Consider the following 72,089-nt stretch of genomic DNA (forward strand, 5'->3'; position numbering starts at 1 on the left):
TAATAGTGTGTATTGTAATCTTTAACAGGGTTGGCCTTTCACAGGGAATCACTTCAGAAGAGTGAAAATGGAGTAGCATGTTACTGGTGGTTTTTCCCAAATTGGTTCTCCATGTAAATCATTGTGTTATGTGTGTTGATGAATCTATTATGTTTCATGCTTTACATTTCTGCAAATTGATTTGACAATAAGCTACAAGTTTTAAGTGATTGCATATTCATTTCGATGTATGCATGAGTATGAATGTTGTATGGGTTCACTAAGCTATGGAAATTTTTATTTGTACATCTAGACCTTTGATAACTGATTCACCCCCCCAAGTTATTCTAAAGTAATTCCAACACTCCCTTTCCTTGATTCACAAATTCGTAGGCATGGCAGTTCTAGTGTAGCAAGCTTAGGCACCACAATAGCCACAACAACAAGGTTTGAGACAACAAACTACAAAGGTTTTGATCCATGAAAAATAGATGAGAGTGGATCTAGGTACTAGTGGGAGTGATTCTAGGTAGAGATGAGCTCGAGGAGAGATGGCAATCTTAGGTTCCATTGAAGGTGATTCTCAAAGGCATAGGGTGGAGGACCAACCTCCACAGTAGGAAAAGTAGGAATGGGAATTGAGGAGATAAAGGATCAACCTACTCCTAAGCTATAGGGTGGATAATTCCTAGCATAGACTCAAGACACCCTTAGGAGATCAAGAGATCAAGTGAGGATAACACAACAACAACTGGCCGAGTTGCATATCTAGCTAGCTATTAGAGACACATACCTAGTAGAGTAGGATCAAGAGAAAAGTGAGCTTCAAGAGAAGCTAGAGAAGTAGTGGAATGAGGCTCATATACAAAAATCAAGAGAAACATATTATTATTTAGCTTATGTTGGAATAATGTCAGAGGCAGTAGAGTAGGTACCTCAATTTTTTAAGTATGCTAGAGCATTGAAGGGTGCACAACTGCCAACTAGAGTATATGTACCTCCTCCTCCTCTACCCAAGGATGAATGAGAAGGATTTAGTCAGCTTAATTTCTTCTATTTGAGTTTTGATCATGTATCATATGATATATTAGCATCATCTTGTATCATTTTTTTAAAGATCGACAGTGCTCAAGTAGTCTTTTTGTATCGATGTACATTCTGACTCCATTAGATATATATATATATATATAGCTATGAATTCTTCTTTAGTACCTTGATATGTGTCACTTTTTCTTTTATGATTGTTAATACATGAGATGTATAGCTATATGATTGTGATGGATGCAAATTGATTTGATGTATGAATATGTAGTGCAGAAGAAGTTATGCAAATGTGATTAATGAGATATGATGATATGTAGATGAAATATATGGTAATGAAAAATGTAAATTGACAAAAATCTCATGCAAGTTTTACATTTTATGTTCATGATAGGTGGTCCATAAAATTGAGAAAGACCAAGGATACAAATGCTTGTGTAGTCTAGTAAAAACATGATACATTGAAGAAATCAGCAACCTCTCAAGATGAAAGATACAAGTAAAGGAGTAATCAAATCTACAATCTAATGAAATTTGAGTATGAAATGCAATCCCATGCTAGATGCAATCCATAGAACTAGTTACTAGACCCATAATATAGTTATCATCATTGAGATTTTAGTTAGACCCATGAATATCATATAATTCTCACTGAAATTGCAATCTTGAGAATATGAATATGACACATGTCTTAGTTTTTTCAAGATTAAATGTAAGTATTAAGGCACAAGAAGCTATAATGACTAGAACATTTTTCCATTTTAATGTAGAAAACAAACAAAAGCATTAAATCATAAATGCTAAGATGACCAAAATGTTTCTTGCATGAAAACATAGTAGACATGTGAGAGATCCTTCTCATACTAAGTAATAAGTAAGTATTATGTCTCCAACGACCCTTGCATTCATAACCTAAGACACACGTGTGCTAAGTATATACTTGTAGTGACCCATACGTTCACTTATAAGGATGATTATTAGTATTATACTATAGCATGGAGAATTCAATCAAACATTTAAAGAGAAAAACCAACTGTTGGAAATGATTGAAAAGATCATGAGGAAAGTTGTTGGAATGATCATATGGAACTGGTAAAGAATGTTCACAATAATTGTTTTGTCATTGATGTCAAACTTTCTACTTGCAGGAATGACAATTGCTTAAGTGATCCTAATACTATCAATTAAGTTGATTGACAAGGAGGAGCCAATCAATAAGATGTAACTAGAACACCAAGAGAAAGGTTGAAGTTATGATGTTGTAATGAAGTACAAGGATTAGCTAAGCCATTGATGAAAAGGTGTATTTGATGACATAATATAAGACACAAAGAATGGGCACACTAAAACATATCAAAGATGTAAGGTTTTAGCTAAGTCTTTTGTAAAGACCAACTAAGTTCATTAGAGAGAGGGAGCAGAGCAAGCTAGTAGGTGTCGAACAGATTCCTAGTTGAAGCTGAACAAGTTCAACTTCAGATGCCAAGTAAACTTCAGATGCTGAGTAAACTTTAGATGCTGAGTAAACTTCAGATGCCGAGTAAACTTTAGATATTGAGTGATATCAAGTGCCGAGAAAATGCAAGTGCTGATCAAATACAAGTGCCAAGAAAATACAAGTGCCGAGCAGATATAAGTGTCGAGTAACACAGAGGTGCCAAGCACCAGTAAACCAATAGTGCCGAGTAACACAGAGGTGCCGAGCACCAGTAAGTCAATAATGTTGACTTGCTGCATTATTTTGAAAATCAAAGATTCGCCAGATCTAAGTCAACAAGGTTGTTATCTAGAATTTTGTGAATTAAATGGAAGATAAGAATGATGAGCTGGTGGCACAAAACACCATTTAGATCATTTTTAAAGATACAACTGATGAAGTTTCTAGATAAGAGCAAGATATGGGGTAGATACATTGTATCCTACCTAATCCATTTGAAACCCTAAAATTGGAGAGGGAGAAATGAGCGGAAAAGGAAAATTAGATTTCTATTTAAGGAGTCATAAGTTCATGAAAAAAAAGAGAGAGGTGGTCAAGCAAAAAAAAGCATAAAGTGCTGAAGGAGGTGCTAAGGAGAAAGAGAGCACAACTAATCTGTTTTGATAAGACGACCCCAGATATGATTGCATTGGAATTATGAGTAAGAAGACTCAAGGAGATGAAGATTGAGAGGAAGAAAAGCAGTCAGAGCTAAAGTGATTAAAGCCAAGCAAAAGGTTAGAACTGAAGTGTGATCTAAAATCTGCAAAGTATGTTGTAAGTTGTATCAGATCAAGAAGCCATTATCGTTACTCTCTAGAAATTGTAGTAGTTAGTTTAAATCCTATGGAATTAGGTTGGTTTAATAGCCATGAGGTAAATCCTTTAACAGGGTGACATTTCAAGTGAATGTTCAAAAGTCCTTTAACTAGGCCAATTCCTAACAGTTTGGTGAAATCCTTTAACAAGGTCACATTTAACAGTGTGTTGTAAGCCTTTAACATGGCATCACTTTAGAAGAGTGAAAATCAAGTAGCATGTTACTGGTGGTTTTTCCCAAATTGGGTTCCCACGTAAATCACTGTGTCATGTGTTGATCTTGCACGTTTTATCTATGCATGTTGATTTATTGTAACTTGCTAATATGATTGATTTAAGTTTGGATGGATGAAAAGTGTATGGATTGATTAAAAGTAGTGAAAAAGTATTATTAGGGCATTTGGACCTTGAATAACTAATTCACCCCCCCCTCTCAGTTATTCTAAAGAATTCTAACAATTAGTATAAGAGCAAGACTGCTGATTCATTTTAAAGGGACTATAAGTAGAAAAGATCAAAATGCCTAAGAGAGAAGTTCCCAAGCTCAAAAAAGACAACTTTGTTGCATGGAAAATCTTGATGAAGCTACATCTTGCATCCATAGGAGATTATGCCAAAAATTCAATTGTTACTGAACATGTTGATCCAACTAGTACTCTTACTGCAGAAGACATGAAAAACAAACAGGAACACAATCAGACAATGCTGGAGATTGCTTCTGCACTCAACTATGCTGAATGATGATATCAAAGGATGTGACACTGCATTCAAAATGTGGAAAGCCCTATCAAACATCTATGGAGGAGATCAGAATGTACAAAGAGAAAAAAGAGAAAGCCTCAGAGGAGAGTTTGATGATATGAAAATGGAGGAAAATGAGAATGTTGCTCAATATGGCGCAAGAATAAAAGAAGTGGTAAGTGCAATAAGATGTTTGAGTGGTCAATTGGATGAAGATACTATTAATAGTAAGTTCTTAAGAACCCTGCTCCCTATTTACGCTATTAGAGTATCAGCAATACAAGAACTAAGATGTGTACCAGGAAATAATCTAAGTTTTGAAGGTTTAATAGGAAGATTCACTGCATTTGAGTTATCTAATTTTGACAACTACAAACCTAAGAATGTTGAATCCACTTTCAAGGCCAAGCTATCACTAAAAGATGTTGAATAGGTAAAATCAAAGAAAGGAAGAAAAATGAAATATGTATCCAGTGATAGTAGCACCGATGAGGAAGATGTGGAACAATTGGAAGCATTGCTTGCTAGAAGATTTCATAGAGGTAAAAGAAAATTCAAAGGTAAGATGCCTATCATTTGTTTCAATTGCAATAAAGTAGGTCATATTGCTGCCAAGTGTACACAGAAAAAGGATTACAAGGAAGGCAGCAAAAAAAATTTCAGAAGAGACGATGACAAGAGAGATTACAAATAAAAAGGAAAAAAGAGTTATATTGTTGAAGAAAATTCTGATGATAATGATGATGAAGTTGTTTGTGTAGCCATGAAGGACCAATTTGATGAAGAAGAGCCTATAGCACTGGTAACATGTATGAACAAGAATGACAGGTGGATCATAGACAATGGATGCTCACATCACATGACAGGAGACAAAAGTAAGTTTGTTAACTTTACTCAGTATGATGGAAATAGTGTTAGATTTGGTAATGATGCTCCATGTCAAATCAAAGGAAAAGGTTCCATTAAAATCATAGAGAAAATTTCATGTGATAATGCATACTATGTTGAAGGATTAAACTACCATTTTGCTGAGTGTCTCACAGTTAGGCAATGTAGAGTGCAAAGTAGAATTTGGAAACAAAACTGCAAAAATTTATGATACTGATGGTAAATTGATAGGAAAAGGAGATCAAACAAGAAGTAATCTGTTTTATCTTGATATGGATGATGTTTCTTGTTTTATTTCAAAATTTGATGATGAATGGTTATGGCATAGAAGGCTATGTCATGTCAACTTTGAAAATTTGGTCAATATTAGTAAAATGAAGAAAGTCAAAGGTTTACCAAAATTGAAGAAGCCTAATAATATCTTGTGTAAACAGTGTCAGCTAGGAAAGATGAAAAAGTCAAGCTTCAAAAGCAAAAACTATACATCTAAAGAAGTACTTGAGTTAGTTCACAATGACTTATGTGGTCCAATGGAAGTACAAAGATATAGAGGAGATAAATACATAATGTTGTTTGTTGATGACTATTCCAGGATGATGACTGTTATGTTCTTAAATCAAAAATCTGATGCTTTTCAAATGTTTAAGTGGTATGTGGCTAGAGTTGAAAAGGAAACATGAAAGAGCTTGAAATGCCTAAGATCAGATAGAGGTGGTGAATTCACATCAAATGAATTCGAGATATTTTGTAATGATAAAGGAATCAAAAGACAAATGTCAGCTCCTAGAACTCCCCCACAAAATGGAATTGCTAAAAGAAGAAATAGATCTATGATTGACTATGCCAGAACATTAATGATGGAAAAGATTGTTGCTCTAAAATACCAAAGAGAAGCTGTAAGTGTAGCTGTTCATACACTAAACTGAGTACAAGTCAAGAAAGATACAAATACAAAACCTTTTGAATTATGGTATGGTCACTCACCCAATGTAAAACATTTCAAAGTGTTTGGTTGCAAATGCTTTATCCTTAAAGATGCTAGAAATGGAAAATTTGATGCAAAAAGTGGTGAAGGCATATTTCTTGGTTACTCCACTAGAAGTAAGGCATACAAGTTTTTGAATACTAAAACTAACAAAATTGTGGAAAGTGAAAATGTAAACTTTGACGAGCACACAGAAGTCCAAGCTGGAGAACCAAAGAAAATGGAAGAGTATAGAACCTTTGTGTATTCTTATGATGGAATGTCTATTGATGAGGATAATGTCAATCAAATTGAAATTCAACAACAAATTTCAGTTTTAGCTGAGTCACAACCAGTGAATGCTGAGTTGCATTCAGAAGTCGAGTTGTAGAATGAAGGAAATGCACAATTTGATTCTAAAGACAGTACACATGAAATAGATGAAGAACATCCTTACAATGAAGTGCATAATGATCCTGAATTAGAAAGATCAAACATGGAAACAAGGACAGAGCCAAGATTATCCAAATATGTAAAAAGGCATCACCCTGTTGAATAGATAATTGGTGACAAAGATGCAAGACTAATGACAAAGAATAGACTAAGAGATGAATCATGTCTGATCACAAAATCTAAACCTAAGATAGTATATGGTGCATTACAAGATGATGACTGGTATAAAGCTATGGAAGAAGAGATTGTTCTAATAAAGAAAAAAAAAACTTGGAGTTTGGTTCCTAGACTAGTTGACAAGAATGTGATTGGCACCAAGTGGGTATTCAGAAACAAGCTAGATGAGAATAGTGAGATTTCTAGAAACAAAGCTAGACTAGTATGCAAGGGTTATGCTCAAGAAGAAGGACTAGACTATGGGGAAACATTTGCCTCTGTTGCTAGAATGGAAGAAGTAAGAACTTTACTTGCATATGCTACATATAAAGATTTTAAAGTCTATCAGATGGATGTAAAGTCTACTTTTTTAAATGGTATACTAGAAGAAGAAGTCTACATTCAACAACCAAAAGGATTTGTTCATGAGAACAATAGGGATATGGTTTTTAAGCTACATAAAGCACTCTATGGTTTGAAACAAGCACCTAGAGCATGGTATGAGAGACTTTACAAGTATCTAGTGCAAATAGGATTTGAAAGAATTGATGATAATAGCAACATGTACATCAAAGTAGAAGAAGGTAAGGATATTATTGTATCTGAAATATTTGTGGATGACATAGTGTTTGGTGGAAAGGAAGTGCTTTGCAAAGGCTTTACTGACAAAATGAAACAAGAATTTGAGATGTCTATGTTTGGAGAAATCAAATTTTTTGTTGGATTGCAAGTACATCAACTCAAACATGGTATATTTGTGACACAATAAAAGTACATCAAAGAGATTCTTAAATTTTTTGGATTGGAGGAGTCTAAACTAGTCAGCACACCAATGGCAACAGGAAATAAGCTGTCCAAAAATGATGAATCAGTTGAAGTCAATCAAACAATGTACAAATCTATGATTGAAAAACTATAATATGTTGTACATAGTAGACCAGACATAGCATTAATAGTTGGAATAGTGGCTAGATTCTCTACTAATCCTAAAGAAAATCATCTCATAGCAGTAAAAAGAATAATGAGATATCTTAAAGGAATTGATAACTGTGGTCTATACTACAAAAAGAATGGAAAGTTTGAGCTCAATGCATATAAAAATGCAGATTGGGGAGGCAACATTGATGATAGAAAAAGCACAAGTGGAGGTGCATTATTTTAAGGCAAAAGGCTAGTTACTTGGACTAGCAAGAAACAAACATGCAGATCTCAGTCCACTGCAGAATCAAAATATGTGGCAGTAGTAGTCAATTGCACAAACATTGTGTTGCTCACACATCTATTGAAAGGAATGAAAGAAGAGGTAACAAAACCTATGATATTGTATTGTGGTAACACAAGTGCTATAAACATATCCAAAAATCCAGTAATGCATGCAAAAACCAAGCACATCACAATCAAGTATCATTATGTCAGAGAATTGGTAGAAGACAAACAAGTGAAGTTGGAATACATTCATACAAAGGAACAAACTATAGATATCTTCAACAAACCACTGCCCAAGGATGCTTATGAATATCTTAGAGGCAAGTTGGGGGTAATACCCCTAACTCAAGCAGTTTAAAATAACAAGGAAGTTTCCCTGCATCAACAATAATAAATCATTGGAATATCAGAAGAATGATGCAGAGGATGATAGCAGGAGCAGAAACTCCAAATCAATCACAAGCATGGTGACAGAGGGAGAAGACATCAAGAAGCCAAATCTTATATTTTGCATGATAAAGATACTACATATTTGGCATTTATGTCAAAGAGGGAGAAATATATAGAAACCTGATCAATACAAAGCAAGAGGGAGATATATATGAAAGAATCTGATCAATACAAAGAAAGAGGGAGATATATGAGATCAATAGTAAAGATGCAGCAGCCAAGAAAAGTAGTAGACAACGTATACAATCTTGGTGGTAACTAAGTTGATCAATTCATCAATTTGGTTTGCCATCAATGCCAAAGAGGGAGATTGTTGGAAGTGATTGAAAAGATCATGAGGAAAGTTGTTGGAATGATCATATGGAACTGGTAAAGAATGTTCTCAATCATTGTTTTGTCATTGATGTCAAACTTGCTACTTGCAGGAATGACAATTGCTTAAGTGATCCTAATACTATCAATTAAGTTGATTGATAAGGAGGAGGAAATCAATAAGATGTAACTAGAACACCAAAAGAAAGGTTGAAGTTATGATGTTGTAATGAAGTATAAGGATCAACTAAGCCATTGATGAAAAAGTGTATTTGATGACATACTATAAGACACAGAGAATGGGCACACTAAAACATATCAAAGATGTAAGGTTTTAGCTAAGTCTTTTGTAAATCCCAACTAAGTTCATTAGAGAGAGGGAGCTGAGCAAGCTAGTAGGTGCCGAATAGATTCTTAGTTGAAGTCGAGCAAGTTCAACTTCAGATGCTGAGTAAACTTTAGATGCCAAGTAAACTTTAGATGTCGAGTAAACTTCAGATGTCGAGTAAACTTTAGATACTGAGTGATATCAAGTGCCGAGCAAATACAAGTGCCGAGCAGATATAAGTGCCGAGTAACACAGAGGTGCCAAGAACTAGTAAACCAATAGTGTTGAGTAACACAGAGGTGCCAAGCACCAGTAAATCAATAATGCCGAGTAGCTGCATCATTTTGAAAATCGAAGATTTTCCAAATCTAAGTCGACAAGGTTGTTATCTAGAAGTTTGTGAATTAAATGGAAGATAAGAATGATGAGCTGGTGGCACAAAACACCATGTAGAACATTTTTAAAGATACAATTGATGAAGTTTCTAGATAAGAGCAAGATATGCGGTAGATACATTGTATCCTACCTAATCCATTTGAAACCCTAAAATTGGAGACGGAGAATTGAGTGGAAAAGAAAAATTAGATTTCTATTTAAGGAGTCATAAGTTCATGAAAAAAGAGAGAGAGGTGGTCAAGCAAAAAAAAGCATAAAGTGCTAAAGGAGGTGCTAAGGAGAAAGAGAGCACAACTACTATGTTTCGATAAGAAGACCCTAGATATGATTGCATTGGAATGATGAGTAAGAAGACTCAAGGAGACAAAGCTTGAGAGGAAGACAAGTAGTCATAGCTGAAGTGATTAAAGCCAAGAAAAAGGTTAGAACTGAAGTGTGATCTGAAATCTTCAAAGTATGTTATAAGTTGTATCAGATCAAAAAGCCATTATTGTTACTGTGTAGCAATTGTAACAGTTAGTTTAAATCCTATGGACTTAGGTTGGTTTAATATCCATGAGGTAAATCCTTTAACAGCGTGACATTCCAAGTGAATGTTCAGAAGTCCTTTAACCAGGCCCATTCCTAACAGTTTGGTGAAATCTTCTAACAAGGTCACATTTAATAGTGTGTTGTAAGCCTTTAATAGGTTAGGATTTTAATAGGGCATCACTTTAGAAGATTGAAAATCAAGTAGCATGTTACTGGTGGTTTTTCCCGAATTGGGTTTCCACGTAAATCACTGTGACATATGTTGATCTTGCATGTTTTATCTCTGCATGTTGATTTACTATAACTTGCTAATATGATTGATTTAATTTTGGATGGATGAAAAGTGTATGGATTCATTAAAAGTATTGAAAAAGTATTATTAGGGCATTTGGACCTTGAATAACTGATTAACCCCCCCCCCCCCCCCCCCCCCCTCTCAGTTATTCTAAAGAATTCTAACACCAACTTTACTAAAGTGGTCATGTAAAATGAGTTGAGGTACACATGGTCATCCAACATGAGATAGAGGCTCTTATAGTGGATACTATGTATGCTTTGGCTCATTGGAACTAATCCATAAATCTATATATATATATATATATATATATATATCATGCCTCTAGTCCTTGCTTATATATCATGCCTCTAGTCCTTGCTTCTCTAGTCAAAATAGACATCCTCAAGTTTCTCAAAGGGGAATGATAAAGAAAAAGAAAAACAAGAAAGAAAAGCTCAGCATAGGTAAAATAGTGTCAATATTTTCATTTGAGGTTCAGTTTCATTAGATTGATGTCAAATGTCAATGTTTAGAAGATATATGTAAGAAATATCTTTAGTGGTTGGATGAGAGTAGACATAATCAGTTAGGACAACTAGTAACTAACATGAGAGAGAAATCTTCATTAAGAAGAATCGCAGTAGGAGACTAAATGACAATAGATAGACACAGCTAGAATAATTAGTGACTGACATGAAAGAGATCTTCTTTGAGATGAATCTCAGTAGTAAAGTAAGTGAAAATAGACAGACATAACTAGAACAATTGGTGACTGACGTGAAAGAGATCTTATTTGAGAAGAATCTCAATAGTAAAGTAAGTGACAGTAGATAGACAAAGCTAGAACAACTGGTGACTAACACATTATAGATCTTTTTAGAAACTATAGGGTGTTTCCCCCAGACTATTGTTAGAAACAATAGTCCACCAAGATAACTAAGAGGGAGGGTGAGTTAGTTATCCAATAATTAAAACATTTATCAACCTTAAATAATCATATCAATTTAATGTAAGTAAACAACAACCATAACAAGATGTACATAAACAATTACATCAAATATGTTAACTAGGGAAAACCTTGATCAAAGGTAAAACCCAAGTGAGAATGATGCTCACAAGATGATGTACTAATATAAATATTCCTTGTTATAGGATGGACCCTATTAGGAGTCTATTACAACATTTAGTACATATGAGTCCCTATTAGGAGACTTTGAATCCTTGGTAGAAGATTCCAACCCTGTTAGGTGTTGTAGAAGATAGAAGGACCCACTGTCCAAACAACTTATGAGGAAAGGTCATTGAACTCACTATCAAATTGATCTATCAACTATTCCTTGTAGAATAATCATATGTACTATACTTTTAATTCCTTCCTCTATCCTATCATCTAGACCAATCACTGTCAGACCTTGTAGACTAGGTCACAAACCTCGAATCCAAGTATCCAACTTTGGATCACACAATAAAACCTTGGCAATGAAGTTTCCTTCACTTCCGCTCTACACTTCTCAACTTCACATTCCACTCTTTGTGTTGGTTACAATCACTTCATCTATCTCATTATCCACTTCTACATGATAAAGGAAAATGTCCTTCCTTTATACCGAATCCATAAAACAATTCTATGAGTCAGTTGTTACACCTTGTCAATTTATTATTATAGGACCACATTAAGAACAAGTTACACTTAGTGATAACATTAATATTTTTCCTTGAAACTTGAATATCTTTCTATACACATAATATTATGATGAGTGAGCTTGTCCACCTCATCACCATCATGTGTTTTTCATATCTTTAACTTTGGCTTCTTAGAATAATAACTTTGCTAAGAGATATAAAAAGTTTACTAGAACATGCCTTTGCAAACTCTATCTCAAAAAAGTCTTCATCAAAACTTTCATAACTTCTTCTAGACTTAATATCTTATGCTTCTGAGGTTAGCTACATGTACTAGACACTTAGTAGTATCTCTCTTTAACCTCACTACTAAAAGTAGATACTACAGAAAATTGCTCTGTTGACATCAATGACAAACACACTCATGAATGTAACATATCATCATGATAATGATCTAATCATGTTTCTACAATACTCCCCCATAGGAATAACATCAACATTCATTCTTCCAACAATCTCCCCCTTTGGCATTAATGGCAACATTGATGAAAAGCATCTAGTTTCAAAAATACTAACTGTAAAAGACTGTTAATCTTTCTTTTCAAATCCTCTTCATCAATCATTCTCCCCCTTTGATATACCTCAATGTACTTTACATCCAACTATTTTTCCATGCTATACTTCTCCAACCTCATGTTGTACTTCTCCAACCTATTTACTTCTTCAACCTATTTTTCATGCCAAACTTCTCCCCATTGACATCAAAGTCAAAGGTTTCAGAAACCATCAAACTCTGCAACAATTGTTACTAACTAGCTCAATTTTCCAAAGACATATTCAAAAAAAACATCCAACAAGAGTCCTAGATGACTTTGTTCATTACAGATACTCCCCCATATAGGAAGCATTAGCATTCAATCTAGCCAAACAATAGTGCTCTATTACACTAGACTGATGCACTCTTGCATCATCTACTCTGATGTAGGAAGGGGCATAACCCCTACCATACCTCGCAAATACTCAAAAGTCTCTTTGGTAAGAGGCTTAGTGAAGATATCTACAATCTACTCTTTAGTTCTCACATACTCCAATCTAATTTCTTTTTCTAAAACTTTCTCTCTCAGCATGTGATACTTGATAGAAATATTCTTAGTCTTAGAATGCAACAATAGATTCTTAGACATATTTACTATGCTTTTGTTGTCACAATGTATGACAATAGGTTCACTAAATTCTATCCTTATATCCTTTAGCATCTACTTCATCCAAACAACTTGATTACAATTGTTTGCTACTACAACATGTTCTATTTTTGTTGTAATTTGTGAGGTACAATCTTACTTCTTACTTAGCCAAGAAACCAATCTTCCTCCAAGAAATAAGGCTCCAACTACATTTTCTATATCTAGCCTTGTGTGAGTTAGATATTGCAATCCTCTGATCATAGATCTATACTTCGTCTACTCAATAGTAGGTGTCTCATCCCTTGTAGATAACTTGTGTCTAGTTACCATAGGTGTTCCAATGGGTTTACATGTTTCAAAACCAAATCTTTCAATTACTTAGTCTGAGAAATAAAGATTCCTTCTTTATCATGTAAAATCTATAATCCTAGAGAATATTCCATTTCTCCTATCACACTCATTTCAAATTCCTTCTTTATTTCTTCTGCAAACTTGTCACTTTCATCATCATTTCCTCCAAATATGATATCATCAAAAAATATTACCAAGATCATTAATCCATCATCAATTTCTTTCCAATAGAGATTTCTATGTACCATACCTTTTCTATATCCAAACTTTGCCAATTTCTTGTCCAACCTTGCATACCAGGTTATGGGTTCTTGCTTCAAGCCATACAATGCTTTCTTCAATCTGCATACATTTGTTAAAGGACAACCTTCAGGTTGTTCTATGTATACCTCTTCTTCAAGTTCTACATTCATAAATTTTGACTTGACATCAATTTGATATACTTTGAATTTCTTATATTCTAAATATGCTAAGAATAACCTTACTAATTCAATTCTTTCCACAAGAGCATATGTTTTATCATAGTCTATTCCTTTTTGTTGTGAATAACCTTTAGATACCAATGTTTCCTTGTTCCTTACAAATTCACATTATTCATTCAAATTGTTCCTAAATACCCATTTAGTTCCTATCACATTCTTATCTATTGGTCTGGGGACCAATTCCCATGTCTCATTCTTTACTATCTAATCCAATTCCACTTTCATGGCTTGCTTCCAATAGCCATCTTTACATGCTTCATCTGCATTTTTAGGTTTAACTTGAGATATCAAACATAATTCTTCATTGATTCTACTTCTTGTCATCACACCTTTATCTCTACTTCTGATAATCTACTTGGGTGGATGATTCTTTGTCATATTCTTACCCAAAGTAGGAGTTTTTATCTCAACTCTTGGCTCTGCTAAAGGTTCTGAGATTTGTTCCTTCCTTAGCTCTCTTTCATTCTGAAAATCATTGTTAGTCTCAAGGAATATTTCATCATTCCTTGGTTTAGTAAAAACATCATCATTTGAATTGTAATCTACTATTCTTTCTTGTATCCTAAATTTCTCATCAACTTTCACATTTTCACTTTCCATAATAGTCTTAGTTCTCATATTATAACATCTATAAGCCTTTATTTTCAATGAATAACCAAGAAACATACCTTCATCACTTCTAACATCAAACTTACCAATATCATCATCTCTTTTGATATAACACTTACTGCTAAAAATTATGAAATACTTAACTATAAGTGAGTGACCAAACCACAGTTCATAAGGGGTCTTGTTTGTGTCTTTCTTGATCTACACTCTGTTCATAGTGTAGACTATTGTATTCACATCTTCTCTCCAAAAAAATTTGAATACATCATTTTTAGCTAGAATAGTTCTTGTTGCTTTTATTACTAACCTATTTCTTCTTTGTGCTATTCCATTTTGTTCAGGGGTTCTCGGAGATGATAACTATCTTGTGATTCCATTAGCTTCACAAAAGATGTTAAATTCATTTGAAGTAAAATCTCCTCCTCTATCTAATCTTAAACATTTAATCTTTATGCCTAATTAATTCTCAACTCTATTCTTGAATATCTTAAACTTATCAAATGCCTCATATTTTTCCTTAAGAAATGCAACCCACATCATTCTAGAAAAGTCATCAACTAAAACAATGAAATACCTTTCACCATAGAATTCTTCAGTCTTCATAGGACCGCTAAGATCTATGTGTACAATCTCCAATTTTGTTGTAGTAGTAAACTTCTTACAGGGAAAAGAAGTTATGTTATGCTTTTACAAAATACACTCCTTACAAATTGTGTTAATAGGTTTTACAATCTTAGACAAATATCTAACTGTAAACATACTACTGGTCTTCACAATACTATCAAAGTTTATATGAAAAAATCTCTTATGCCATAATCGTCATATACCTTAGCAACCAAACATGTCATTTCAGTAGGATTCAAATGAAATACATTACCTCTAGATCTTATTGGTATTCCAATTACCTTTCCATTTTTGTCTTTGATCATGCATGTCTTTTCTATTAATTGCAGATGATAACCTTTATCCACTAGTTGTCCAACACTTAGAATATTGTGCTTCAAACCATCAACAAAATATACATCCTCAGTGTTAGTTTTACCATCAAGAGTTATAGATTCAATACCTTTAACTTGGCATGCTGCATTATTTCCAACTCTGATAATGCGTCCATCCTGACTTTTGAAGTCAACAAACTTGTTCATATCACCAATCATATGATGTGAACAACCACTGCCAATTATCCAATCAGATTTCTTTTCAACCTATGATATCAAAGCTGCTTTCTCTAGGATTTCTTCTTGAATTGCTACAAATCCTATTTCATCATCACTAGCACTTACTTGTTCATCAGATTCATCTTCTTTATTTACATATAGACACTCTCTATCTCTTCTAGGTTTGAAATTTCCTTTACACTTTTTCTCTCTTTAGGACAATTTAGATGCATAATGACTAGAGTCATTACAATTCCAACATTTAAATATTTTCTTACCATCTTTTTCTCTTCTTACCAAAAAAGTCTCCTCTAACACTTGTGCTCCTTGATAAACTAGGTCAAATATCCAAGGCACTAAAAGTTGTTTCTATTCTAGTCAATTCTTCAAACTGTCTAAGCTCATTCTCAACTACTTCAAGTCTTCCAAGCAATGTCTCCTTTGTGAAATATTTTTTACAAGATATCAACAACTATATCATTTGAACTTCTTACTTAAATTGTGATGTTAAGCTCATCAATATCTTCCATATAACCTCATCATCTTCTTTAGTTCCTCCTTGAGATTTATTAGTAGTAGTGATTTCTAATATTCTTCCTACATATGTTCTTATAGATTCATCTTCCATCATTTTAGCATCTTGAAATGCACAATTCCAATTTTGTAGCCTCAATTTCTTAAAATTTTCATCACCTTGAAAACTAGTTTCCAAAGCTTTCCAAATCAAATGTGAATTAACAAGTGACTTTACCTAATTGCATTCAATTTTAGGAAGTGTAGTCAATAGTGCTTCTCTAGCTCTCATGTCGCACATAAAAGGATCTCTTTCTTCCTTGGTACAAGTTTCCAAATATTTTTCAACAATGACTATATTTTATGATTTTGTTAATATCAAATATCTTGGACCAATATACAACAGATGTATCTTAATCTTTTCCTTCCATATTTTAAAATTTTTTCCATCAAACTTCAGACTATCTATCCTAAACATGCCTGTCATAGATCTCCCAAAGTTTTTCAACATTATGTTCAAGGACCTCACACCCTAATACCAATTTTTAGAAAGAATATTTGAGCAAGATAACTAGGGGGGGGAGAGGGGGTGAATTAGTTATCCAACAATTAAAACATTTATCAACCTTAAAAAATCTTATCCATTCAATCAAAGTTAACAACAACCATAACAAGATGGACATAGACAATGACACCAAAAATGTTAATTATAGAAACCCTTGATCATTGGGAAAACCCTAATGGGAATGATGCCCACAAGATGATGTACTAATATAAATATTTCTTGTTAGATGATGGAACCTGTTAGGAGTCTATTACAACATTTAGTACATATGAGTCCCTATTAGGAGACTTTGAATCCTTGTTAGAAGATTACAACCATGTTAGGAGTTGTGCCAACCTTATTAGGAGTTGTAGAAGACATAAGGACCCACTGTACAAACAAATTCTGGGGTAAGATCACCAAACTCACTGTCCAACTAAGCTCTCAACTATTACTTGCTGAATAATCATATGTGCTATAATTTAACTTCTTTCATCTATCCTATCAACTAGACCAATCACTATTAGACCTTTTAGACTAGGTCATGAACCTTGGATCTAGGTATCCAACTTTAGATCACACAATAAAACCTTGGTAATGAAGTTTCCTTCACTTTCGCTCTACACCACTCAACTTTGCATTCCACTCTTTGTGCTTCTTACAATCACTTCATCTATCTCATTATCCACTTATACATGATAAATGAAAATGCCCTTCCTTTATACTAAATCCATAAAAAAATTCCCTGATTCAACTATTCCACCTTCTCAATTTATTATTATAGGACTACATTAAGAACATGTTACACTTAGCAATAACATTAATCTTTCACCTTGCAACTTGAATATCTTTCCATACATGTTACATTATGAAGAGTAAGCTTTTGCACATCATCCCCAACATGTCTTCTTCACATCTTTAACTTTGACTTCTTAGAATAATAAATCTGCTAAGAGATATAACAAGTTTACCAAAACATGCCTCTATAAACTCTATCTAAGAATGATCTTCACCAAAACTTGCATAACTTCTTCTAGACTTAATATCTTATGCTTCCAAGGTTAGCTACATATACTAGACACTTAGTAGTATCTCTCTTTAACCTCACTATTGAAAGTACTCAACGATCTATTTGTACCAACTTGATCTTTCCACTGTTCTTCTGTCAGATACCATAGAAAATTGTTATGTTGACATCAATGAAAAACATAGTCATGAACATAACATATCATCATGATAATGATCTAATCATGTTTCTTCAATACTCCCCAATAGGAATATCTTTAGTATTCATGCTTCCAACAACTAGGACCTGTTTCAATCTAGGTAAATATCAGGTAGAGTCTTGAATATAATTAAGAGCATGAGCATTAGTTAAAGAAGAAAATTAAAGCAAGAAAGTGTATAAGAGCCAGGAGATGCATTGCAAGGTAGAGAATTTAAGACAAGAAGTTTCTATTTACTAGGCTTTTACCTTCTTGGTAGAGATTCTATGTTTTCTACCATGATGCCTATTTTCCAAGTTTTAGTCAATGGCACTTTTTCTTTCTTTTCTTTTCTTTTTTGTATTTTTCAATTTTTCAATTTTTTTGTATTACCAAGGTGCCTATTTCTAGGTTTTCACCAAGATAATATATATATTTTTAGGAGTTCTACATATGTACAAAAAATCTTCAAAAGTAAATAAGTTGTAGAACTATTTTAGATGAATGATATTGATCAAATCTTTGAGTGAGTCTCCTTTAGTTGTTGAGAGTTGATAAGCACAAGATCTAAACGCTAAAGTGACTATGTAGGGACCAAGCCAATTGGATTCAAAATTCACTTTCTATATTCATTGTTTTTTATTCTTAGGGTTTTCCCATAAGACAAGGTCACCCACCTAGAAGTCAAGTGGTTTGAATTTCTTATTGTAGCTTTTAGATATTCTCTTTTGATAAGCTTGTAGATTATCAAATGCCACTTATCGATGTTCATCTAATAGTTCTAGCCTTTGCAGCTAAGATGTTATGTAATCATCATCAATGGTAAAGTCTTTCAGAGAGATTCTCAAAGTAGGAATGTTGACCTCAATAGGAAGAACAACATCAACTCAATATACCAAAGCAAAGGACATTGTTCCCGTAGGAGTTTTGAAACTTGTTTCATAAGCCCAGAAAGATGGATTGATCTGAAGGTGCCAGTCTCTTCCAAATTTTTTGACTATGTGATGTAAGATCTTAAGAATAGCCTTATTAGATTCTTTTGCTTGTCCATTACCCTGGGGGTAATAGATGGAAGGCCAATGTTGCATGATTTTAAATTTTTAACAGAGCTCCTTGAGATCCTTATTTTTGAATTATCCCCCATTGTCACTAATGATGGAGGATGGTACACCATACCTACATGTAATGTAGTTGAGAATGAATAGAGCTACAATTTTTTGATTAGCCTTAGAAAGAGGGACTACTTCTACCCATTTAGTTAAGTATTTTTTAGCTATGATAATGAACTTGTGTGCATTTGAAGAACATAGATGAATTTGACCCACCAGATCAAAGGCCAATTGTTGAAATGGGTAAATCATGACGAAAGGAATTAGCTCTTTGGCTAGAGCATGAATCAAATTTCCATGGAGTTGATAATGTTTGCAAGACTTGGCATATTTTATTTCCTCTTTCTCCATATCTGGCCAATAGAAACCATCTCTAATTAGTTTGTGAGCTAGTATCAAGCCATTTGAGTGGGATCCACAAATGTCTTCCTATACATCTATTAATGTGCATTTCGACTCATTGAGCTCTAGACACTTGAGTAGTGTACTATCAAGATCTCTCCTAAATGATTTATTAGCAATCATAACATATTGTGAAGCATTTTAGATTAAGTGAAATTTTTCATTCTGGGTTAGATTGTCTAGAATTATTTGGTCATGTAGGTAAGAGTAGATATGATGGTATTGAGATGAATCATGTCCTATGATAGAACATACCATTCAGAATTTAGGTGAATCATAAGCATGGTAGGATAATGTCCACACGAGGAACTCGTGTTGAAATTCATTCTTTGGCATTTGTAGCATGGAAGCAAGAGTAGCCATTGCATCGACCACCATTTTACATGCCCAAGGAATTTATTTAAAAGTGACATGTGCAAAATATTTTTTAAAATCATCAACCATTCTTTTGTAAGGTGTCAACTTCTCATCCTTTATTTGATAAACATCATTAACTTGATTGATTATTAACTATGAGTCATCAAAGATATTTAGTTCATATACTCTTCACTCAACTACAACTTTCATGCCATTAATTAAGGCTTCATATTCCACAATATTATTTGTACAAGGAAAAAGAATCTTGTACACCTTAGGCAAATAATATTTTTTTTGGTGTTATAAATAAAAGAACAACACTAGATCCTTGTTGTGTAAAGGAACCATCAAAGAAAATCACCCATGTTTGATGTGTTAGCAATAAAATAGATTCATTAGGGAATTCAATATTCAATGGTAGAAGGCTTTGCATTGGTGCTTCTACTAGTTTATCAACAATTGTCTATCCTTTAAGAGATTTCCTTTCAACATATTCAATGTCAAACTCACTTAGGATCATGACCCATTTAGCTAACCTTCCTCTCAGAGTTGCCTTGCTAAGAAAATACTTCAATGGATCAATTTTTGCAATCAAGCATGTAGTATGAGAGAGCATATAGTGTCTCAACTTTTGGAAAGAAAAAACAATTGTCAAGCAAGATTTTTTATATTAAAAATAATTGCAAGAAGATAATATGATAAGAATTTTGATGTTTCAAGAATCATTTATTTATAATGAATGCAATCACTTAAAGGCTCAATTAATAGTCAATCTCTTTTCATTCAGGCTATAAGAGAAATAAAAAGGAAGGAAAAGATGAAGTGAGAATCAAAAGGGACATATTACATTATTGACTTGCCTATTAATATTGAAAAGGAAATTTCAATAAGTGAGGCACAATTCTTTATCCTATGCTTTTGATTATCCTCTTTAATGAACAATTGGACTCGCATGTGATATTTTCTAGTCTTGTACTGTAATAAGACCATTATTTGAACTCAATGCAATATCTTGTTTGTATGACCATGTAAACAATAAGGTTCTCCTAGGCCTCAAAAGAATATCCAATTTCACAAAAAAATAAAACGGCATTGTTTTTGTTTAAATTATGCATACACAATTCTCATTACCAATGGGCATTACATTAGTCATTGTCTAGTATAGGTTTCTAGCATAAGTATGATCCAATTTGTGTATGCTTTTATAGTAGTCTCAAATTATAATTTTTTTGAAGTACAAAAGTGCATCTTTTTGTTCATGTTTCATGTTTGGAATAGTGGACACCAAGTAGGCTTTCTCTTTATTGAATCCACTAGTATTCAAAAGAGGTTTGTAAAACATGTAATTAAACCATTATTCCTTCCAACATACTACTATAGAATTAGCACTCCCTTTTATTATGGGGGCCTTTTTTATTGATGCTCCATGTCCTTTGTTCTCAAGGCTTGTCCACACCCTTCAATAGTTTTCTTTGTGGATGGGTTGGCTCTCTCCTCTTTACAACCCAATGATGTGGCATTTGGTATTGTAGCTTTACCTCACATATCTATCCATGTACTTATTATTTCATACTAGGCTAAAAGGTTGTTGTGGATCTTTCCCCCCAAGATTGCCCTAGTTATTTTTTGGATCACCTACTAATACATGAACTTATGCCTATATTTCTCATTATATAGATATTTCCACCTAATCTAATGTATGTTTTTCTATCTTTCTTTTAGAAATTTATTTTAGATAATTGTGTATAATGAGGAAGTTGTGTATAATGAGGATATCTACTCTAGTCATGGTATTTTTCTTAGTTTCTCATCCTCTACCCTACACTTCTTGAGTTGCACAACTAGGTATAGGCCTTGTGAAAATACTTTATGTCTAGTGAAAGATAAAAATCTCTCTTTTTGATAAATAAAATAGGTTAATTTTTCTTTTTCCAACTAAATATAGTTCTTAGTCAGCCTTGGACTAAGGGAGAGCATTATTTTTCTAGGAAACCCTAGACTCGCTCTTCCAATTTTTTAATAAAATCACTCTCAATTCATAAACTTTAGATAATATTTTATGGTCTTCCCCTTTCTTTATTTTGATAATATTTCATGTTACGAGGCCATCGGAAACTCTACTAGCCTTATCTTAATAGTGGATGATTTCATTTCTTTCTTTAGCCACTCCACATTTTATTTCATTCTTATTGATGTAACATCTCCAAATATATTTGAATGAGGATGTCGTATTAATGTTCAAGGATAAAGCTTAGACATAAATATCAAGTAATGTGGCCTCCCCTTTTTATGATCATCATTATTATTCTTGTTGGTCACCTAGCTTCAAAGTATCATTGGTTGTATCATGAAGGTTATCCTACAAGATTGAAAGACACTAAGGACGAATAGATAATAATAATTTTTTCCTCTAAATTTTGTGCTATAACCTAGATAATATGTGCATTAAGATCAAAGTGTCATGTCATTATTTCATGAAGTGCATTCTACAAATACTTTGATTCCTAATTGTTCCTCAGCCATGTAGGTTTCTCCCTCTTAGCTATCATCTTGTCTAGTTACTATTGATATGCCTTGTATTCTTGTTTCCCCACTTTTAGCGGTTGTTAATCCTACTATTAGAGAGTCACCATTTATTTCTATTAATTTATTAGGGTGTAAGATGATAATATTTCTTAGAAAATAGTTTAGAAAGTGAGGAAAGGTCCTTTTCCACTTATTCTTTTGATGGTGGTTAGGCGAGTTTTTGATATGGGATTGCAATTATTATCTCCTATTGTTTCTTAATTCTAGTCAAAATATTCATCTCTCTTTGTCTTCTTATCTTTATCAATCTTACCTCTTGTGAGATTCACTATTATTTCTATAATAGACAACTTATATTGAATTATGGCTCTTCCCTTTCTTATCCAACCAAAATCATCGTAAGATCATTAGTTACAATCTATTGGATTATTTAGATTATGAAGCTCATCAAGGGAGAAAACATTATTATAAAAAAATATTGTAAGCTTCAATTATCTTGCAAATCACGAAAGTTTTGGATTCACCTATGAGTGGAGCCTTGAGTTTAAAAGAAAAAAATAACTATGATAGAACACAATTAATTTCTATGTAAAAGCTTATAAACTTAATCATTTGCATCATGCACCACTTTGTTTACATCATAATTTTATAAGCTTACAAATGATGGTGCATTATCTTAAAGAATTGAATCCCAATCCCAAGATAAATAATGTAAGAGACCATCATTCACATAATTTTAATTCATATTAATTTTCTAGTAAGTTTCTATTGGAGATAAACCACTAAAATATTATCATTAAATGATCCATCTTCAAGATCGTGTAACATCTTAAAAAACACTAGCTAGATCACTCAAGAAAATATTGATAAAACATGCAACATAATTGTCATGTGGTAAAGGAAATTCATACTACAAATGATAGGAAATATTCTTATATTATTCAAATCAAGCTCAACAAGAAGATCTAAAAATAAACTCTATATCCTCTGGATATAATAGTTTTCACTCATGGTAAAGAAAACCAAGATGGAAAGGATATAGTGACATTTGGTATATTCTACATAGTATAAAAATAGACTAAACTATTATTGAGTAAAATGGCCTTAGGAAAAGTCTATCCAATAAAAAACTAGATGAGGACATTATCAAATGACATTATTGTAAATATATGTTTTACAATATAATCAAAGAAGCCTAGGTAAATATAAATGGTTTTATATTACTAGCTTGGCTCTCTCAAGTTTCTCTCAAACCCATTAGTGGACTTATTGAAAGCTAGACCAAGAAAACTAAGCCATTGAATGGACTAGTAAACAATACATGCAAATCATACCACATTTTTTAACACTATATAATATCCAAAAGTAAGCCTTCTTTATCTATTGGGTTCTCTATCATGTTCAAAACTCTATGGATAAACAATTAAAATGATAAAATGATCTAGCAATCTATTGCTAAACAAGAGAATTATAATCATGTATTTATAATTAGATAAAGAGTGGCCATAAAAAAAAAGAACCTATAAAATATAACTAATATTTTCCACATCTTAATTAACAATTTTTTAAATGACATTGAAAGGAAAGATTAAATTACACTAGATATGCTAATAGATGATTGTTGACCATTTCCAATCAACATTAGTGAAATGAAATGAAACAAGATATGAATCCCTATAAGTTAGCTTAATATAGAGATAGGGTTAGGTAATCATGGTACACTATACATTGGATATGTTAGCTTAGATACAAAAAGGTATCCAAGTTTATACCAAATATGACTCAACTAAAACATAGGGTACACGTTTCCATAGACCAAAACTCATACTAGTAACATAGCTGTTAGTAAAATCACATTGGATAAATATTATAAGACATGGATATTAGATCATTGAATGAATTAAGGACATCAATGACAAACCAATAATTTATAACCCATTTTCATTGATGAAAAAATAAGAAAATAAATTCTAGAATACCAAAACCTTCTAGATTTCCAAAAAAATTCAAAAAACCCCCCCTTTAATGAATATACCTATTTTGTTTCTTTTTTTTGAAAAAATAAATATATTCCTTTCTATTTTTATCCAATCTAAAATCAATAAACAAGGGTTAATACATCAAAAACATGCACAATTTCAAAATACAACTCTTAATATGCATTATAAAAAAAATATTATTTAATTTTCTCAATATGAATTACTTTCTTATCCTTGTTATCCTTCCACTACTAGTAAGAATTTCATATTAACTTGAATGAATGCAAGAATAGATTATCCATATTCAAGAGGGATCAACATATTATGCTTTTAAGACAACATGATTAATCAATGAGATATTATCTGCACATCTCCTAGAGATTTCCTAATCAAAGAATAATGTTATCCCTTTATTATTTCATTTTATAGTATATTTTGCACAATTCCTTCCCAATTTCACTTGTACCATCTAACAATTGTAGGCAATACAATTAATTTTTTCCTTCCTTAAGAAGGTCTCGATCTTGGATGATAAGATATTGAATATGAGAGAAGGAATTCGTACATAAAGGTTTTAACTCTTGTAGGTGACTATTCTTTTGAGTCTCTTTTTCTTGATGTATCTATTCATCCAAAGTGGTATAGAAATTATTCATATCATTAATGAGAGTTTGGTTTTATTCATTTTTTCCCATAGACTAAAATTATATTGCATTTTAAAATACTACTTTGAAGAGAAATAATAATAGCATTGAATTTCTTATGGATGCTTTACTATTAATAAAACCTTTTATTATATTTGTATGTTTCTTTTACATATTAAAAATTTATTTAAAATAAACAAAATAATTTTTTTATCTCTATATTGTTGACATTAAGGTCAAATCTTTTGTCTATTAGTGACTTGACAATTAGTCAGTTGTTGACATTGTTACCGAGCTCCACATGCAAAAAGAAGAGTCTCTCATGCTTCATAATGTCTACCGAGCATCTGAGACAAAATGTAGTATAAGACAAGCATATAAGTTGCTACCGAGTATCTAAGACAAAATACACTATAAGATGAGCATATCAATTGCTATTGAGCTCTTCAATTTAAGTGATGAAGTTTTAGTGTTAACCAAGCTTTGTGGTGTTTATCAAGTATTCAGTTGCTACCAAACTACAATGTGTTAATGAAGTGAATGAAGGTAGTGTTGATCGAGCCATTCAGTATCAATTGATTCTATCGAGTTCTTCAGTGTTCACTGAGTCATCAAGTGTTGATCGAGTTTTTGTTACTCCAAGTGATCAGTATAGACTAACCATCTACATCAACTGAGTTCTAGAGTTTTCTAAGTGTTGACAAGTGTCAGAACATCACATGAGTAGTCTTCAAAACCTGGGTTTTAGCAGCAAGCTAACTTTGTGAAGATTGTTTGAATTTAGCATTGTAGCAGACTCCAGAAGGTAATTTATTGTATTTTTATATACATGTAATATATAAATTTTCTTATCCAATGTGAATATATATCAAATCATATCAAGAAAGAAGTAGATGAGTGTGAATTAAGAAGGCTAAAAGTAGTATAAGGAAAAGCAAAGACTTATCACAGTTAGGTGATCATTGTATTTTTAAGGAATCTCATTAAGAAAACCAAGTTGTAGATCAAAGATCAGCCACAGATTCATCCTAATAGGTGCATCAGCCAAATCCTTTAACAAGGAGGACTTAACAGTCTTCTCCAAATCTTCTAATAGAGTGCATACTTCACTGTATGTTGTAAATCCTTTCACAAGATGGACCTAATAGTCCTTATTTCTCCTAACAGGGTAGCTCATCAGAAGTGATCAATTGTAAGGTTTAGTAGGATAACTTTATACTATAGTAATAAAGCTTGTGGGTATCATCCCCACCCCAGTTTTACTTTCTATTTGGAAGGTTTTTGGTTACCAAATATTGTGTCAAGTGTTATGAATGTTTTATTGCTTTCAATCTTGCATGCATGCAATTAGATCAGATCATATGGTTGATGTTTAATTGGTGAACTAATGTATAAGTATTACTAGTTCCTGATTAACCTCCCCCCCTCTCAGTCACTTAGTCTATACTACATTTCTAACAATTGGTATTAAAGCTCTTGGTTCTCACATAATAAGTTTAACAACTTCAGAAAATATCAGAGACCATGAAAGTATATAAACTGACAAAATTCATTAAAAATAAGAATTTGGATCTATAATTGGCTATGGATCAATTCAATAAAATGAAGGGGCAATATTTCTCAATCCCTAAAAAGAAGAAAAGATCTTACAACACAGATGAATGAAAATCTCTACATTGAAGAAAGAATTGAAGACATTTGTCAAGAAAGAAGTTCAGATGAAACTGATGTAGAAATCAAAGATCTACTTGAAAAGAATCTTACTCTTCATGAAGAAGTTAGAAAGTTGAAAAGAGAACAAGAAATTCAATCAGTTAGAATGTGTGAAGTCATGGAAAAAAAGGATAAAGCCAAAGAGTAAATAGAAGAAAATGACAATGAAATTCATCAACTATCTCTTTACCAAATAGATCTGATTGATCAAATCAATGATGCAAATCAAGAGCTTATCAACTTAAGGACAGAGAATACAAAATTGTAGAATGACTTTAGCATAGATAAACAAACCAATAAGAGGATGATGAAATCTCAACAAAGAATGAATTAGTTGAATGAGAAAAATCAATTTAGATACAAACATAAAGAAGGATTAGGATACACAAAAGAAGGCGAATCATCTCAGCAAGAAGCTCAAAAGAATAAAAGGCCTACATATAATCATTGTGGAAAGATAGGACATACATCAAACAAGTGTTGGAGCAATGATAAATAAAAGTTCAGTTGAAAGTGTTACAATTACAAAAAACTAGGACATAGAGAAAGTAAATGCAAAGAGAAACCTAAGTTTGAAGGGAAGTGTTTCAATTGCAATAAAAAAGGGAACAAATCTTTAGAATGTAAGACCAAGAAATGGAACCCAACAAAACAAATTTTCAAAGCTATATATGGTTGGGATTACAACACATGCTGTAGATGTCACTACTATGGTGAGTTTGGGCACATTGGAGAAAATTATATAAAAAACATCACACAAGGAAGAGAGACACTAAAAATAGATATTTTTTTTGTATAGAACTTGGACATCTTTCCACAAACAGTATGAACAATGAAAGAATTGAAGATGAAAAGAAAGATAAAGCTAACAATATTCAAAGCCAAATGAGGTAGAAATGGGTAAGAAAATCTCTTGATGATGCAAATTAGAATAATGATAGTGTTGATACCCAATTCAATGAGTTGGGTAACTCAACCATCTTAAATTAGTTATTCATGGAGAGCACTATAATTATGATTCAAAAGGAGACATCAAATATTAGTTCCATCCAACATGCAGAAGATCTACATCAACATTTTAGATGCACAAGGATCATTGAGTTAGATGATAGATGAAGACCTTACCAAGCATTTTTATCTTGCAAGACTTAACTAAGCTTGGATGCAGATGGTGAGATTAGAGTTCAAGCCAAGTTGAAGACTTTTCCAATTCAAAGACTCTACCAAGTTGATGACTCTGTCGAGTTGAAGGTATCTTCTGAGCATTGAACACTTAACCTAGTGGAGGATAGACTATTACCAAGTGAACTATTGTGTGATGCATTAATGATGATTTTAAGATTGAATTTCATTAAAAGAGGAAAACAATCATGAATTCCTCCCATAGCACTCCTTATTCATGATATTAAGTCATATTACCACTATTCAATTCAAGAGTTGGAAAATTTAGAAATGAACCAGACATTCAATGAGTTATGTGTGGATGGGAGCTTGAAACCCAACCACAAGCATTTGGAGATGAAATGTTTAACATATATTTGGCACATGCCAAGAGATTTCTGAGGGAAATGGATTAGGTTAATTCTCAATTGAGTCCACAAAATGCATTTTTGGTTGGATCAACCTATTTTGATAACTAAGAAGATGATACACATAATTATAGGGTTGCTAATGTTGAACAAGGCAAAGACCACAAAACCCTAGGTGAGGTTGAACTGAAAAAGAGGAAAGAAGTTGAATGGTGTAATTGACATGCAGATAAATTTTGGTATCCATGTGTTGGATACAATTATCTAATTGTGTGTTGTCTTTGATGTTACACAAATGTCATATTAGTTGTCAGTCTGTGCTTATCGAGTACACTTGGTCAGTAAGGAAATTTTCCTTGTCTATTGAGCATTCTTGGAGATTACTCTATGAAGACAGTGTCTACCGAGCTCACTTAGGTGTCGAAGGAGATTATGGTAGAAAGTAGTGTTAGCTGAGCTCTCATGGTTAATGAAGGATAGTTTTTTAGAGTTAGTGTTCACTGAGTTCACTCGGTTGCCAAAGGATTTTGCAAGATCGTAGTGTTAACCAAGCATCTATTGGTCAACACAAGAAATCATTTCAAGATCAGTGTTTACTGAGTAGGGTCAGTCAATGAAGGATTTTGTTAATTTTGGGTTATTAAGTTTAATTAATTCAAGTATTATTTATATCCAACTGAGGTAATAATTATTGGTCATTGTAAGTTGTAAATGAGCCAACTTGATAATCTGGGTGGTATATATGAAAGGTCAAGTTGAGTTTCTAAAGTGTATGAGCGAGTATGCAAGTGTATTGATTGTTTGAGAAGGAAAGTGTGAATGAACTTGAAGGATGGCCAGATATCCTTAAGGAGTAGTAGAGTTATATTCCATTAAGAAGGATCTAGTATGAAGCTAAACAAAGATATGTAATTAGCAATTCAGTTGCATCTCATTTAGGTCATTTCATTGTTACTTTCTTACCATTGTAGCAGTGATACCAAAATCTCTTAATAGAGTTGGTTTAATAGCTAGTTGTAAATACTCTAACAAGGTGACAATTCCATTGAATTATTTTAAGACCTCTTGCAAGACCACTCCTAACAGGGTGATTAAATCCTCTAACAAGGTCACACCTAACACTGTGTTTTGTAACCTTTAACTAGGTTGGCTCCTAACAGGGCTCACTTTAGAAGAGTGAAAGTCTTTAACTAGTTGCATTGGTGTTTTTTCCCATATTGGGTTTCCACATTAAATCTGGTGTCTTATGTGTTCATTTTATTTCTTTATACTTGCAAGTTAATCACTATGAATAGACTTATCAAAGTATAACATACACTATATTTACCAAGCTACAGTATTTTTAGTATGTTTACTGAGTGATAGCAATAAGTAATTTTGTTGACATCTAAAGGATCTGTAGAATTTTTTTGTGGTAACTAATTCACCCCCCTTCTCAGTTACTCCATCTACATTTCCAACAATTGGTATCAGATATTTTCGTGCTTGCCAGAAAGGTTTCAAAGACCTGAGCTAAAGATCAAGATGTCTTACAAGAGAGAAATTCCGAAGCTTAATAGATAAATTTTTTTAGCATGGCAGGGACTCATGAGATTTCATCTAGCTTCCATTGGTGATTCAAGGTGTAAATATCTTGATGAAGAATATACAACTCCTAGTGGTACATTATCCATTGGAGACATTGCTGACAAAAAGAACCATAACACAATGATGATAGATATTGCATCTACTCTTAGCTATGAAGAATTTGATGATGTCAAGGATTGCAAAACTTCTTTTGAGATGTCGAACAAGCTAAATGAAATCTATGGTGGTGAAGACAATGTGAGGAGAGCCAAAGCTGAAAGACTTAGAGGATAGTTTGATCAGATAAGAATGAGAGAAGATGAAAATGTTACCAAATATGTGGAAAGAATCAAAGCCAATGTCATTGTAATCAAAGCTTCTAGAGGAGAAATCAAGGAAGAAACTATTGTAAGTAAAGTTCTCAGAACATTGTTCCCCATCTACGTAATTAGAGTATATGCTATTCTAGAAAGAAGATGTGAAACAAATCATAAGATAACTTTGGATACCTTAGTGGGAATATTGAAAACATTTGAGCTAGATAATTATGACAATTATGTTCTAGCTTCCAAGAATATTGAATTTGCATTTGAGGCCAAGCTTTCACTCAAGGAGAAAGGAAAGAAAATAAAAGACATTCAGTCAGAAAGTGAAGAAGAATCAGAGAAAAGTTCTGATAGTGACCTTGAAGTTATTGAAGCTCTACTTGCAAGAAAATATTCTAGAGGTAGAGAAAAATACAAAGGTAAAGTTCCCATAATCTATTTTTCATGTGAAGAGTTTGGTAATATTGCTGCCAAGTGCCCAAACAAAGATAAAGATGAAAAGAAGAGTCACAAGTGCAATGGAAAGAAGACTTTCAAAAATCACAAATCATTCAAGGACAAAGATAAGAAGACTTGTTTTATGGCTAAAGATTATAATAATAGTGAAGATGAAATAGTTTACATTGCTGTAAAAAATGAATTTGATGATAAAGAAGATAAGATGGCACTTATCTCTCATGTGAGAAAAAATGATACATGAATCATAGATAGTGGATGTTGACATCATATGACTGGCGACAAAACAAAGTTTGAACATTTTGAAGACTATGATGGTGGTAGTGTAAGGTTTAGAAATAATGAACCTTGTTGCATAAAAAGGAAAGGCCAAATTTCATTAACCAAAGAACTTGTATGTGACAATGCCTATTGGGTTGAAGGACTAAAACATAATCTGTAGAGTGTGCAACAACTAATCAATATTGGATTCAAGGTGGAATTCATGCATGGCAAGGCAAGACTATTGGATGATAAAGGAAAACTGATTTGATTAGGCAAACAAACAAAAGGTAACCTATTTTATCTTGATCTAGGTGATTGCTCATGTTTTATTGCTCAAGTTGAAGAAAGTTGGTTATGGCATAGAAGATTATGTCATGTAAATTTTGATAATATGGTGAAAATAAGAAAATTTAGGAAAGTAAGAGGCATTCATAGTTTCAAGAAACTAGATGTTGGTTTATGTAAGAATTGTCAAATTGGCAAAATGGGAAAGACTAGTTTTAAGAGCAAAAACTATCAATTTGAAGATATCTCAGAAATTGTGCATACTAATTTGTGTGGACCTATTGGAATAGAAAGTTATACTAGAGAAAAATTCTTTATTCTTTTTATTGATGAATATTTAAGAATGATGTCTGTTATGTATCTTAGAGATAAGTCAGAAGCATTTGAGAAATTCAAATGGTATTTGGCAAGAGTAGAGAAAGAAATAGGGAAAATACTAAAATGCTTAAGATTAGACACAGGTGGTGAATTCATCTCCAATGAATTCAATAACTTTTGCACTGTAAGAGGAATCAAAAGACAAGTATTAGCTCCTAGAACTCCTGAGTAAAATGGAATAGCTGAAAGCAGAAATAGATCCATCATGGATTGTGCAATAACTTTGATGATTGAAAAGAACATTATTATCAAATACTAGAAGGAAGCTATCAACACTGTAGTTCATTCCTTAAACCAAGTATAGTTGAAGAAGGACTCATTTAAAACTCTCTATGAATTGTGGTATGGATACAAACCCAATGTAAGTTACTCGAAAGTATTTGGAAGTAAATGTTATATCTTGAAAGAATCTAGGAAAGGAAAAATTGATGTGAAAGGCGATGAAGGTATATTCTTAAGATATTCCTACAGAAGTAAGGCATATAGATGTTTGAATCTATCTACTCATAAAATCATAAAAAATGCACATGTGAGAATTGATGAGTTTGTAGAGAAGATTGAAGAAGAAAGCAAAAAGGAACCCAAAGACTATAGGAGATTTGTTTACATAGAATTTGATACACTGTTAGACACATCTACCAATGAGTAAACTTCAACTCTTGAGTCTTCCTTTCTCATCAAGTTACAAGAAGTTCACAGTGAGTCACAATCTAAAGCTATTGAGCCAATGCCTACCAAGTTTGAAGGACCCGAGCCGTAGATAGAAAAACCAGAGCCAAATGTTGAAATTCAAAATGAAGATAGTGGAATTCAGTCAAAAGGAAAAGAGCCTATATTGGCCAAGTATGTCAGGAGGCATCATGCACCAGACCAGATTATTGGAGATAAATTAGAAGGTACTATAAAAAAATTAAGCTAAAATGTACATGTTTACTTGCTAATTTTGAACCTAGAAATGTTAAAGATGCATTGAAAAATAAAATTTGGATTGAGGCTATGAATGAAGAAATAGAGAAAATAGAGAAGAACAAAACATGCACTCTTGTAGCTAGGCCTAAAGATAAAAATGGGATTGGAAAAAAATGGGTATTTAGGAATAAACTGAATGAAGATGGTTAGGTATCAAGGAACAAAGGTAGATTGGTATGTAACGGCCACTCTCAAGAAGAAGGCATTGATTATGGTGAGACTTTTGCTCCTATTGCAAGATTGGAAAGTGTCAGGACCTTACTTACATATGCTGCACATAAAGGATTTAAGGTATATTGGATGGATGTTAAATATGCATTTCTCAATGGTATTCTCGATAAAGAAGTCTACATTGAACAACTAGAAGGTTTTGTTGATCCAGATAGAAGGGACATGGTCTAAAAATTACACAAAGCATTGTATGGTTTGAAAAAAGCTCCTAGATCATGGTATGAGAGATTTCACAACTACCTTATATAGATTGGTTTCCAAAGAACAAATGATAAAAGTAGTTTGTACATCAAGGAAGGACCAGAAAACAAGAATGTATTGGATAAAATACTTGTGGATGATACTTTATTTACAGGGAATGATGATCCATGCAAAGAATTTTTAGAGAAAATGAACAAAGAAATTGAAATGTCCATGTTTGGTGAGATTACATTATTTGTTGGATTGCAAATACAATAGAGCAAGAATGGTATCTACATTACTTAGTCTAATTATATCAAGGATATACTCAAGAAGTTTGGTATGGAAGATTGTAAACCAGTTGGAATCCCCATGTGTACTAGATTAAAGCTTACTAAAGATGATGATCCAAAAGAGGTAGATCAAACCTTATATAGATCAATGATTAGAAAACTACAGTATGTGGTTTAGACAAGGCCTGATATTCCTCTTATAGTTGGTATAGTAGCAAGATTCTCAGCTAAACCTAAAGAAAATCATATGATGGCAATCAAAAGAATCTTGAAGTATTTGAAAGGTACTAAAGATTATGGACTATGGTATAAATTTGGAGGAAATCTAGACCTAAAAGTGTTCACTAATGCTAATTGGGCTAGAAATTTGGATGACAGAAAGAGTACAAGTGGAGGAGCATTCTTTCTTGGCAAAAGATTGGTATCTTGGACAAGTAAAAAGAAAAATTTGACATCCCAATCTACAACAGAGGTAGAATATGTTGTAGTAGCAATGAATTATTCTAATATTGTTTGGTTTAAATAGTTGTTGCAAGGTATGAAGGTTGAGATCAGAGAACTAGTTGTCATGTTTTGTGATCATACAAGTGTAATTAACATATCTAAAAATCCAGTGATGCATTCCAAAACTAAGCATATTGTTATAAAATATCATTTTGTCAGAGAATTGGTGCAGGATAAAGAGATCAGATTAGAATATGTCCATACAAAAGAATAGATTGTAGACATATTTACCAAGCCATTACCTAAGGATGCATTCTTGTATCTAAGAGGTAAGTTAGGGGTCATTCCCCTATTTGAAGCTCACTAAAATGAAGGTTTAGTGACGCATCAATACGAACCAAGTTGAAGATCTATTAGTTGATGCAGCATAGTCAAGAGAACATTGCATATGAATCAATACTCAAGGTACATTGATACTCATTTGTTATGTGTTGTCTTTGGCATATGTTGTCAAAGAGGGAGAGTTTATTGTCATATCTTTCTAAAAAATTTATGAGGGAGAGTTTACTATAATTCCTTCACAGAGGAAGATTTTTGCATATGACAAGCTTGCGGTATAAAGATCTAAGAGGGAGAAACTTTCTATAAGAGAAAATCCTATTTTTAAATTTAATTGTGCTATGACATGTTGTGTTGCCATCAATGCCAAAGAGGGAGATTGTTGGATACAATTTTTTAATTGTGTGTTGTCTTTAATGTTGTACAAACATCATATTAGTTGTCAGTCTGTGCTTGCCCAGCTCACTTGGTTAGGAAGGCAATTTTCTTTGTCTACCAAGCATTCCTAGAGATTAGTCTATGAAGATAGTGTCTACTGAGCTCACCCAGGCATCAAAGGAGATTATGGCAGAAAGTAGTGTTAATCGAGCTCTCATGGTTAACGAAGGATAGTTGTTTAGAGTTAGTGTTCACTGAGTTCACTTAGTTGCCAAAGGATTTTGCAAGTTCATAGTGTTAACCAAGCATCTGTTGGCCAACACAATAAATCATTTCAAGATCAATTTTTACCGAGCAAGGTCAGCCAATGAAGGATTTTGTTAATTTTGGGTTATGAAGTTTAATTAATTCAAGTATTTTTCTAGCTAACTGAGGTAATAATTATTGGTCATTGTAAGTTATAAATGAGTACACTTGATAATCTAGGTGGTATATATGAAAGGTCAAGTTGAGTTTCTAAAGTTTATGAGCGAGTATGCAAGTGTATTTATTGTTTGAGAATGAAAGTGTGAGAAAACTTGAAGGATGGTTAGATATCCTTGAGGAGTAGCAACGTTATATTCGATCAAGAACAATCTAGTATGAAGCTAAACAAAGATCTGTAATCATCAATTCAGTTGTATCTCATTCAGGTCATTTCATTGTTACTTTCTTACGATTGTAGCAGTGATACTAAAATCTCTAAATAGAGTCGGTTTAATAGCTAGTTGTAAATCCTCTAACAAGGTGATAGTTCCATTGAATTGTTTTAAGACCTCTTGCTTGGGCACTCCTAACAGGGTGATTAAATCCTCCAACAAGGTCACACCTAACAGTGTGTTTTGTAACCTTTAACCAGGTTGGCTCCTAACAGGGCTCACTTTAGAAGAGTGAAAATCTGTATCTAGTTGCATTGGTGGTTTTCCCAATATTGGGTTTCCACGTTAAATCTAGTGTCTCATGTGTTCATATTATTTCTTTATGCTTGCATTTACCATGTTACAACATTTTTAGTATGTTTATCAAGTGATAGAAGTAAGTAATTTTGTTGACATCTAAGGGATCTGTAACAGTGTTTTTGTGGTAATTGATTCACCCCCCCTCTCAATTACTCCATCTACATTTCCAACACCATGTTATATCCCACAAGATCTACAAATCTAGTAGATTGAACAACATTATGTGTGAAGCTGTTGACCTAGCTTTCAATGTTGTGAACAACAACTTATGTTTCAACCTTGTTGAGCTACAACTTAGTCAGCTCAACAAAAATATGGAGAGAATTTAGTCACCAAAGAACAATCCATGTAAGTTTAGATCACTATTGACTTGTTTATTCTTTTATATACAAAATTTCTTTCCTTCCAAAGGAACTATGGTGTGGAAGGATACACTAGTTTTGTATCAAATCAATAAATTTATAACAGAGATGGGTGACTATTTTGAAAGTATAATGGATGTATATTTTAAAACTTTCAAAGATAAAATATAGAGTAGATATAGGAATTAATTCCCATAGGAGCTGAAAATGAAAGTTCGTGATATCCTACTGAAGATAGTAACTGATCATTGGGAGAATGCATTAAATTTTATTAGGGACATCAGAGAGAAAACTCTCGGACAACTTATGTTGAGTCTATCTGATATGGAAGTGTAGGAATCATTGAAGGAGAATGAAACAAAGTTGACCCCCAGATTCAATGCATTCCTGATCCTATCAAAAGTCATTAAAGCAATTGTGAAGTCTAATACAATTGCATGGAAGAATATATATGGACTACACAAACCTAGTGAGAAAATTGTGCAAATTGATGATGAAGAAGGTATGGAGAAAGATGATGATGAAATTGATGATATTGACAGTGTAGAAGGAGATGATGTAGAGGATCAAGAAGTAGTAGGAGTTAATCATCCTAAAATTTAGAGTATTGAAGACTTAGATCCTGAAAAGATAATAGGAGAGATAATGACCTCCCTTCATCTCTCTTTGAGAAAAGCCTTCGTGCCACCTAGATTAGTGAAAGTTGCTACAAGTTAGTTGTGGTAAAAACTCCTTCACCAAGAACCCAACTAAACATTGGAAAAATACTATCGAGTGCAAGGATGAGTGAAGTTTCGTTCACTTCATCTACTGAGCAACAAGCTCAAATCATCTCAACATTACTTCCATAGCCAATATTAGTAAGTTTTTTGATCATATTTTTTGTTGATACTATTTCTACTATTGTTACTTCTACTATTATTTCTACAGTGGCAAGTATAATGATAGTTGAGGTTAAGCCTCAACTGAGCATTAAAGTTTTGAAGAGAGATAAGGAAATTATTCTGTGTGTTATTCAAAAGGAATAGGGTAAAGAGGTAGATGCCTCTACAGAAGAAATTGATCTAGAGGAGGAAATTGTAATACTAGATTGAGATCTTACCAATCAAACTCTTGATCAAATGGATACCTTTGGTTGACTATGGAAGAAGAGGAAAAAACAAAAAAAAATTAGAGAGGAGAAGAAAAAGAAGAATCAAGTTCTTGTAGACATCAAGAATATATTTGTTGATGAATTGAACATTGAGGTTTATGAGAAACAACCAATTCTCGATCAAATTGTTAACATTTTCACACATATAATGAGGAAATGGATGGGCAAGACAAACTTCTACAAAGGGCATAAAAGAAGTTTGAAAATAAAGTTTTGGAGAAAGTAGCACAAAGGATCGCTATTGATCAAGTAGAATTATCTACTATTCTTGCTATATTTGAAATATTTGTAAATAAAGTTGTTGCTTTATTTGTAAAGTTAAGTGATACATATGACTTCATGAAGGAGTTAAAGGAGAAACTATCTAAGATAGATGTTGATATGAAGGCAATTTTTACATCAATTATCACTTGATCCTAGCTATAGTTCTACACATTTTGTGAAAATCAAATATTTGATAGATCTCTAGGTAGAATTGTTGAGGGAAGAAGCTTAGATAAGAGCTACATTAATAGAAATCTAGGGCATGATACTTCACAACATGGACGCAATGCAAAAACATATTGCACATACAAAAATAGTGGTCCATGACAATAATTTCTCTATTGGAGATCACATGATAGAATTATTAGCAAAGATGCAGATAGCTTTGCACACATCAAAAGTTTTGGAAGAGAATTGGGACAAGAAAATGACCATTGTTTTGAAGGTACACAATGATTTCCCTTTAGATTTTGGTGTTATCTTGTAGTTATTCACTTTTTTGGCATTTGTGTCAAAAAGGGGGAGAACAATATTGTCATACACAAGGGGAATATATGGGGAATGTATATATACAAGAAGGAAATTCATGTGTAGTATAAAAGATGTATATATAAAGTAGAAAATGTGTTTACAAAAATAATTTTGGAGAAAAAAACATATTCAGATGTTACCAAGTAGTGCCAACAACAGACAACATTTAAAACTGAGATACAAACCCACACATGTTGATAGGGGGAGTTTTGACTTATATTTTGAGTATTTTGTATTTTGGTATGATAAGTGTTTTTGTCACTAATGTCAAAGGGGGAGATTGTTGACATTAAGGTCAAATATTTTGTCTATTAGTGACTTAACACTTAGTCAGTTGTTTACATTGCTACCAAGCTCCACATGTAGAAAGAAGAGTCTCATAGGCTTCATAGTGTCTATCGAGCATCTGAGATAGAATATAGTATAAGATGAGCATATCAATTGCTACTAAGATCTTTAGTGTAAGTGATCCAGTTTTAGTGTTAACTATGCTATGTAGTTTCTACCAAGTATCTACGTTCCACCAAGCTATAATGTGTTAATGAAGTGAATGAAGGTAGTGTTGACCAAGCCATTCAATGTCAACCAAGTCTACTGAGTTCTTTAGTGTTCACTGAGTTATCAAGTGTTCACCAAGTTTTTGTCACTCTAAGTGATCAGTATGGACTGATCATCTAAATCAATCGAGTGCTAGAGTTTGTTGAGTGTTGACAAGTGTTGTTGAGTGTTAGAACATCACCTAAGTGGTCTTTAGAACCCATGTTTTAGTAGTGAGCTGACTTTGTGAAGATTTTTTGAATTTGGTATTAAAGTTGAATCCAGAAGGTAATTTATTAGATTGGTATATATGTAACATTTATTTTCTTATCTACTATAAATATATGTCAAAGCATATCAAGAAAGAATTGGATGAGTGCAAATTAAGAAGGCTACAAGTGTAAGGAAAGTTGCAATAAAGAATATAACCGTTTCCACATAACCCATAATATATCTGAAACAAATATGCAATTCAAATTCACATGCAAGAGAATTGACAACATACCCACAAGAATTGTGACACAAGATATACCTTGGGAAACCCTCATTGAAGAAAAAACCTAGCCTCCAAAAGCATCCATCGCCATGTATTATTTAGGAAAAAAACACCATTGCAATACAACCATGGAAGCCTTCAAAACCATAGCCATAACCAAGCAATCCATATGAACAAGCATGAATCCGCACATCCCATGCCATGCTTCCAACCTTCACAAATGCTCCCTTGGCTAACCTGTCAAGCCTTGTCCCACTCGACTCTTTCCCTTTTCTCTTTTGTCTTTCACACGTACAAAAACTACCCTTGTGGTTGCTTATATAGTAGAAATTCCCAAAAAACCACTAAGTTGTATTACATAAACCATGTGCTAAAACCATGTGTTTCTTAACCCATTGACCCCACATTTAATATTGGAAACTTAATTCTTTTCCCCAATATTGAATAATTACATGAAATATAATCAAAATGTTACAATACAACTTATCAAGTATATCCCATGGGAATCTTTAAATGTTGCACATCCATCTAGGTGCAACATTACATAAATAAATAAAATAATACAATATAACAATATTATGCAATGTGTGCAACACCCATTATCTCAACAATCTCCCACTTGTTGTATAAATTGCATAGGATCAATCTATAGCTACATAAAAGATCAAGGGAACAATCCCTCCCAACACATCCACCATCATGGATCAAAGTACACCATGCTTTCCATCTTGGTACACACAAAAAAATCAAAGTATCCAGCATCTCAAACATGAATGATCTCACCTTCTACTATGTCACTGCCATTGGACATACATAGAAGCCATCCAAAGAGAAAACCACCCAACCTATCACATTAAAAGATCATGAATTCATATACCAACTGAAATACTAAGCACAAAAAACCTGATCCAAAGTCAATCACATGTATCTATAGTTGTCAAAATACCCATAGTTGAAATAGTACCCACAGAAAGTGCAAAACACATCCAACTATCCATACCTCCAAAGCTATACCAAGTGAATCTCACATCATCAACATATCAATTTGTAACTTGCAATCACAAGCCTCAAGAGCAATACCTTCCACATATATACCATGAAGCTCCCACTACAAAAGATAATGTAAAATCTATAACCAATCCACTCACAACATCTCAAAGAAGTAAATCCATGTAGTCTCAAGGACATCCACAATACATAAATCAATAACCTATAAGAAAAACTCTCATAACCAATCTCCAATGCTCTCACAAGTTCTCCATAACCAATAGAGGAAAGATATAAAGGAATAACCATGTCATCTCTCACATGACATACATGAGCACAAACCAGTGATCACAATCTCCAACCAATCTCAAATTCAATGTAAGAAAAATTGAACATCCAGGAAGATAACCAAGACCAAAGAGAAACCATGCAAATCATAACTTGTGTCATGTCCTTCTACACACACCTCTAGATGTAAATTGTACAAGTATGATCTCCTCCATAAAATGTCAACAAGAAGCCACAACAACACCCAAACCATACCATATAACTAATCATGGATGTAAGCCTCTCACAAGAAGATCAAACTCATAAACCATTCCTAATCCAAGGAATATGCCCAATATAAAACCATCTCCCAAACTCAACTAGCATAAAAAAATATGCAAATGGAGAAAACCAATGCTAAACCATCTCTCAAATGAAATCTCCAAAAAAAAACTCATGTACCATAGCTCAAGATCCATATCTATGAAAGATAAGGATAAACATAAAGCACCTAAGAGAAACAATGGGCTATATCTCTCAAGTAGCAAAATCGCCGAGCAGACCAAGAGTGGGGAGTGAGAATGCTCATCAAGATATCCAAGTCTCCAACCAAGACTCATTTAAGAACAATCTCCTCTTAAGTACATATTAGGTGAATGTCCCTCAGACTTTCTAATAAAACCAAAAAGTTGTCCCAACAAATACTTCTCTAATCCAAGAGAGATCAACATCACCACCATCTCTAAGTATCCATGAGCACCTATAAACAATCAATCCATTCCAACTCTAAATGAAACATAGCAATATCATGAAGTATCTAGCTTATGATTAATGTACTCAATACCAAGAAACTAAACCAAGATCAATGTCAAAGTTCCAACCATGGCCTCGAGAACATAAACATGACAAAATAATCTAACCATCTCAACCAAAGAGATAACATGCACAATATGAATGCACCATAACATGTCAAAACTCTAAATGCGTATCAAGAGTATACCATGAAATAAAATGAAACCATCGTCATACCAATGATAACATGTCAAATGAAAGCATAAACCACACCTATACCAAGAACCTCATTAGTCCTCAAGATGCAACCATCTTCACACACCATGAAGAAAACCATCTCCACAAACCATGAAAAAAAAACATCTCCACATACCATGAAGAACCATCTCCAGACACCATGAAGATAACCAAGAACCCCATGAGTCCTCAAGACCTAGCCATATTCACACACCATTAAGATAACAAGTGCACCATGCAAATGTCAAAGACGCTTCTACAACAATAAGATCTAAGACAAATCTCCAACATCTATAAATACTCAATAAATATATCAATGCTAGAAAACTCTCACTGAACGACAGTACCAAGTCACCTATGACATTATAAAATCCATCTCCTACATGAAGATCCTCTAGTCTACACTCACATAACCAAAGTGTCAATACCAAGTGAAACCTAGATCTCCAAACCAAGAAGATTAAAACCAAACCAAGAACTAATCTTGTATTATCACCTCATCACTATCACAAGCTCCCACTAAACTGTGTATCCAAGCTATCCATGGCATTATGATAAAAAAACCATCCTCCAACCATGAGAATCAACCAAGGCATCAAACCATCAAAGAACACAAAGTGCACATCATGAGCTCCTCAAAAGAAACCAAATAACCATGATCCTCAACCAAGAAGATATACCATCATAACAAAATAAAAAATTCAAACCAATAACCATCAAGAATCTACTTGTATATCCAATCATGTCATGCCAAAATCTATGACACTATGATCACATGCATGAATCGAGCATCTGACTCTCAATATGTCCAACCTATTACCAAATAACTATGATCCTAAACCAAGAAGATATACCATCATAAAAAAATAAAAAATCCAAACCAATGACCATCAAGAATCTACTTGTATATCCAATCATGTCATGCCAAAATCCATGACACTATGATCACATGCATGAACTGAGCATCTAACTCTCAATATGTCTAACCTGTTAGCATAAAATATTCAACCACAATTCTCCACCATGACTATACCTGGTAACATCTCATCCCTTCCACATGAAGAAAAAAATTAGAAAATCGTGTGACTTATGGCATAGACAACCCAAATCCAAGCCACCCATCTAAATATGCATCAATAATGAAAGATCAATGGGCAAAGACAACCCATATCCAAGCCATAAATGTAACCTATAAGTATAGACCGCTTATAACACTACATAACTTGTAGACCCAACAAGTCATCATACATATCCAAACCAAACACTTATAACCATATCATCATGAGACCAATTTGAAATATGAACTGAAATACAATGACATCAAATCTCAAATCTCCAAACACACATTTTCATAAACTCACAATGCTACCATAGTAAATATATACCATAAAATAATCAGATTAATATATCATCAAATAAACCATGTCAGATGTGCACCAAATCTAAACCAATGTGTAGATCTTTCCAAGAGCTTTCCGTTGACTACTCAAAGTCCAAAATCTGACTTTGTATGCCCAAGTTATGCCCTAATCTATGCTCAAAATAAACAATATCTAAATTTTGGCTCTTTAAAATTAACAAATTATCAAAATCACATAACCAAACCTACACCAAGTTGTAGTGCTCTGAATTAGCTTTCTAATGCCTATAAGAAGTCTAAAATACGATATCTTGAGAGAAAGTTATGGTCATTTTACTAAGAAAATCTTTTTACCATTTTCATTGCAAAAAAAATTTTGTGATGAAAACTCTGACAGGATTAAATTTGATGGCCATCACGAGCTAAAACTTAAAAACTCTTTGATTTCTTTTGAACATGGCCAAGCTAGGGCATATTATATATAAAAATTTATGGAAATATCAACCCGGATCCAATGGTGCAGTCTATTTTTACCTAGGAGGTCATTTATGCTAGCTACCCCAATCCCCTATTTAAATGAAACATCCAAAAATTCTTTTTGTCCAATAATTTCACATGCCCAAAATCTACCAATATCCCATCATAACAAAAAACCCAAAAACATCATATTTGCAATAAAAAATCATATATCTTGTCCTTTCTTTTATCCTCTCATGCATTCCCATGGATTCAATCTAGGGTTACAATAATAAAACCATAGCTCTGATACCACTTGTAAGAAAATTTGCAATAAAGAATATAGCCATTTCCACATAACCCATAATAGGTCTAAAAAAAATATGTAATTAAAATCCACATGCAAGAGAATAGATAACATACTCACAAAAATTGTGACACAAGATATACCTTGGAAAACCCTCATTGAGGGAAAAAGCCAGCCTCCAAAAGGATTCATTGCCATGTATTATTAAGCAAAAAACACCATTGCAATACAACCATGGAAGCCTTCAAAGCCATAGCCACAACCAAGAAATCAATGTGAACAAACATGAATCCACACATCCCATTCCATGCTTCCAACCTTCACAAATGCTCCCTTGGCTAACTTGTCGAGCGTTGTCACACTCGACTCTTTCCCTTTTGTCTTCTATCTTTCACACATATAAAAACTACCCTTGTGGCTACTTATATAGTGGAAAATCCCACAAAACTACCAAGTGGTATTACATAAACCATGTGCTACCTAACCAATTGACCCCACATTTAATATTGAAAATTTAATTCTTCTCCCCAATATTAAATAATTACATGAAATATTATCACAATATTACAATAAAACTCATCAAGTATATCCCATAGAAATCTTTATGTGTTGCATGTCCATCTAGGTGCAACATTACATAAACAAATTAAATAATACAATATAACAATATTATGCAATGTGTGCAACATCTATTATCTCAACAACAAGTAGTATAAGGGAAAGTAGAGACTTATCTATCATAGTTAGGTGATCATTTTATTTCAAAGGAATCTTATTCAGAAAACCAAGTTCCAGATCAAAGATCAACCATTAATTCATCCTAACAGGTGCATCAGCCAAATCCTTTAACAAGGCAAACTTAAGAGTCTTTTCGAAATCTCCTAACAGAGTGCATACTTCATTATATGTTGTAAATCCTTTCACAAAGTGGACCTAATAATCCCTATTGCTCCTAACAAGGAAGATCATGAAAAGTGATGAATTGTAAGCTTTAATAGGCTAACTTTATACTATAGTAATAAAATTTGTGGGTTTCATCCCCAACTCAATTTTACTTTCTATTCGAAATTTTTTTGTGTTACAAAATATTGTGTCAAGTTTTATGAATGTTTTATTGCTTTCAATGTTTTATGCATGCAATTAGATCAAATCATATGGTGGATGTTTAATTGGTGAATTAAAGTATAAGTTTTATTGGTTCCTAATTCCCCACCCCCCTCAGTGACCTAGTCTATACTACATTTCTAACATGTATATCTACACACATATGATTGCTATATGATTTCTAGAAAAAACTTTGAAAATTTTAATTTCACATAGAATTCATAATATATTATGAATAAAAGTATGAAGTCATTATGATTTTAATCTTCTCAATATGATCAAAAAATCTTCATAGTAATTGAAATGAGAGGAGAAGAGTGAAAACTTATAATATATTGATGTAGTCAAAACCACATTCAATATGTTCTAATCATTCAGATAAATCCTTTAAATATGCATTACAAGGATGATAAGAAGTTTTATACTTGCATAACCACATAAATAGATTGTGAAATTTTATTAACTACTATAGTTAATGTAATAATTCCAACATTACCCCCTTATAGCATTAATCCAAACAAGAGTGGAATTTGTAAGAGGTTTAATGTAACCCTCTAGAAATTTGGATGAAGCACCTTCACCCATCTTCTTCGTTTGTTGAGGAAACATTGAACTAATCACATTAGTGAATCTCTTGACTAGAAATCCTAAAGCTATCTTAAAAATATGAGTATTCCTACCCCCCTTTAGAAGGAGACACATTTCCTCTAAAATTTCACATCTCATATGAGTGTTTCTAATGCCTCCTCCATTGTTGCACATGAGACATTTCTTTCAAAAGTTCACATCTACTTAGAGTGTGTCTAACACTTCCTCAAGTGTTGTAGAAATAATCACCACCTATATGTCTATACATGGACATCTCTCCACTGAAAATCCATATCTCCTCCAAGTTTTTCTAACACCTCCTCAAGTGCTTGACAAATCATACTCAAATCCTACCCTCTTGGCTCCATGGAAGGCAAATCATGCTGCTAAGGTCCCTCTTTTCTTTAGGGACATAAGTATGTCAAGTATCGTCTTACCTTTAGGGATGAATCTTCCAAGCCTCATCTTTACATGCACATTGGTAATTAATTTTCATGCAATAATAATCTATGAGCAAGAAGCTAGCTCGAGATGATGAAAATCCTCCTACCTTCATTGCCTTTGAGCTCTTGTATGTTTTCTATTTTCTATAGAAAAACTCTTGTATCCACCCCTACATCATCAAGTGGACTCTCACTATTAGATGAGTCATTTTTATGTATTGGAAATTGACAAATTTTGGTCTCACTTTTTGTGGCAACAAAAGTTGTATCTTTCTTTGAGTTTCTATTGATGAGATCTTTGACCCATTGAATACATATCATCTAAACATACCCATTTTTTTGACAATAAAATCATTTGAATTCTCTTCTACATGAAATATTAGATTTATTTCATGAAACCAATACACATTCCTCAACAATTTGATGATCTTTATTATCTCTACTTCATCAATTAGAGAAGAAATTATGAACCAAAATAGGGTGTTAAGTTCATTCCATATTTCTTTCAATTCTTTGACAAATCAATGTGATGCAAATATGCATGTGAAAAACCAAGTCCAATCCATGATGTTTCCTTAGTGTCTTTATCTATCCACTTAGTTTCTTCATCTATATCTAGGGGATTTTTAATAGTTTATCTAACAATGTGTTGGAAAATTGTTCAGTGCTCCCTTTGGGATTTGTGACAAGGGCTTAACTACCTCTTGTGTACGATAAGTTGAGTGGTTGTATTAGGCATTGATAGATCAGTCTTTTGGTGCAACAAAAACCCCACTCTAACAAGTGGTATCAAAGAACTATTATTTGTTTGGACTAAATGTTGATGATTCTTGTATGGGGGAGTATTTGTGATGGATAGAGTCATCTAGGACTCTTGATAAATGTTGTTTTGAATAGTGTCTTTGGACACTTGAGTAGCTTAGAGATAGTTGTTGCAGCTATTAACAAGATGCAATGATAGATGGTTGTTGAATCCTTTGATATTGATGTCAATCTGTAGGATATTACAAAAGGAAAAACATTTTGATATAGAGCACATTGAGGTATATCAATCGGGGCTAAGTGTGTGAACATAGAAGCTAGTATGATTGATGAAGAGGATTTGAGAAGAAAGGATATCGGTATTTAACATTTGGTATTCTTCGAACTAGATTTTTTTCATCTATGTTGCCATCAATGCCAAAGGGGGAGATTATTGAAAGCATGAATGTTGATGATATCCCTATGGGGCAGTATTGTAGAAACATGATTAGATCATTATCATGATGATATGTTACATAAATAGTGGTAAAGATCAAGTCGGTATGGACAAATCATTGAGTGTTTTCACTACAAAGGTTAATGGGAGATACTACTAAGTGTCTAGTATGCGTAACTAACCTTAGGTGCAAAATATATTAAGTTTGGAAGAAGTTATGCAAGTTTTGGTGAAGACTATTCTGAGATAGAGTTTGTAGAAGCATGTTCTAGTAAACTTGTTAAATCTCTTAGCAGATTTGTTATTTTGAGAAACAAGGTTAAAGGCATGTAGAAGACATTATGGAGATGATGTGGCTAAGATTTCTCATCATAATATTACACGTAAGTAAAGTTATTCAAGTTACAAGGAGATAGATTAATGTTATCGCTAAGTAAAATATGTTCTTAATGAGGTCCCATAATAATTAATTGAGAATGTGCAATAGCCAACTCAAGGGAATTGTTTTATGGACTTGGTATAAAGGAAGGACATTTTCCTTTGTTATATATGGGTGGAAGCACAAACTTGTTTCACCTTTGGTGATATTCGTAGGGGTTCCAACCAAAACAGTTTCAGCCAGAACAATTCTAACCATAAGATTTTTAGCCATTCAAATGTGGCACTTACCAGCATCGACGTGGCAGGTAGGTTTTTGGCTGAAACCCTTTTGGCTAGAAGGGTTTCAGCCATAACACTTTTGGTTTTATAAATAGGTAAAAATTTCTTTCGGCAGTCATTTTCACTGTTCATGTCACTGTAGTAGTTAGCAAACAGTTTAGAGTGTTTTGGACATAAAATGTAGGTGATTTTTTATTTTTAAAAATGTTTTTTGGTTATTACATGATAACATTAATTAAATTAATTATTTTAAAGTGTTTTATTAATTAAATTAATTATATTTTAATGTTTTTTTAGTAGTTGATAATAAAACATTAGTTACATTTTACAAAACATTAACATAGTAAACATTAATGTTCAACAAACCTATTTAAAAAACATTAGTTACATTTTAGAAAATATTAACATAGTAAAGATTAACAACAAACCTATTGGTTAAATTTTACAAAAAAAAAACATAGTAAACCTACATGTCCTAAATAACATTACATTTTACAAACCTATTAGTTACATTTTACAAAACATTAACATAGTAAACCTATATGTCCTAAATAACATTACATTTTACAAACCTATTAGTTACATTTTAGAAAATATTAACATAGTAAACCTAGTTGTACTAAATAACATACATGCATATTTTTTATTCACATACATGAGCTAGATGTACTAAATAACATGTGCATGTTTTTAGTTACATTCAACTTTGTACATATTCATATACATACAAGTTTTAAATTAAATTTAACTTTTAGTTTTATGTGTACTTATGTATGTATATCTTAACTCTATATTTATAGATATCTAGATCTTCGCATATATCATTATGGCATTGGGTATTGGTGGAGCACCTACATTCTCAAGGGAACCTAGTGTTCATGGAGGGGGTCCTAGTGTTGAGTTGAGTACAACACATAGATCGACATCATCTACTGAGGAGAGACAACATTTATTTATAGATACTATTGCTAGATTATCTCATGCTCTCATGTATCTTGATTCTATATTGTTAGCTTCTACCACTCTCCCTAATAGGGAGAAGGTTGTTTCTATTAGAGATGAGTTTTGCCAGATGATCAAGACAATCTATGGGTACAACCCATTTGATGATATTAGTATTGAGACATTTTACTCTTCCCTTTCTCATAGTGTCACTAGTACTGTGAAGTATTCATAGATTGGTGGTCATGTCTCCATCGCTATGGTGAAGACCATGTTTCCCTTTTATACAAATAGGGCTAGGGTTAGAGGTTATTTAGCAACAAAGTGTACATTAGCTTGTCACTCCATTTGTATATCCTCAGTGGTTAGCTGCGCATCATAGATGGCCACAGAAGGATGAGTTTCCCCTTTATTTCTGCAAACAATTGTTTACAAAATTTTATTCACATCATGATGTTGACTATAAAAATTTTCCAGGTCATGTTGGATAGGGTTGAGGCTGATTGTTAGAGAGATTTATACCTATTGACACCCTTGCACCCGTTAATAAATGGGCAATGGTGGGTCCAAACCTTTTGGTCGTGCCGAGAGGTCCATAGATGACTACTACAAGTTTGAGTGTTCTTGATTATACAGTTAGGACTCATATATATTCTAGCATTGCCATAGTTGTCACATAGTTATAGGAGATATCTTTAGATAGATGTAGCAGATACATGTTACGATCTCATGGTCCCATTTTGACAAGTGCATCCTCTAGCATAGGAGCTGATGATTTGTATGAGATGGCAGATATACCATCACCACAAGAGGTTTTGGCCATATTAGATGTGGATGCATTGCATTGTATGGCATCTTATTTAGCATCTAATCTTCTTGGATCATATCAAGCATTGTCGACGGTCATAGGGATTCCTCTTCATAACATTGGTGGACACATCAGCCATATTTTGTCATGCAGAGTAGGACCACAACCCTCACAAAGATAGGAGGATATCCCTGCACATTTTATAGCACCTACTGCTACAGAGGTCCATATAGCTCCTATCCCCATAGCACTTGTTCTCGCACCTACCTGGGATCCTATAGCACCTGCTCCTGCTCCTGCATAGCTTGGCCTTAGAGCACCTACATTCCATGATTCAAAGATCACTCTATCACTACATGACTCAAATATTAGTCAGATTGGAAGAGAATTACATGATGCTATGGTAAATATTGTAAATTTATATATGTTTACATTTATTTGTTACTATAATTTACACATGTACATATTCTTGAGTGATTCAATTTAACTTGTGTACATGTACATGTGTGTTCTATAGGGTCTTAGTGATAATCTATAGGATCTTCAGACCCTAACAGATCCTCCACGACATGAGTCATAGGTATGTTATGTAATTTTTATTATATATTTGATGGATATATATATTGTACACATATGATATTTAATACATGCATGTACACACATGAATATGTATAATTTTATAATTTTACAATTTTTTTTCATTTGATACAAGGTGCATATCTAGATCGTAGAGCCTTTTGGGGTCAAGTATTAGGAGGGGGATGTGATTGATGTTAGTTTACACATGTGTCTTTTTCATTGATGTTGCCAAGATATTTTATATATATACATGTCATTTCAGATACTTTTATATCCAAAGATGCATGTTATCTTAGATACATGCATTATTTTAGAGATACTTTTATATGGATATGTATGTTATTTCAGATACATGTCTTATTTTAGATACTTTTATATGGATGTACATGTTATTTTAGATATATTTGATGCATGTGTTATTTTAGAGATATTTGATGTGATATTTTGGAGACATTTTATATGCTATTTTGGATACATTTGACATTGGTATGTATACATTATTTCATAGATGTGTTATTTTACATAGATGTACATATTATTTTCATGTTGAATGTATGTATGTTTTCAATATTTAATCAATAAATTTAATACATATTTAAGAACATAACTTGAGTACTAGAACTTAATGTCTTATGTACACACATGTTAAATTGATCTTTTAATGTCTTAATCTTTTATGTTTAAAATATATGTGTTATTCATGTTTCTGTATATGTTATTCATCTTAATACCTTATTCATGTTTTCAATATTTAATCAATAAATGTACAAAATTCAATATTCAATATTCATACATAAATTCAATATATTCATGTATATTTTATTTCATAGATGTACATGTAACTATGTTCATGTGTTAAATGTAGACATGTATGTTTTCAATATTTATGTAAATATGTATATGTTATTATTTTTAATGCCTTAATCTAATTATAATTAACTATATTTAATGACATTTCTTAAGGGTAACATATACATGTACATGTAACATATAAAGAGTATAACATAGAATATAACATATACATGTAAGAACATATAAAGAGTATGACCTAGAAAGAATGCATGTTACAACATTTAATTAATAAAATATAACATGTAACATAGAATATAAAATATACATATAAGAACATATAAAGAGTATGACTTAAAGAATGCATGTTACAATATTTAATTAATAAAAGTTAATACATATAAGAAAATAAAGATTATATGTACATAAATACATAACATCATTAACAATCATATGTAAGAAAACATAAACAATGTATATAAATATGTATATACAAATACTAAAGGGGTTTTCTTAAGGAGAGGTCCTAAAAGGTGGTACTAACAGGATGGTCTTAAGGGGAGGTCCTAAGAGGTTGCCTTAAGGGGAGGTCCTAAGAGGTTGTCTTAAATGAGATATCCATGTCTAATTTAAATAAAAATAACAATTTAACGTGTCTAATTTTGCATATCCAAGATAAATGATCCAATGTATACAAATTTATAAAACAAATATCTTGTCAACATTAAATGTGAAAGTATAAGAGCTATATACACATAGCTAAACTAGAGCTCCACAAACAATGTATTATTAGGATCCTCTCTAGTGTTTATTATATCTAGAAATTTTTCATGTTCTTCAATAGGTAGTTTCCACTTTTGATTTTCATGACGTCCTCTTCTTTGTATTGCTTCAAATTGTAGCTTGGTTTCTATAACATGGTCATTGTAATGTAAAACCTTTCCTCCAGGCTTTTATTCAATAAATTCAATACCACTATCAGTTACCCTTGTTTGTTGATAATATGTTCCTTCAATAACAACTAATCCAATTGGATATGACTATTGATCAGCATCTATAGTTCCTTCTAGCAACTTGTGTTTTGCTTTTGTGCATCTTAAAAGATAATAGTCCACATTTTCTACATTATTTGGTAAGGCTTGAACTGCAAAAAATCTCCTACATGTATATAAAAATATAGATAAATATAAATTAATTTTAAAATGTATACATGTATATATATATATATATATATATGCACACAAACCGACCATAACTAAATTAGAAATGTGCTCATAATCAGCTGAATACACATGATCATGAATGTCAATGTCAATCTCAACATCTTCAAAAGGAGGCTTTCTAACTATCTCCTTCAAATCCCAATATGAAACATATCCATTCACAATATTTTCACATGCACTCACTGGATTTTCCTTAATGCAATCATCACAAAAACATGTTTTCTCTCTTACTTTAATTACTGGAGGTTTATGGTTTCCTATAGTCATCACTTGATATAAACTTCTAATACTAGGGATCGTTTAACAATTGTAAGGATTAGATTAATCCATATCTGTTACAAATATAAAAAAGAGTTTCCATATTTCAAAATATTTATATTTAATCAAAAAAATCAACAATTTGAAAAATAAATTAAAAATAAAAATAAATTAGTTCACCTTTCACTTCCCAAAAGTAACGCTTTTTGTATTCAGTCTCTCAAGTAGAAAAATGAACTTTGCACCATTCAACAATTTGATTTTCATTCTCTATCATATTCCCTATATGTACATACAATATGCATATATATAAAATTAAAAAGTATATATGCTACTAGTATTAAACATGCACATTAAATGCATATATTTACCTACAAGTTCATGTTGTCACAACGCACACTTTATACATGCTCCTGCTCCATCATGCTCCCCTTTTTTGTGTCCACTTTCAAAGAAATTCCATACAAACCTAACATTGGTTCTAGCATGTTGCATTGCTAACCAATTAAATGCTTTTGTAGATTTGAATTGTCCTATGAACATGAAACATGATAAGTATCTACAATTATCTGTGTACATGTATCAAATCAAAAAAGGCATGTACAAATAAATATAAGTTATAATAAAGTTAAATAAATGTGTAAGTTCATGTATACTAACCTGCACATCCATCAAACTAAATCTAGTGCTCTGAAGCATTTATTCCATGATTTCTAAGATCTTCATAGAACATCGTGAAACAATGAGCCACATAACTCGTATCATGAAATCTATCATCACTAATATAGAGATGAATATTTTTTATGATGATGTGTTCATTTTCATCCAACCTCTTTGATGATGATGCGTTTATTTTCATCCAACCTTTATATCTAATCCACCTTAAATTGTGCATGTCTATAGGTCACTTGCACAAATATTGCGACTTGTTTAGAATGATAATATTTTCCTTGAAGCTCTATTTGAGGTGAAAATGTATAATTCTCAGAAAATCTACAACTAAAAGTATACAACCAAGTGGAAAACAATTTTTGGAATCACAAAACTGTTTAGCATGCCATTGTGCACCATGACAATGCTGGATATGTGGATATATTAATGGATGAAACTTCGTCATAAACTCATCATAATGCAATTCACTCTCCTTCAATATAATTTTTCTTGATTCATCTCCTGTCTTATTTTGGTATGTCTCATATTCATATCTCATCCATGAAACTGGTGTGGATTCATTAATATTCTCAATTTGCATTTCAAAAAATTTGCGTAAATCTCCACAATCTTCCCACTAATTTTTGATGCATTGCACTTTGAACTCATCTGAATCTTCTAATTTATCACATAATATGGACTTCACAAATTGTGTTGTACTACTAGGGATGACCAAATTAGGATCAAGTACTACCATAACTTTCTTATATGATTGCAAGTGTAGACCAAATTCAACATGATTTCAACAACAACAAGTTTCACACATCGTATTTATGCATACAAAGGAAGGACACAAACTCTCAAACATTCTCTAACATATTTTAACATTTGAAAATTCTTGCTTGAATGTTTGAAGTAATTCACTTTGAGTTATATCTATGAAATATTTTGGATGTTCAATTTTGGCCCCTATCTCTTAATCTTTAATTTGTGTAGTATCATGCCTATTGGAAGAAACATAAGAATCTGTGGTCCAAAATTCAATAGCTTGTCTTTTCACATCTTCAAAATTTTTGTCTTTTCAAGGAACTCTACAAATATTCACCTAGTTATTCTCAGTGTTATCATCTAGCATATTTCTCCTCTTGATGTATCTTTGAACAATTCTTCTAGATATATGTAGTACATCAAAAATTGCATGTACCTATTTTCTATGTGTCAATTTTCTACTAGATACAGTAGTCACCAATGATCTACGTGCATTACTCAAATCACCTCCTCAAGTTGTGTTGTCAATTTTGTTATAAACATTTTGCAAGTTTTCAACTATTGTTTTATTAATATTATGCGCATGGTTTTTCCTATTATCAATACCCAACAACTCTAAAATAGGTCTCATATCTTTTCTCCTAAATAACTTGACAAATAATTGTGCCTGTCCAAATATACTTTTATCTTTGAAATATTCATCCCACATGTTCTGACAATGCTTTCTAATAGTGTTATCATTTATCATATCTTTAGATGGAATTTGGTTAAAAAGTAGTTCCTTATCCAAATTCATCAAATTTTTTATGCCTTCTAATATGTTTCTATTAGTAGAACTACCCATTTCTTCCTCTTCATTACTTTCATTCTGTTCATGAATCTCATCCTATTTAGGAATTTTAGTAGATTGGTTTTGGTTACGTTTTGTATGACCTTTCATTTTGTCATCTCTTTTCCTATCATTTTTTTTGATCTTTTGCTTTTACTACCCATTGAATACTTTAATCTATAGAAACAAAAAAATAAATTTAGATTTTGAACACTGAATACCAGCTAATGCTTCAATTTAGAATATATAAAAATAAAAATAGGTAGATAGGAAAAAGCACCTTATAAATATTCAATCCTTTGCAATTCTGAGGATTTTCGTGAAATAGTTGCTGAAAATGGCTTCAAAAATCATTGTCTTCCAAAAATGCTCTTCTACTTTTTTGCTATTTTCTATATTTATTAAAATAAAGAAAAGAAAAATCTTATTTGTTACATTAAATAGCTTGGAAACTAACTTATTTTATATATAAAATTGCCAAACTAACTGCTTGCAGTTTGTTGGGCCAAAATTGTTCCGGCCAGAACTATTACAACCAAAACAGTTTCAACCATAACTACCTAGGTGGCAACCACACAAGCAAAAATAAGAACTTCTACAAAATTCTCACTTTGAAGGCCAATTTGACCTACTAAATTGAAGGTTTTTTTGAAACTAAAAATATGCTTTTGTAGGTCTTAGAGTCAATATTATGATCATATAATTTTTTTTAAAATTTTGATTATTGATAATATGGTATAATTTGAAAATATTACAAGTAGGTATTTTAAGATTCAGGAAGATGTCTATTCAAAAATAGGAAAAAAATAGTAAATCATGTTCAAAATTATTATTTTTTAATGTTGCACTAGAGGAGAGAGTCTTCTTCAAGAATATGTAATTTAAAAAAAAAAATATAGATTTGATAGAAAAAGTTTGACGGGAAAAAAAAATTGTCAATTTCTGATAACTTTGACTTTGACTAGTTATAAATTGAAAAATATTAGCCGAATTTCAAATTTTTTTTGGTGCACTAGGTATATGTTTTGACTCTAACATATTCCAAAATTCCACCAAAATATGAACATTTGCATATTTTTTTTGACGAGAAAAAAAAACTCTATTTTTAGCATTTTTAAAAAATTCAAAAATAGTCTTAAAAAATTCAAAAATAAATAAAAATTTCACACAATTTTTTTAAAAAAAATTATAGACATAAACTTCACCTAAATTTACACATTTCATTAGTTTACATCATCTTCAAATTCTAAGCACAAATGCCACTTTTATGTTGTTAAAGTTAAAGACTTTAAATTTTGATATCACTTTTCCTTTATAAAAGGTGACATAGGTTTGTGCTTTTACCCATATGAATTATTAAATGAAGGAAGAAAAGTGAAAAAGAAGAGAAAATATATGAGCATTGAGTAATTGCAAAGATAAGTAGAGTAGAGCGAAGTTGAAGAAAACTTCATTGCTAATGTTTTATTTTGGGATCTAAGGTTTGATATTTGGATCCAAAGTTTGTGACCTGATCTACAAGGTTTGATAGTGATTTGTCTAGTTGATAGTGTTGGGACTCAAAATTTCTTTCCCAATTTTAGTACCAGTCCAAGCTTTTGAGCCCCTTAAAGTGCATTAAATGTATGTGTACCCAATTATCCTTTTGAGGCATAAGAGGTGTTTAATGTTTCTAACACCTTGCATTCAACATATCTATGCATCCCATGAAGAAAAATTGCCATTTTGAGTCATTTCATGAAGTCTCTGTTGGAAATGATTGAAAACATCATGAATGAAAAGTAATGGAACTGGTAAAGAATTTTTTCAATCATTGTTTTGTCATTGATGTCAAACTTGCTACTTTCAGGAATGACAATTGCTTTAGTGATCCAAATACTATCAATTGGTTGATTGACAAGGAGGAGGCAATCAATAAGATGTAACTAGAGCACCTAGAGAAAGGTTGAAGTTATGATGTTATAATGAAGTATAAGGATCAACTAAGCCATTGATAAAATAGTGTATTGATGTCATACTTTAAGACACAGAGAATGGACACACTAAAACACATCAAAGATGTAAGGTTTAGCTAAGTCATTTGTAAAGCCTAACTAAGCTCATTAGAGAGAGCCGAGCGAGCAAGCTAGTTAGTGCTGAACAGATTCTTAGTTGAAGCCAAGCAAAGTTTAACTTTAGTAAGTGCTAAATGATCTTCAATTGTCGAGTGATCTTCAGGTGCCAAGCATGATACAAGTGCCAAGTAACACAGAAGAAGTTGAGCATCAGTAAACTAATGATGCCAAATTGTTGCATTATTTTGAAAATTGAAGATTCACCAGCTATGAGCTGGCATGGTAGTTATCTAGAATTTTGTGAATTAGATAGAAGATAAGAATGATGAGATGGTGGAACATAACACTATGTAAAACATTTTTGGCAAACACAACTGGATTCTAGATGAAGTTTCTAGATAAGAGCAAGATATGGGACAGATACATTGTATCCTACCTAATCTATTGAAACCCTAAAGTTGGAGAGGGAGAATCGAGAAAAAAAGGTATTCCAGATTTCCATTTAAGGAGTCATAAGGTCACGATGCAAATAGAAGGTCAAGCATGAAAGCATGAAGTGCTGAAGAAGGTGCTAAGGAGAAAGAGAGCATAGATACTCTGTTTCAATAGATGACCACAGATATGATTGCATTGGTATGATGAGCAAGAAGACTCAAGGTGATGAAGCTTGAGATGACAAGTAGCTACAGTGATTAAAGCCAAGCAAAGGATTGAGCTAAAGTGTGATCTATAATTTGCAAGATATGTTGTAAGTTGTATCAGATCAAAAGCCATTATTATTACTCTCTAGCAATTGTAACAGTTAGTATAAATCCTATGGACTTAGATTGGTTTGATATCCATATTGTAAATCCTTTAATAGGGTGACATTCCAAGCGAATGTTCCAAAGTCCTTTGACGAGGCCCATTCCTAACAATATGGTGAAATCCTCTAACAAGGTCACATTTAACAGTATGTTGTAAGCCTTTAACAGGGCATCACTTCAGAAGAGTGAGAATTGAGTAGCATGTTACTGGTGGTTTTTCCCAAATTGGGTTTTCACATAAATCACTGTGTCATGTGTTGATCTTGCATGTTTTATTCCTGCATGTTGATTTGTTGTAACTTGCTAAGATGGTTGATTTAAGCTTGGATGGATGAATAGTTTAATGGGCTCACTATAATTGGTGAAAAAGTATTATTAGGGCATTTAGACCTTGGATAACTGACTCCCCCCCCCCCCCCCCCCCCCTCCCTCTCAGTTATTCTAAAGAATTTTAACAATTGGTATCAGAGCCTTGCTGCTGACTTAGTTTAAAGGGACTAGAAGTAGAAAAGATCAAAATGCTTAACAGAGAAGTTCCCAAGCTTAACAAAGACAAATTTGTTGCATGGAAAATTTTGATGAAGCTACATCTTGGATCCATAGGAGATTATGCCCAAAGTTCAATTGTTACTGAACATGTTGATCCAACTGGTACTCTTAGTGCAAAAGATTTGAAAAAAAATAGGAACACAATCAGACAATGTTGGAGATTTCTTCTACACTCAACTACACTGAATTCGATGATATCAAAGGATGTGACACAACATTCAAGATGTGGAAAGCCCTATTAGGCATTTATGGAGGAGATCTAAATGTCCAAAGAGCTAAAAGAGAAAGCCTCAGAGGAAAGTTTGATGATATGAAAATGGAGGAAAGTGAGAATGTTGCTCAGTATGCCTCTAGAATAAAGGAAGTGGTAAGTGCAATAAGATGTTTGAGTGGTCAATTAGATGATGATACTATTAATAGTAAGTTCTTAAGAACCTTGCTTCCTATCTATGCTATTAGAGTATTAGCTATACAAGATCTAAGATCTGTACCAGGAAACAATCTAAGTTTTGAAGGTATAGTAGGGTGCAAAGTAGAATTTGGAAACAAAACTGAAAAAATCTATGATAGTGATGGTAAATTGATATGAAAAGGAGATCAAACAAGAAGTAATCTATTTTATCTTGATATGGAAAATGCTTCTTGTTTTGTTGCAAAATTTGATGATGTGTGGTTATGGCATATAAGGCTATGTCATGTCAACTTTGATAATCTAGTCAATATCAGTAAAATAAAGAAAGTTAGAGGTTTACCTAAATTGAAGAAGCCTGACAACATCATAAGAAAACAATGTTAGCTAGGAAAGATGACTAAGTCAATTTTCAAGAGTAACAACTATACATCTAAAGAAGTACTTGAGTTAGTCCATAATGATTTATGTGGTCCAATAGAAGTACAAAGCTATAAAGGAGATAAATACATAATATTGTTTGTTGATGACTATTCCAGGATGATGACTATTATGTTCTTAAAGAAAAAATTTGATGTTTTTCAAATGTTTAAGTGGTATGTGGCTAGAGTTGAAAAAGAAACAGGAAAGAGTTTGAAATGCCTGAGATCAAACAAAGGTGGTGAATTCACATCAAATGAATTCGAGACATTTTGCAATGACAAAAGAATAAAGAGAGAAACATCAGCTCCTAGAACTCCCCCATAGAATGGAATTGCTGAGACAAGAAATAGATCTATGATTGACTGTGCCAGAACATTAATGATGAAAAAGATTGTTGCTGTAAAATATTGGAGAGAAGTTGTAAGTGTAGTTGTTCATACACTGAATTGAGTACAAGTCAAGAAAGGTACAAGTGCAACACCTTTTGAATTATGATATGGTCACTCATCCAATGTAAAGCATTTCAATGTATTTGGTTGCAAATGCTTTATCCTTAAAGATGCTAGAAATAGAAAAATTGATGCAAAAAGTGATGAAGGCATATTCTTTGGTTACTCCACTAGAAGTAAAGCATATAAGTGTTTAAATACTAACACTGACAAAATTGTGAAAAGTACAAATGTAAACTTTGATGAGCATACAGATGTCCAAGTTGAAAAACCAAAGAGAATGGATGAATACAGAACCTTTGTGTATTATTATGAAGGAATGCCTATTGACGAGGATGCTATCAATCAAATTGGGATTCAACAAAAAGTTTTAGTTTTAGCCGAGTCACAACCAGTGAATGTCGAGCTGCATTTAGAGGCCGAGTTGCAGAATGAAGGAAATACACATTCTAGTTCTAAAGTTAGTACACATGAAAGAGATATAGAACTACCTGACAATGAAGTGCATAGTGATCCTGAATTTGAAAGATCAAACATGGAAATAAGGATAGAAGAAAGATTATCCAAATATGTGAAGACACATCACCCTACTGAACATATAACTGGTAATAAAGATGCAAGAAAAATGACAAGGAATAGACTAAGAAATGAATCATGTCTGTTAAGAAAATTTGAACCTAAAATAGTGTATGTTGCATTACAAGATGGTGACTTGTATAAAGCTATGGAAGAAGAGATTGACCAAACAAAGAAGAAGAAAAGCTGGAGTTTGGTTCCCAAACTAGTTGACAAGAATGTGATTGGCACCAAGTGGGTATTTAAAAACAAGCTAGATGAGAATGGTGAGATTACTAGAAACAAAGCCAGACTAGTATGTAAGGGTTATGCTCAAGAAGAAGGATTAGACTATGGGGAAAAATTTGCCACTTTTGCTAGAATGGAAGGAGTAAGAACTTTACTTGCATATGCTGCATATAAAGGTTTTAAAGTCTATCAGATGGATGTAAAGTCTACTTTTTTGAATGGTATATTGGAAGAGGAAGTCTATATTGAACAACCAAAGGGATTTGTTGATGAGAACAATAGGGATATGGTTTGTAAAATACATAAAGCACTCTATGGTCTAAAACAAGCACCTAGAGCATGGTATGAGAGACTTCATAAGTATCTAGTGCAAATAGGATTTGAAAGAACTGATGATAAAAAAAATATGTACATCAAATTAGAAGAAGGTAAGGATATTCTTGTATATGAAATTTTTGTGGATGACATATTTTTTGGAGGAAAGGAAGTGCTTTGCAAAAGTTTTTCTGACAAAATGAAACATGGGTTTGAGATGTCTATGTTTGGAGAGATCAATTTTTTTGTTGGTTTGCAAGTACATCAACTAAAACATGGTATATTTATGACACAATCCAAGTAAATCAAAGAGATACTTAAAATGTTTGGATTGGAAGACTCCAAACCAGTCAGCACACCAATGGTAGTAGGACATAAGCTATCCAAAAATGATGTATCACCTGAAGTCAATCAAACAATCTATAGATCCATGATTGGAAAACTACAATATGTTGTACATAGTAGACCAGACATAGCATCAGCAGTTGGAATAGTGGCTAGATTCTTTGCTAATCCTAAAGAAAATTATCTCATGGTAGTAAAAAGAATAATGAGGTACCTCAAAGGAACTGATGATTTTGGCCTATATTACAAAAAGAATGAGAAGTTTGAGCTCAATGCATACATAGATGCAGATTGGGGAGGCAACATTGATGGCAGGAAAAGCACAAGTGGAGGACCATTATTCTTACGTAAAAGGCTAGTTACTTGGAGTAGCAAGAAACAAACATGCACATCTCAATCCACTGCAGAATCAGAATATGTGGTAGCAGCAGTCAATTGCACAAACATTGTGTGGATCACACATCTATTGAAAGGAATGAAAGAAGAGGTAACCAAACCTATGATATTGTATTGTGATAATACAAGTGCTATAAACATATCCAAGAATTCAGTAATGCATGCAAAAACCAAGCATATTGCAATCAAGTATCACTATGTTAGAGAATTGGTAGAAGACAAACAAGTGAAGATGGAATATATCAATACAAAAGAGAAAACCATTGATATCTTCACCAAACCATTGCCCAAGGATGCTTATGAATATCTTAGAGGCAAGTTGGGGGTAATACCCCTAAATAAAGCAGTTTAAAGAAACAAAGAAGCTACCCTGCATCAACAGGAACTAATAATTGAAATATCAAAAGAATGATGCAGAGGATGACAATAGGAGCAAAAAATCCAAATCAGTCACAAGCATGGTGATAGAGGGAGAAAACATGAGATGCAAAGCTTATATTTTTCATGATAAAGATGCTACATCTTTGGAATTTATGTCAAAGAGGGAGATATATGCAAAAAATTGATCAATACAAAAGCTAGAGGGAGATATATATGAAAGAGGTAGATTTATGAGAAACTGAAAGGTAAAGATATGGAGAAATATGAGATTAGTAGTAAGGATGTAGCAAACAAGAGGGAGAAAGCATAAAGTAGTAGAAAATGTATAATTTTGGTGGTAACTAAGTTGATCAATTGATCAGTTTGGTTTTCCATCAATGCCAAAGATGGAGATTGTTGGAAATGATTGAAAAGATCATGAATGAAAGTAATGGAAATGGTAAATAATGTTTTCAATCATTGTTTTGTCATTGATGTCAAACTTCCTACTTGCAGGAATGACAATTGCTTTAATGATCCAAATACTATCAATTGGTTGATTGACAAGGAGGAGGCAATCAATAAGATGTAACTAGAGCACCAAGAGAAAGGTTGAAGTTATGATGTTATAATGAACTATAAGGATCAGCTAAGCCATTGATAAAATAGTGTATTGATGTCATACTTTAAGACACAGAGAATGGACACACTAAAATATATCAAAGATGTAAGATTTAGCTAAGTCATTTGTAAAGCCTAACTAAGTTCATTAGAGAGAGCTGAGCAAGCTAGTTAGTTCTAAACATATTCTTAGTTGAAGCCAAGCAAAGTTTAACTTTAGTAAGTGCTAAATGATCTTCAAGTGCCAAGTGATCTTCAGCTGTCGAGCAGCCTTCAAGTGCCGAGTAAAGATTAGGTGTTGAGCATGATACAAGTGCCAAGTAACACAGAAGAAGTCGAGCATCAGTAAACCAATGATGTCGAGTTGCTACATTATTTTGAAAATTGAAGATTTGCCAGATCTGAGCCAACATGGTAGTTATCTAAAATTTTGTGAATTAGATAGAAGATAAGAATGATGAGCTGGTGGCAGAGAACAATATGTAAAACATTTTTGGCAAATACAAGTAGATTCTAGACAAAGTTTCTAGATAAGAGCAAGATATAGGATAGATACATTTTATCCTACCTAATCTATTGAAACCATAAATTTTGAGAGGGAGAATGAAGTAGAAAAGGTATTCCAGATTTCTATTTAAGGAGTCATAAGGCCACGATGCAAACAGAAGGTCAAGCATGAAAGCATGACGTATTGAAGAAGGTGCTAACAAGAAAGAGAGCATAGATACTCTATTGTGATAGATGACCATAGATATGATTGCATTCGTATGATGAGGAAGAAGACTCAAGGTGACGAAGCTTGAGATTACAAGCTGTCAGAGCTATAGTGATTAAAGCCAAGAAAAGGACTGAACTGAAGTGTGATATGTAATCTGCAAGATATGTTGTAAGTTGTATAAGATCAAAAGCCATTATTGTTACTCTCTAGAAATTATAATAGTTAGTATAAATCCTATGGACTTAGGTTGGTTTAATAGCCATATTGTAAATCCTTTAACAAGGTGACATTCCAAGTGAATGTTCCAAAGTCCTTCGACCAGGCCCATTCCTAACAGTATGGTGAAATCCTCTAACAAGGTCACATTTAATAGTGTGTTGTAAGACTTTAATAGGGCATCACTTCAGAAGAGTGAGAATTGAGTAGCATGTTACTAGTGGTTTTTCCCAAATTGGGTTTCCACGTAAATCACTGTGTCATGTGTTGATCTTGCATGTTGATTTTTTGTAACTTCCTAAGATGGTTGACTTAAGCTTGGATGGATGAATAGTTTAATGGGATCACTATAATTTGTGAAAAAGTATTATTAGGGCATTTAGACCTTCGATAATTGATTCACGCCCCCCCTTTCTCAGTTATTCTAAAGAATTCTAACAGTCTCGTTTTGAGCAATGTCCAAATCTGCATTTTTGCCTAAGTGGAGAACAATGATAGGAATCCTAGTTTGTATTTGAATATCTTGCACCTAGTAATGTTTCATGACTCACCAATGTGGGATTTTTTAGTATGCATATCAAACAACCTATGTTTCTGATTTCAAGTCATTTTGACATGTTTTGACTAGGTTTTGAATCCCCTAAAGTCAGGTTGTTATTGTTATCATGCTGATGTAAATTGTTTAGAATTTTGGAAGGTCCTTTTTGACCTTTTATAACTTTGACCCAGTTGAATAAAATGAGAAAATTCCTTTTGAATTGAATTATATAGGTCAAAACAATTTTATGTTTCAGATTTGAGCTTATGACGAATCCATTAAAGATTCGATTTGCAATTAGTAAAGTGTTACTAGTGTCATAAAGTGAAGATTGGTAGGTACCCCTATTTAAGATGTCATAACTCTGAATCCATGATAGGTGAGATAAAATGCAAGTCTCAATGCATTCGTCTGCACACTTTTTCTTGTCCATTCTATTTGTAAAAATTGTTATTTTGCCATTGTTCCCAGTTCTACAAATCCCAGTAGCCCATTTTGATTGCTCGCCAAGTGCACCTAGATATTCATAATGAGCCCAAATCACATCTCCCTAATCTCCTCATAACAGTCAACAAATACCCCAATTTTTATTTCTCCAAGTGTTAGTTTGACCTATTTTCAAAGCCAAAACTGAACATGATTTATTGTCTTCTAACATGTTTGCTTGCAATTAGTTTTGAGAAGGCAAATTTGATGGTAAATATATTTTGACCTAGGTGCCATCATGAGATGAGATTTGAGAAGGTAAGATAATGTGGAGTGAAGAATCAACATGTTAGATTACACAACTTAGCCAGGTGATTCAGTCAATTTTTAAGGCCAGGCAGAGGACCCCTTGGCACAAAGTTCTCAGTTTACAGAAAAGTGATAAACAAGTAAAAGTTGATGTTTTAATGGCCAAATTTAATCCTAATTAGTACAAGGAGTCCATTAGAGTAGTTTAAAGTATTAGTTGTTTCAAATGCAAAAAAAATTGGGCTAGACCTACTTTGGGGCACGACCAAATTCACCAGGTTGTTGAGATAACATTTGGGAGTGGTTTTATTTGAAGAGATTATAATGATTATGCTCATTAGAATTATTTCAACTTAATGATTGAAGGTCAAGAATAAGGGCATTATTAAATCAAAGAATAATGGATTATTTTAAAGCAATGTGGAGTTAAATATGTTATTAATAAGCACCTAGTCATCATCTAATATTGAACACACATGTATTTTGATACATATGTGTTACAAGTTACTCATTAATGACATGGAAATTGTAATCTCTTGGTATGATGATTTGGGCATGTTCTCTAAGCATGATCTGAGGAAGGTCTTATTTTTTCAGTTTATTGAACCATAGGAGTGGTGTGATTTTGAATCTATTTGTTTCTATGCATACATCAAAAGCATATGAAATATTCACAAGGATTCCTATCCTTCCTCATCAAACATTCGATGCCTTCAATTCTTCTTTGTTAATCATAATAATGTAGCAGTCATAATCCCAACTAGACAAACCCGTGACTTAGTTCCCTAGATGTGGTTGCATGCTGCAATGGACTGGCTCATCTTGGTCATCATAGTTGGATGGATTAAAAAATTTGGTACTACACATGGATACTAGTATAAAATCAACAATGAGACCTTCCCTACATGGATTGATCCAAATGCATGATTGATCTCTAACGCTTGGCAAAAGTTTGATACTGTACTACAATGAGCAATCTCCAGATGTGTATTGTCGTAGTTTGTCAGTCCATATAGAACTATGAAAGGTTGAAGGTATAAGCCTCTTCCCTCAATGGGGCAATTCATTTTATGTATGAGGAAATGTGTAGAAAATGATGGACCAAGGTATTAATTGCAAAGATATTTGGTAGCCAACAGACCAAAATTTTCTTCTTCCACATACACCTACAATTAAACCAAAAAATTGAATGCATGATTAATCTCTATGTAGTGTGGACGAGAATGCATAAATGGTTTTTGAATCGCAAAGGCTACTCATTGGATTATATAGATAATACAATGCAAACAATGGAGAAAGATGTCATATTAATCCTTGCAAAGATTTAAATTAACTGCTAGTCATTCCTTGTGGAATTTTATGAGAGAGGAGGTGTAAGGAAATTCCACCTACAATCCATGACAGGAGCACCAAAGTAAGCATGAACAAGAGCTCCACATATAGAAGGGGATGTTGTCATAATCAGGATAGCCATGGAAGGATAAGTAATAGCAGGGCATCCACATAGTGAAAGGAATGGATTTTTCTTTAGGATTATGTGTTAAACATAAAGGGTTTCTTATTTTATTTTATCCCCACATTGGGGGCATAGAGATATTTTTAGTTGTTTATAAGCTAAAACACACAAAAGACTATTGTCTTTAAGAAAAGAGCTCTTTTTAGCCACCCATCTCATGCATAGGGCCCATCCAACCAACTAGAGGTGACCTTAGAGAAATTTTAACCAAACGCACATAGACCAAAATGATGATGTGGCACATTGATTGGATTTTCTCAACCAACTAAAATGTGACATGTGGTAGCTAGAAGGATGAGTTATAAAATGACATGTGGTAGAGGACTCTGGATGTGGCACAAAAATTGAGGTTCTAATGTGGAAAGGTAGGAAAGGCACATTCCCACATGGGACATGGCAATTGCTAACTATGCATGCAGGGAAGCACCTTGCCAACACATGGTAGCAAATGTTGGTCAGTGATGATTGAGCAAGGTGATCAAGTAGTTGGAGAACCAATGAGAAGCTTCCATGTGGCAATGTGTCAGGTGACTAGTGGACCAATTAGAGAGTTCCACGTGTCACCCAGGTGGCAAGTGGTAGTATAGAATCTTACCAATGGGGTGCTGACATGTGTTAGGGCCAATCAAACCAATTTGACCTAGATCAAATTCTAGAGGGAAAAGTTAAGATTCAAAAAATAATAATTTTTATTATTCTTTTGTTTTGTGAATGTGATAGGCCATTTTAAATCTTTTGATTTATATTGTAAAGTTTGAACTTTAGAAGAGATTTAAATAGTTTTCAGGAAAAGTATACCAGAAAGCCATGCCAGGATCCTATTTTTCATTTTGACATTCTGGGCATTTTCGATATGTTGATATAACATTATTATACCATTAGAACTAGGAGAGAATGAACATTCCATTTGTTGAGTTTGTTTCTACATAGGAAGCCACCCACTCAAGATATTTAGGGTTTTTCATCATATACCTATTTTTTAGTCTCATTTAAGTATTGAAATTCATATTTGAATTTTGGCAAGTTAGTGAAATGGATGAAAGCCAAAGGCAGTAAGAATGTAATTGGGATGGATATTTTCACCTCCAAGTTAGTTTGATGAAGTTATTATTAGCATTTCAGATGCATTTCAAATATTTGTCCAAAACAAGGGTTTTCATCATTAAGGAAGAGATATTTTTAAGTTTGTTACACAATAATGACTAGAATCATATCAGATCTTGGTTGAAAAAAGATAAGATATGAATTAAATAAATAGGGAATAAAGATTCAAGTGGACACATGTTGCTTCCAGATTAGATCTGGGATTGCATTCCTTTCCAATATCTTTCTTTTTCTCATCTATTGTAAGGGTTGGCAGTTTTCACTATGAGACTAGGTTGGTTCCAATTTTTACTATGAGACCAGTTGGTTCTAGTTTTTGATATGTTTTCATTACTATGATACCATTTTCTTTAGAATTTTCTCTTGTAGCAAACAACATCTAATAAAAAAATAGATAGTTGACGCAGGGCAACTATGAGCAGCTAAGGCCAATGACACACTGAGTTACAAGAGTTAACACAATGGAAGAAAACACAAACTTTATACAATAACACCACACATAGAGAGAAAAATATTATTTATTGATTCATGAAAATATCATCATACATGCCTCACTGTAAGGCCTTCTGGGTTACAACCAGATAAAAAATACATTCAAATCCAAGATTTAGCTTCAAATTTGGATTTTCATCAATTATCTCCCATCAATTCTTATATTCCCAAAAATTATGATTAAGACTCTACCCCAAACCCCTAATTATACTAATATAAGCCACAAGTCAGCCCAAAATGCTAAAAACTAAAATTAAATAATTAAAGAGCCAGAAGTCGGCTTCCAACAGAAATTAAATGACCAAAAAATTGATGCCCAAGAAAAATCACGATATCTCCTAACTCCCATTGAATTAGAACTCATACTTCAAATAATAGGTGTTAATTTAGGTCCTCTACAACCCATTAAATGAGAAAAGGCTGATTCACCAAGAAAAAGTGTGCCTCCATTCCAAATTTTAAGCACAGAAAACTGTCGTGCAGAACTGCCAAAAATTGATACTCTGGGAGAATTTCCATAACTCCAAAATTATGAGGAATTAGAACTTTCACTCTAGACCATAGATATTAATCTAGGTTCTATTCAATATTCGAAGTGAAGATCCTCTCATTGATTATGAAAAATTAGTTACAAGGTCTACAACATGCATCCAGAAACCTAAAAACACAGTTTTAGTAGCAAGATAAAAACTAAAAACATGCAGGATAGTAGTGCAACCCAGGATGCTCTCGAATTAGACAACTAGGGTTGGAAGAAATTATTCTCCTAAATCATTGAGATGTCACAACTTGAGTTGAATCCAACTCAAACTGAAAAATCCATGAAACATCTTCCATAGGTCCATTCTTCCAGTTCACTAGATATTCATAATAATCTTTCCCCCTTGTGCTCTTACCAATTCTCTAATCCAATATCTATTCAACTTCTTCAATATACTTCTTAGGATAATCATCGAGTACAAAAAATTCATCATCTAACTCATGATACTTATATAGATTAGCAACATTGAATATAGGAGATATATCCATGTTATCAAGTAACTCAATTTCATAAGTATTTCCACTGTCAAACTTCTTCAAGATCTTACAAGGTCCAAACTTCTTCATCTTTAACTTACTATATGTTTCAACAAGAAATCTTCCTTTCTTCAAATGAACAATCACCTCATCACCAACTTGAAAATCATGATGTCTCCTAGATTGATTAGCATTCTCCTTATACTTCTGATTACTTTATTCTATCGTCAACTTCACTTCCTTATGTAAAGACTCCATGAAATCACCAAATTCTTCTCTTGCATCACTTCTCTTTTCTTCACCAACAATATCTCTCAAATTTGATACTCCTCTAGGCTTCATTCCAATAAAAATCTCAAAAAGTTTGTCCCCTATACTCCTATTCATAGAATTATTATATGCAAATTCAGCTTGTGCCAATACCATCTCCCAATTACTTGGCTTATTCCCAACTAAACATGTCAACAAATTACCCAAGCTTCTATTCACAACCTCTATCTATCCATCTATCTGTGGGTGGAATGTAGAACTAAACTTCAATTCAATACCCATCTTCTTCCACAAAGTCTTCCAAAAATAACCAAAAAACTTATTGTCTTTGTTAGAAATAATACTTCTTGGTAATCCATGCAATCTCACAATCTCTTTAGAGAAAATTTTAGTAACATGCTCAACATCTGATGTCTTCTTACATGGTATGAAATGAGCCATCTTAAAAAATCTATCCACTACAAAAAATATAGAATCATACCCTTTTTCTATTTTAGGCAATCCAGAACAAAATCCATACTAATGTCACTCCAAGGTTTCTCAAGAACAGTAATAGGTGTATACAAACTAGTATTTTGACTCACTACTTTGGAAAATTGACAGTCTCCACAACTCTTTACAAATTTTTGAACATCCTTATACATCTATGGCCAATAATAGTTCTCTTTCAGCAAACTAAATGTCTTATCAATTCCAAAATGTCCAACCAATCCACCACTGTGCTTTTCCTTAATTAAATTCAGCCTCATAGAACTTCTAGGAATAAACAATTGAATACCTTTGAACAACATACCTTCTTGAATGAAATATTCATCATACTTATGTGATCTATCAGATTTGGTGCTCTGCAATCTCTGCATGCCTTAGAAAAATCAAGATCAACATCATACAACTCTTTCATTTCATCAAAACCAAGAACTTCAACCTTCATTTTAGTCAAAAAAGAATGTTTTCTAATGAATGCATTAGAAAATCTATTAGTAACTCCATTGTTATGCTTGATTACAAATGTGAAACTTTGCAAATACTCATCCCACTTCATATGTCTCTGATTCAATTTATGTTGACTTCCCAAGTATTATAAAGCTTTATGATCAGTATACAACACAAACTCCTTAGGAATCAAATAATGTATCCACTTCTTCAATGCTTGAACAATAGCATAAAACTCTTGATCATATACAAAATACTTCCTTTTAACATCATTCAACTTTTCACTAAAGAAAGCAATAGGTTTACCTTCTCAACTTAATACAACTCCTATTGCATTACCAGTTGCATCACATTCAACTTGAAATACTTTGTCAAAATTAGGAAAAGCCAATATAGGTAATTCAACAATCTTTTGTTTCAAAGTCTCAAAACTCTTATCAACTTCATGTGTCCACTTGAATTCCTTTTATCTCCTCTCATTGTCTTAGTCATAGCATTACAAAAAACACTAAAATTCTTTATAAACTTGTAAAAACTAGCCAAACCATGAAATGATCTTACCTCACCCACATTCTTAGGTGTAGGCCATTGCAAAATTGCTTTAACCTTGTCTAGATCCATTCTAAAACCATCAATAGAAATAAAAAATCTCAAATACAAAATCTCTTCTTGCATAAAAGAACACATTTTTAGATTAATCAACAACTTTTCCTCTTTCAATATTTGCAATACTTGTCTAACATGTTCAAGATGTTCTTCCTTAATCTTTCTAAATATTAGAATATCATCCAAATAAACAATCACAAATTACCCAAGAATCTTTTTAGAACTTCATTCATCAACCTCATGAAACTACTAGGTGCATTAGTCAAACCAAAAGGCATAACCAACCATTCATAGAAACCATGTTTTGTCTTGAAAGTAGTCTTCCACTCATCACCTTCTCTAATTCTGATATGATGATAACAACTCTTTAAATAAATTTTGGTAAAATACTTTGCTCCACTCAAATAATCTATTATGTCATCCATACTCGGCATAGGAAACCTATATTTCCTTGTGATTTTGTTAATAGCCCTAGAATCAATACACATTCTCCATTCTTCATTCCTTTTAGGTGCTAATATAATAGGTACAACACATGGACTCACACTTTCTCTGATCAAACCCTTTTACAACAACTCATGCACTTGTCTATTAAGTTCTTCATTCTCTGTAGGTGTCAATCTATATGCTGCTTTGTTTAGCAAACTAGCTCTAGGAATCAGATCCATACAATGACTTATACTTCCCATTGGAGGTAAACCATTAGGTATGTCCTCTGCAACAATTTCTTTATACTCATCCAACAATTCTATAATTTATTCTGTCACTTTATCATTACCAACTTCTGTTGCTTGGTCATTAATACCAACACTCGATCCTCTAGGAGCTATAGCAAAGAAAACTTGATTTTTCTTTACTTCCTTTTCAAACTATTTTCCATTAAACATGCAAACTTTTATTGCAATACAATGGACCTCATCTGGACTTTCAATCAAAGGCATTAATGTTTACTTCTTCCTATTCACCTAAAGAGTATATTGATTCAATATCCCATCATGTATAGCATATCTATCATATTGCCAAGGTCTACCCAAAAAAATATGACAACAATCCATAGGAATAATATCACACAATACTTCATCAAAGTAATCTCCAATTTTGAACTTCACAATACATTGCTCACTTACCAATATCTTATGATCATCTTTGATCCATGATACATGATAGGGTTTGGGATGTTTTAGCCTCTACAGTTGCAACTTTGTAACCAGCTCTTCTAATGCCAACTTTGTTGAAATTCCACTATCAATGATCACCTTGCAAGATTTTCCAACCATCTTACATTTGGTCTTGAAAACACTTCTTCTAATGACAAGTTCCTCATCATTTCCCTTATTACATAAGGTTCTTCTCACCATCAAATTATTTCCAACCTTAGGTCCACTTGGTGAACTCTTAATGTCCTCTTGAATCACAACATTTCTATTATTTTGCCCACTTTCAAAAGATCTACATTCAAATGACCTATGCCCTTCTTTACCACATCTAAAATAATTAACATAAAAACTACTTCCAGAATATGAATTACCCCTTCCTTAGTAAGAATTAGTACCTCCTTGGTAAGAATTACCACCTTTCCACTTGGTCTTGTCTTTTTCATAATTCTTCCATTCAGATTTGGCTTTATCTTGCACACAATTATTAGATCTTCCACCTTCACCATAAGATCTACCTGTACCTCTCTAGAATCTACCACCTCTACCTCTTTGTCTTTGTTCATGCTTCTTTGTCAAGATCTCTTCAACTTTTAAGGTATATTGATATGCTTCTTCTACACTTTCCAATTTCACAAAACTTATTTCATTTTGAATTTCAAATGTGAATTCATTTATGTATCTTGCAATTTTCTCAAAATCATCATCCACATGTCTAGATTTGATGTCCAATCTATAGAATTCCTTAGTATAATCTTTCACAATCATATCCTTTTGTCTTGAATTTTGCATCTTTCTCAACAAACTAACTTGGTAATTAGTAGGAAGGAATTTGTTCTTTACCTTGTTCACCATTTTCACCCAAGTTCTGATCTTCTCCTTTCCTCTCCTTTGTCTATTAGTTTGCAAATGCTCCCACCATAGTGAAGCATGACCTTTCATCTTAGTAACTGAAATCTTCACCTTTGTATTATCTGGAGTTTTTTCATACTCAAAGAACTTCTCCATTTTAGAGATCCAATCCAACACAACATTGGTATCCAAATTTCCATCATAAGGAACAACTTCTACAATAGGCTTTGAATGTGCCATAGACAATACTCTCAGCAATCTTTCTTCATCTTGATCTTATTTGGGTTCTAGATTATGGTTTAGTGCTATTGCTTCATCATCCCTCACATCCTCAATATGTGCTCCTCTCCTCTAGGGTGTCTCCATAGCATCTAATCTGGTTGAAATTTGTCTCAATGTATCCAATATTGCATTATTAGCACTTCCTGTACCTCAAACCATCTTTGCAAATTAGGTTCCTTCAAGATCATAACCCATTACAAGTTATAGGACAAATCCATAGATTTACAACCCTACAACCAAATCTAAATCAGGGTTCTACATGATCCAATCTCCACAAGCACAAACCTCAAGCTCTGATACCATTTGACACAGGGTGACGTGAGCAACTAAGGTGAATGGTACACTCAGCTACCCAAACCACCTTGAAAGAGTTAACAAAATAGAAGAAAACACAAAATACAACAACATGACACAAAGATAGAAAAATATTCTTCATTTATTCATGGAAATATCATCATACATGCCCAACTATAAGGCCTTCTAG

This window comes from Cupressus sempervirens, chromosome 3 (genome assembly GCF_028749045.1).
Source record: "Cupressus sempervirens isolate cs-2001-9-10 chromosome 3, ASM2874904v1, whole genome shotgun sequence".
NCBI lineage: Eukaryota > Viridiplantae > Streptophyta > Pinopsida > Cupressales > Cupressaceae > Cupressus > Cupressus sempervirens.